This window comes from Ursus americanus, chromosome 20 (assembly GCF_024610735.1).
Source record: "Ursus americanus isolate L20-20 chromosome 20, mUrsAme1.1.p, whole genome shotgun sequence".
Classification (NCBI taxonomy): Eukaryota; Metazoa; Chordata; class Mammalia; order Carnivora; family Ursidae; genus Ursus; species Ursus americanus.
In genome coordinates this window covers 2,226,460-2,298,548 of record NC_142146.1, presented here as the reverse complement: position 1 = coordinate 2,298,548, position 72,089 = coordinate 2,226,460, and positions in this window count along the sequence as shown.

Here is a 72,089-nt window from a genome sequence, read left to right as displayed (position 1 = left end):
CACGCCAATTAATTATGAAGAGATTGAATGAGTGATAAACAACCTTCCAAAAAACAAAACTCCAGGACCAGACGGTTTCCCTGGGGAATTCTACCAAACATTCAAAGAAGAAATAATACCTATTCTCCTAAAGCTATTTCAAAAAATAGAAACAGAAGGAATGCTACCAAACTCATTCTATGAGGCCAATATTACCTTGATCCCCAAACCAGGCAAAGACCCCATCAAAAAGGAGTATTACAGACCGATTTCCCTAATGAATATGGACACCAAAATCCTCAACAAGATCCTGCTTAATACAATCCAACAGTACATTAAAAGGATTATCCATCATTCACCAAGTGGGAAGCAAGGGTGGTTTAACATTCGCAAATCACTCAGTGACATAGATTTTATCCAGTAGGAAAAATTCAAAAATTATGATTCTCTCAATAGATGCAGAAAAAGCATTTGACAAAATACAACATCCTTTTCTGATGAAAACCCCTTAGAGTGTAGGGATAGAGGATGCTTTGCTCAACCTCATAAAAACCATCTATGAAAAGCCTACCGCAAATATCATTCTCAATGAAAAGTTGGAAGCCTTTCCCTTAAGATCAGGAACACGACAAGGATGCCCGCTCTCACCACTATTATTCAACATAGTACTAGAAGTCCTTGCAACAGCAATCAGACAACAAAAAGGGATAAAAGGTATCCAAATCAGCAAAGAAGAAGTCAAACTGTCTCTCTTCACAGATGACATGATATTCTATATGGAAAACCCAAAAGAATCCATTCCCAAACTACTAGAAGTTATAGAGCAATTCAATAATGTGGCGGGATACAAAATCAATGCTCAGAAATCAGTTGCATTTCTATACATGAATAATAAGACTGAAGAAAGAGAAATTAGGGAATCTATCCCATTTACAATAGCACCAAAAACCATACATTACCTTGGAATTAACTTAACCAGAGATGTAAAGGACCTATATTCTAGAAACTATAAATCACTCTTGAAAGACATCGAGGAAGACAAAAAAAGATGGAAAAATATTCCATGCTCATGGATTGGAAGAATTAACATAGTTAAAATGTCCATACTACCCAGAGCAATCTACACTTTCAAGGCTATCCCGTTCAAGATACTGATGACATTTTTCAAAGAACTGGAACAAATAGTCCTTAAATTTGTGTGGAACCAGAAAAGGCCCCGAATCGCCAAGAAACTGTTGAAAAGGAATAACAAAGCTGGGGGCATCACAATGCCGGATTTCGAGCTGTACTACAAAGCTATGATCACAAAGACATCATGGTACTGGCACAAAAACAGACACAAAATGCAATGGAACAGAATAGAGAACTGAGAAGTGGACCTTCAGCTCTTTGGGCAACTAATCTTTGATAAAGCAGGAAGAAACATCCGGTGGAAAAAAGACAGTCTCTTCAATAAATGGTTCTGGGGAAATTGGACAGCTACATGCAAAAGAATGAAACTTGACCTCTATCTCACACCATACAAAAGATAAACTCCAAATGGATGAAACACCTCAATGTGAGACAGTAATCCATCAAAATCCTAGAGGAGAACATAGGCAGCAATCTCTACGACATCGGCCAAAGCAATCTTTTTCATGACACATCCCCAAAGGCAAGAGAAACAAAAGATAAAATGAACTTGTGGGGCTTCGTCAAGATAAAAATCTTCTGCACAGCCAAGGAAACAGTCAAAAAAACTAAGAGGCAGCCCACGGAATGGGAGATTATATATGCCAATGATACTACAGATAAAAGACTGGTATACAAGATCTACAAAGAACTTCTCAAAGTCAATATGCAAGAAATAAATAAACAAATCATAAGATGGGCAGAAACTATGAACAGACACTTTTCCAATGATGACATACAAACGGCTAACAGACATATGAAAAAATGTTCGAAATCATTACCCATCAGGAAATTTAAATCAAAACAACACTAAGATACCGCCTTACTCCAGTTAGAATGGAAAAAATTGACAAGGCAAGAAACAACAATTGCTGGAGAGGATGTGTAGAACGGGGATCCCTCCTACATTGTTGGTGGGAATGCAAGTTGGTACAGCCACTCTGGAAAACAGTGTGGAGGTCCCTTAAAAAGTTAAAAATTGAGCTACCCTATGATCCAGGCATTGCACTACTGGGTATTTACCCCAAAGATACAGACGTAGTGAAGAGAAGGGCCATATGCGCCCCAATGTTCATAACAGCATTGTCCACAATAGCTAAATCGTGGAAGGAACCGAGATGCCCTTCAACAGATGACTGGATTCAGAAGTTGTGGTCTTTATATACAATGGAATATTACTCAGCTATCAGAAGGAAGGAGTTCTCAACATTTGCTGCAACATGGATGGCACTGGAGGAGATAATGCTAAGTGAAATATGTCAAGCAGAGAAAGACAATTATCATAGGATTTCTCTCATCTATGGAACATAAGAACTAGGAAGATCAGTAGGAGAAGAAAGGGATAAGGGAAGGGGGGGTAATCAGAAGGGGGAATGAAGCATGAGAGACTATGGACTATGAGAAACAAACTGAGGGCTTCAGAGGGGAGGGGAGTGGGGAATGGGATAGACTGGTTATGGGTAGTAACAAGGACATGTATTGTATGGTGTACTGGGTGTTATACGCAACTAATGAATTGTCGAACTTTACATCAGAAACCAGGGATGTACTGTATGGTGACTAACATCATATAATAAAAAAACATTAAAAGAAAAAAAAAAGAAAAGAAAAGAAGCTGACACCCTGCAACCCCCTCCCCCTGGGATGTATACAGCATTCCTCAGGCACTCCTGGCTGCCCTAAAGGACAAAGAAACAGTGAACCTATAGATACCACAATATTGCAAGACGCGAGTCTCCCTCAGTTTACAAATGTCTTAGCAGTTTACAAGAACAAAGCTATTAGTAACCTAGCTTCCGGAAGGGAATGTATGTAGACAAAATTAAATTTCCTTACTACCTACAGCCCATTGACAAATCCTTGAAACAGGCACAGTGACATTCCTCTAGGAACTCAGCTGCCTTGTTGTTAATACTTTGCTAAGGTCAAAGGCAGTCCTAGCCTTACCCCTTCTCCTCCACCAAGATCCCGTAAGTCTACTTTAACGTATAAAAATTCCTTTGGAAACTTCCTTTATCTCTAACACCCCCCCCCATTTACGTATTGGTAATCATCCCCCATGCACATGGCCCACTGATATACATCTGAAGGGTCTCATGACTAAGGTTTTATTAGATGGTAATAAATGACCTTTTCCCAACAATAGCTAGCCCCTTCAAGGTCCTGGAAACCTTGCTTCCAAAATTCCTTAGAGACTTGCGCTATCCCTAACCCCCTCCCAACTTGAGGGTATATAATGGGCCATTCCTCATGACTCCAGAGCAGCTCTTTCTTCCCACGGGTCCTGTCCCTGTGCTTTAATAAACCACCATTTTGCACCAAAGATGCCTCAAGAATTCTTTCTTGGTCGTAGACTCCGGACACCACCCCACTGAACCTCACCTATATTCCATAACCTCATCACTCCTATGGCCCCATCTACAAAGGAGGAAATGGAAGCCTATGTTACCTTGGAGGAGTCAATATGAAAGACTTTGTCACCTCACTCTCTTTCATCCCATCTATTCATGCTAGAAACAGTTTGAAGGGAAAAGCCTTACTCCACAATTTGAGGCAGAACTGAGTGTCACAAAGTCATATATTGCTAGAAACGCTTCCACACAAGTGTGTCTTGATGTGCTGTGCCTAAGGGTGGGAGATGGTATCTCCATGGGAGAAAGGAGACAAAGAGAGGGACAGCAGGGCCCACTCTCCAGCACCAAAGGATGCTATCACAGCGAGGTCCAGGGATGGCTGTGTCACCTTCAGTTTTCCTGGGTAATCACAAGCATCCACTGAGAGGGATTCAGTCTGAGAGGGTGGATAAAGCAGTCGCTTATAGTGATCAAAATGAGACCCATCCAAATGTGCGGCAGTGAGGAAGATAGGACAGAGGCAGCACCAATATTCCCAGTGGAAAATTATCATCACTCTAAATATTTGCAGTTGCTTGAGTAGAAAAAAGGTTACAGGAACACCTACTTTGACATTTTGCTCTTCTTCTTCTTCTTCTTTTTTAGATTTTATTTATTTATTTGTCAGAAAGAGAGGGAAAGAGCACAAGCAGGGGGAGTGACAGACAGAGGGAGAAGAAGACTCCCTGCCTGAGGTAGTTACGGGATATCAGCTTATAGGTGAGGTTCAATGGGGTGGAGTCCGGAGCTGAGGACCAAGAAAGAATTCTTGAGGCGTCTTTGGTGCAAAATGGTGGTTTATTAAAGCACAGGGACAGGACCCTTGGGCAGAAAGATCTGCTGCCCTGGGGCTGTGAGGGGTGGCTGATTATGTACTATGGGGTTGGGGGAGGTAAGGAAAAAGGGAGGTTGAGAAAATACTTTCATATGTTAAAGAAGACTCACAGGATACCAGAGGCCTTGCCATTGTCTAGGGAAGGTGGGTTTGCCCTCTAGCAAGGCATGAACATTAAGACGGTTGGGAACTTCCTGAAGGAACATCATATTTCCCACCCAAGAGTAGGGGGTGGGGAGAGGTGGTAGGGTTTAGGCTTATGCTTTGTCTTCATCCAGCCTTCTGTACCATCATCAAAGACTGCTTCAAATCACCAGGTTTTAGCTGGTAGTGTTCAGCAGGTCAGTGCGAGGGGACATCTCATCCATAAAATGGAAGGAGATTAGAATAAAGGAGTTCTTAACAATCTCTTTATTCAGCTCATTGTTTTAAGGTTACAAAAATTGAACCTAACTTAACCCAAAGGGGCTAAAACTCACCCCACTTGTTAAGGGATTAAGTGATATTCACACCAGGTGCTGCTCCCTCCACCACACCAAAGAGCCCCTTTCCCCTCACTCACAAAGGGCTAATCCAAGGGGACAGTGAAAGTTTATCTTCACACAAGTGCTCTGGTGACAGAGAGGCCTAACTATGGCCTCAGTAATGGGACTTTACTGTCATTGAGACACGTATTTATAGTAATAGAAGCAGTACAGTTGGTGTGGCACTATGGCTTAAACAAAGAATAAAAGTATCAGTAGGAAAACCATTTATTTCTACTTTACCTTGTGATGTAGTAAACGAACTTTTGGCAGCTGGTTCTACTTTGCCTTGCTAATGCTAATTTTAAAATGAGTGTGCATTCCTGAACATGTACCCAGGGCCAAGTCCATGAATACCTGTGTGTGCGACTGCCCTCCTGGCCAACACCACTGAAAACGCCTCCCACTCCCCGTGCCACAAGGCACCTTCCTCTGTCTTTCCTTTCTCTGGGTTCTTCTCTCTTTGAGGTTCTCTTCTAAAACATTCCTGTGAGACTAAATACATTTAGTAACTCACACCAAGATTATAGTTATTTTTTCAGATATTTTCCTCCTGACTGGAAGAACCTCAGTAATTTGAGAGTAGTAGGAGCAAGATGGGATAGCCTCATCAGAAAAGGAAAAAGTGGGATGGGAAATCACTTTACAGTTTTTCCTGGAGCTGGCCCTGGGACACTATCAACAGTTTGAAATGGAACCCATGCATGCTGGCTGAAGTCAAGGAAGACAACTGGGACTAAATGCTCACCATGTAGAATTCTCGGAAAGAAAATACTGCTCCCCAATAATAGAAAGTTGATAAAATTTAATACCATAATAGACTTTGTTAATTACACCATGGTTACACTCAAGGAAAGTGAAGTGGTGATGTGGGTGTGGTCATTCTTAATTTGTGAGACATTTTTTCATTCCATGTCGTCTCCAACAAGACTGAGTGACCTGTGAGATAATAAATGACTTTCAGACTTTTTCCTTTTTCCCCCAGTTTTATTGAGATATGACTGACATGTAACATTGCATAAATATAAGGTTTACAATGTGTTTATTTGATACACTTACATATTGCAATATGGTTACCACCAAAGCGGTCATTATGTCCCATAATTACTGATGAGGGAACAAAGGCAAGCAGAGGACAAAGCAGAACTTGACACCCTGCACCCCCCCCCCCCATGTATGCAACATTCCTCAGGTACTCCTGGCTGCCCTAAAACTAAGGAAAGGAAAAAACAAATGGTTAACTGACAGAGAACACAATCCTGTGAGACCTGAGTCTCCCTCAGTTTACACATGTCCCAGTGATTTACAAGGAAGAAGCTTTCTTATCAATAGCCTAACTTCCAGAGACCCATAATTCAGTTTCCTGAAGTCCTAACATTACCATCCCCTTCATAAAATTGAGGGAAGCTGAGGCAGAAGGAAATGTAAATAAAACGGAATTTCTTTTGGACCTGCAGCTCATTGATAAGGATACAGTGATAGTATAAACAGCCTTGGCTTGACAATAGCAAGGCCTCCAATATCCTGTGAGTCTTCTTTAACATATGAAAGTTCTTTCTCAGCCTCCCCTTTATCTTACCTCCCCCAACCCCATGGTATATAATCAGGCACCCCTCACAACCCGGGGCAGCAGCTCTTTCTGCCCAGGGGTCCTGTCCCTGTGCTTTAATAAACCACTAATTTTGCACCAAAGACGCCTCAAGAATTCTTTCTTGGTTGTCGGCTCTGGACTCCACCCCGCTGAACCTCACCTATATTCCACAACCTCATCAATTACCATTTCTTTTTTGTAGTAAGAACATTTAAGATCTACTTTCTTGGCAACTTGTAAGTATGTAAATGTATTGTTAGCTATAATTACAATGCTGTGCATTAGATCCCCAGAACAAATTCATCTTTTTACTGGAAGTTTATACTCTTTGACCAACATCTTCTCCTAATCAGACAAAATTTCAGAAGTGTTACCTTAGAAATAGGAGCTGTTAAGGTTTATCCAAAGCAAGCAGAGAACAACTTTTAGGGACACCATAGCAAATAATCTGTGAGCCTGAGAAGAGCAGCGCTTGATCTGACCCAGATGGCACAAGACAACACAGCAAACCTTGGGATACAGAAAAGAGGTGGAAGCTATGGATGGTCACAGCACCCTACTGTCTGTGTGGGGCTGGGCAAATCAATTAACCTCCCTGAATTCCAACACCCTCCTCTGTGACCTTCATGGAAATACAATATGCCCAACCTCACTTTCAGATTTGTTATGAAAACTCTAAAACTTCACTTATTTCATTCCCATTGGAGAAAGTTCTAAATGCCAGCGTGGATGTGTGCCCTACCATCTGGGACTAAAAGGGAGGCAGTGCTAATTTATTCACCAAAAGAATGAAGATTCTTTCTGCCTGAGATACTTCTGGCCACGTCTTCCACTGACTTATTCATCATCCAGTCTCCTGTATCCCCTTCTCCAGAAAGCCTTCTCTGAAGCTCCATCTGCATTGCCTGTTTTCCTTCTGTGCTTCCATATCATACTGGCCATGCTGTAGAGGAAATGCTGCTGTGTGTGCCTATTTCCTCCACTAGACTATGCGCTCTGTAAAAGCAACACCTTCCCTTCTGCAGCCTCTGTATTCCCAACATATCCCCTGGGACAGCTCTGTTCTTTCCCCAATTGTGCAAGAATTGCTTAAAGGAACACTCCGCTTGTTTTCCTGTTTCCTCTAATCCACCATCCACACTGTCATCACAGTGGTCTTAAAATTAAAGCCTGATCACCGCTGCTCAGTTTAAAAATCCTTCAGTGGTGTTTCATTGCCTTTGTGACATAGAACCATGAGGATTTATTGTAAAGCCCTGCATCATCTCAGACTTGGTGACCCTCCTATTCCCTTGTTTTTATGCTACACTGACTTCAGGTACTTCTAAAGAACATAACCTGTTTCAAATGTTCCCTCTTACAAGAGATAACTCCAGTTCACCCCTTAAGCTGAGGTGAGGACCCTCCCCCAGAAAGCCTTCTCTGCCCTTGAGTTTTAACCCTCCACCAGGTAGATCAGATTCCCCATCATATGTTCGCAGAGCATGTGTAACCTCCTCTGGAGCACTCCTCACAAATGTAGTTAAGTAATTAAATGTGAGCCTACTCCATGAGGATGAAAATTCTAAGAAGGCAGAGTTATATTTTCACTGTTGGAGTGCCAGTAGCCAGTAAGTACTCAAAGGTTATTTGAAAAATGGGTAAATAAATAAAATTTAAAATATCTGGGAGACAGTGGAAATTCTATAACTAATTCATGGATGGATGGGTGGATGATTGAAATGGTCACCTCACCCATCTCCTGGTTTCCATACTCATCTGAAATCCAGAGTCAATTCTCCATGTAACAGTCAGAGTAACTGTTTTAAGTCATGATGTCAGATAACATGTCTTATCATGTCACTCTTCTGCTCAAATTCTCTAAACCGATCCTCAAAAACACCTGAAGTCCTTTCAAAGATCTACCAAATTATACACAATCTAACCCCCCACTACTCTTCTGAATCCGTCCTCTATTTTTCTCCTTTTGTTCATTCCACTGCAGCCACTCTGGATTCCTGAATGTTCTTCAAGCATGCCTGAACACAGTCCTACCCCAGGGACTGTCACTAGCTATTTCTTCTGCCTGCAAGATGTGTTTTCTCAAAAGTGACTTTATAAAAGCCTCCAAATACTAACAACAAAGATCTCTGAAGAAGCATAAAAAGCAGGAACTTCCCACGAAAAGATAGAGTAATAAGGACTGAACTTACCCTCCTTCCTGCAACAACAACAACAAAAATAAATCAAGCAACATTTTTAAGACACTGAGCACCAGACAACAGATGCTGAAAGAGTTTTCATAATGGTATTCCATATGTTCAAGAACTTAGGAGGTAAATTAAACATGTTAAGTAGAGACTTGGAAGATCTATTAAAAAGAAGGAGAAGGGGAAAGGGAAAAGATAGAGAAAGAGGAAGAAGGACAAGGAGACCTAAAGCAAAGAAACATAAAGAAAAGCACCCCAAGGCACGTCATAATAAAATTGCCTAAAATTAACAAAAGCAAAATCTTAGAAGCATCCATAGAATGAAAGGACACAGTATAGATAAAGGTACAAAGAAATGAAAGAATACTTGTTGTTGGAAACAACAAAAGCCAGAAGACAGTGAAGCAAGATTTTTAAAATACTGAAAGACAGAAATTTCAATATAAAATTCTAAAATCAGGGAAAATATCTTCTAAAACCAAAGGAAAATTGGGGTGCCTGGGTGGCTCAGTTGTTAAATGTCTGCCTTTGGCTCAGGGCATGATCCCAGGGTACTGGATCGAGCCCCGCATCGGGCTCCCTGCTCTGCTGGGAGCCTGCTTCTTCCTCTCCCACTCCCTCTGCTTGTGTTCCCTCTCTTGCTGGCTGTCTCTCTCTCTGTCAAATAAATAAATAAAATCTTTAAAAAATAAAAATAAAATAAATAAAACCAAAGGAAAATAAAAACTTTTCAGATGTGCAAAGGCTGAAAGAATTCATCACTGCACTTACCTGCATTATATGAAATGATTTTTTAAAATTTATTTACACAGAAAGTAAAACCAGATGAAATCAAGGACAACACAAAGAAATGAAGAGCACCAGAAATTGTAATTATGTAGCTAAACTTAAAAGACTTTTTCTTATTTAAATATCCTAAAAAGATAATTATTTAAAAGCAAAACTAACAACATTCTATTGTGAATCTTATAACATATGTAAAAGTGAAATATGTGATAACATTAACATAAAACCAGATGAGAAAAATAAAAGTACACTGTTAAAAAGTTCTTATATGATACATGAAAAACTATATTCTCATTTGAGGCACAGTGATAAGTTAAAGTTGTATAGTATAAATCCTAAAGCAATACCAGAAAGCAGAGAGAAAAAGAAACAAAAAATAGGACAATTTTTAAAAAATAGCAGGATATTACGACTGTAAAATCAGCAATATTAATAACTGCATTAAATGTAAATGGCCTAAATCCCAATTAAAAGAACATTTTCAGATTGGAGTTTAAAAATCAAACCTTATCTATAGGATGGCTGTAAGAAACCCACTGTAAGACAGAAATATATTAACAGTGAAAGAATGAAAAAAGTTATATCATGCTAGCACTTATCAAAAAAAAGCTGCAGTAGTTATATTAATACAGACAAAGCAGGATTTTGGAACAAAAAATATTATCAAAGATAAAGATGGCTATTTCATTGTGATGGAAGGGTCAAATCTTCAAGAAGACATAACAATATTAAATGTTGATTCAAACAAGAGCAGAGTTTTAAAATACAAGAAACAAAAATTGAGATAACTTACAGGAGAAATAGAAAATTTCACAATTATAATCTGAGATTTGATCACCTCTTCTCAATAGGTAATTTTAAAAGTAAGCAGTAAAGAACATAGAAGACTTAAAAAAAGACTATGAGCCAACTCGACCTAATTGGCATTTATAGAACATTCCACCCAACAAGATAGCAGAAACGACAGTCTTTCAAGTTAACATATAATATTTACCAGGATAGACCACATCATTCTGGGCCATAAAAGAAAATGTCTTAATTAATTTAAAAGCTTTCAGATCATACAAAATATATTCTCTGACCATAATATAAGCCAGAAATTAATAATAGAAAGATGTCTGGAAAATCTCAAAATATTTAGAAACTAAATAACACACATCTAAATTAATCATGGACAAAAAAATTTATCAAAAAGTAAATCAGAAAATATTTTAAACTAAAAGAAATTGAAAGCACTACAGATCAAAATATGAGGAATATAGCTAAAGCAGTATATACAGGGAAATTTGTAGCACTAAACACACATATATTAGAAAAGAAAAAAGATTTCGAGTTAATTAGCTCACCTTCCAGATTAAGAAATTTTTAAAAAGAAGAGAAAGTTAAACCCAAATTAATCAGAATGAAGGAAATAATAAAGATCAGAGTTGCAATCATTGAAATAGTAAACAGTGAAATAAGAGATGCAATCAACACAACGAAACCTGGTTCTCTAAGAAGATCAACAAAACTGACAAACCTCTAGCACTATTGATCTAAGAAATAGAGAAGCAAAACAAATGACCAATACTGAGAATGCTAGGACTTCAGATTCCACAGATATCAAAAGAACAAAAAACAAATATGATGAACAACTTTATGCTAATGAATTTGATAACTCACATGAAGTGGCCAAATTTGCTGAGAAACAAAACTCCCAAAATTCTCTGGAGAAGAAATAGATAACCTGGATAGCCCCTTACCTTCTTGACAAAACAAACTGTACCTCAAAACCTTCCCACGAAGACTACTAAACATTTAAAGAAGTAATACCAATGAACACAAACTTTTCCAAGAAATGGAAGAGGAGGGACTACTTCCCAACTCATTCTGTTTTTTTTTCTTTTTTTCCCAACTCATTCTATGAAGCCAGCATTACTCCAATATCAAAACCAGACAAAGACTTTAAAATAAAACCACAGAACGATATTCCTCATGAATAGTGATACAAGAATGATAAGCAAATCACATCTCACAGTATGTAAGAGGGATAGGATCTATCCCAGGAATTCGAGCAAGTCACTCTAACATTCAAAATTAATGACTGTAATTCACCGCATTAACAGACCAAAATAGAAAAAACATAGAATTATGCCAACAGATACAGAAAAGGCATTTGAAAAAATACCAAATCTATTATTGATAAAAAGTTTTATCGAACAAGAAGTAAAGGGGAACCTTCTTAACTTGATAAAAAGCATGTATAAAAAACATACAGCTTAGGGCAATAAAAACACTCTGTATGACACTACAATAATGGATATATGTCATTATACATTTGTCGAAACCTGTAGAGTACACCACACCAAGAGTGAGCCGTAATTAAACTACGGACTTCTGGTGGTTGTCAATGTGGGTTCATCAGTTATAATAAATGTACCCTCTAGTGGAGGATGGTGATGATGCAGGAGGTTGTACATGTGTGGGGCCAGGGGGCATATGGGAAATCCCTACACCTTCCTCTTAATTTTGCTGTGAACCTAAAATGGCTCTTAAAAAATAGTCTTTAAAAGAAAACCTACAACAAAAACATCCTTAAATATGATATTTAATAATACAAAACTTTATGGTTGCTCACTAAGATCAGGAAAAAGGCAAGAATGTCTATTCTCACCACTTCTGTTCAACTTTATACTGGAATTTCTAACCTGCGAGGCAAGGCAAAGAAGTATAAATCATGTAGACTGAAAGGAAAAAAAAAATCTTTTATTCACAGACAACATGATTGCCTGTGTAGAAATCCTATGTAATTAAAAAAAAATACCTAGGAGAATTAACAGGGGAGCTTAGCAATGTTGTTGAATATAAGATGTACAGAATCAGTTATATTTCTATGTGTTAGCAATAAGCAATTAGAAACTTGAATTTAAAAAATTAATACCATTTACAACAGCATCAGAAAACATAAAATGCTTAGGAATACGTCTGACAAAAGATGTGAAAGATCTTTACACTGAACATTAGAACACGTTGCTGAGAGGAAATTAAAGACCCAAATAAACAAAGACACAGACCATAGATCAAAAGACTCAATACTGTTAAGGTAGCAATTCTCTGCAAACCGATCTATAGATTCCACACAATCCAAATCACAATTTCTATAGGCATTTCTTAGAAATGGGTATGCTGATTCAAAAATTCATATAGCAATGCAAAGAACCCAGAATAGCCAATTACAAAGATGACTCTGAACAAAAACAGATTTGGAGGACTTGCGTTATCTGATATTAAGACTTATTATAAAGCTATAATGATCAAGATAATCTTGCATTGGTGTATTGATGGACATACAGACAAATGGAACAGAATAAAGAGTCCCAAAATAAGCCCATTCATGTCAGTTTATTTTGCACAAAGTTACAAAGTGAAATTAATGGAGAAAGAATAAAGAATGGTGTTTTCAATAAACCATGATGGAACAATAGGACATTACTGTGAATTTTTTTTAAATCACAACAATTAACTCAAAATGGATCATAAATTTAAATGTAAAACATAAAACTCTAAAGCTTCATATGAAAACCTAAGATAAAACCTTTGTGATTGGGACTAGACAAAGATTTCTTACATATCACACAAAATGCTTCCAAGAAAAGAATGATTGATGGGCCTTCAACAAAGTTAAGGAACTTTTGCTCTTCAGAAGATGCTGTTAAGAGAAGGAAAAGGAAATACTTGCAAATTATGTATCTGATAAAGGAGCTATACTCAGAATATTGAAAAAACTCTCAAAACTCTAAAAGTTTTTTTAAATAGCAGAAGATTTTATCTGATGGAAATGAAGCTTATGTCCACACAAAAATACATACACAAATGTTCATAGCAATTTTATTTATAATAGCCAAAACTGCAATTTACATATCCATCAAATGGCCAACGGGTAAACAATAGAATAGTACTCAGCAGTTAAAAGGAATGAACTGTCAGTACACTTGACAAGATGAATCTCAAAATAATTAAACTGAGTGAAAGAAGCCATTCCCCCCTCCAAACAAGTCCATGTCATATGATCCATTTATATCAATGCCTAGACAATTTCAGCTGATGTAGAGTGACAGTAGCAGTTGCTGGTGGGGTGGCAGGAAGGGGCAAGAGGGATGGGTTACAAAGGACAGGAGGAAATTCTTAGGAGGGATGGATGTTCATTATCTTGATTGCCGTGATTGCTGCTTCTTCTTTTTTTTAAGATTTTATTTATTTATTTATTTGTCAGAGAGAGAGAGAGAGCGCACAAGCAGGGGGAGCAGCAGGCAGAGGGAGAGGCAAGCTCCTCACTGAGCAAGGAGCCCCACGTGGGACTCGATCCCAGGACCCTGGGATCATGACCTGAGCCAAAGACAGACGCTCAACCAACTAAGCCACCCAGGCGTCCCATGGTGATTGTTCCTTGCGCATATACTGTATATGCCAAAACCTCTCAACTGTCCATGTTAAGTATGTGTGGTTTATTGTATGTCAATTACACCTCACTAAAGCTCTTTTTCTTCTAAAAAGTCAGCGAGGTCTTCTCTGATCTGACCCTCTCACTTAAAATTGTAATATAACCGCCAGACCCCACCTCACTCCAGCTTAATTTTTCTCCATAGATTTGATCACTTTCCAGTATAACATAATTTACTTACTTATTCTGTGTATTCTCCTCTCTCCCCACCCATCCCAGTGAAGTGTGGGCTTCCTGAGGGCTGAGGCTGTTCTCTGGTTTCTTTAGTGATGTGTCCCTAGCAACTAGAAGAGAACTTGAGGGAGTGAGGGAGTGAGTGAATGAATGAATGGCTTCTTTGTCTCTGCCCTCCCTTGAACTCCCTCAGATTCTTTTTTAACATAGAATGAGTCCTCATATCTAAAAATCATGAGATGACAGGAAGAACTCAGGACACATTAATATTCTATTCATGGCTCTCCATTAATTGTGCTAGTCATTCAGCCTTCCTGGGTTTCCATTTCCTCACTTATGAAAAGAAAAATTTTAACTAAATGATTTTTAACATCTAAAATGTTTGTTATTTGTAATGTACTTCTCTCAAAAATAACCTACAGGTACATCGAAATTGGGACGACTTTGTAAATTGTAATATATACATGTACCATAATACTACGTAGCAACTTCTAAAGTGAAGTAGATTTATGTGAACTGATTTGAAAAAAATATCTATGTCAAAGATTAAGTAAAAAGAGATGCTGTCAAACAATACATACTGTATGGTCCAATATGGTAAAAATGCCATAAAAATATGTGTGTGCAGATGTGTTTTAGTCTGATAGGCACAGGGAGCAGTCTGGTGTGATGGTTGCTAAAGTGCTCAGTGTGGTTCCTCTGGGGGTCAGTGGGAGGGAAAGGGAAAGTTTCACTTCTTAATCCTTACACTTCAAAACAAGAAAAGTGAGGCATTATAAAAATTCTACTTTTTCTTGTATTTTTTTTTTCTAAATTTTCCATTTCCATAAAACTAGTTCTTTTTGTTCCCGACCTCAAATATCCACTTCTGTTAGGACCTCTCTAGACTATGGAATGCAAGGCTCTTGTCACTATTTTCTCAGCCTGGTATTCGCACTGCAGCTATCAGAGGAGAGGACTGGTGAAATCACCAAAAGCCTAAGGCTATCACGGCGAGTCCAAAGCCAGGCTTTGGTCGCGGAGACATTCCAGATGCACGCTGGGGCAAGTCCCTAGCAACATAGTTTTCCTTTATCGGTTTTTCCCTACCAAGCAAGGAACCAGGCTTGTAAAACTGAATATATCATAATCTTCCAGGAGCTGGCATAGAAACACATTCTCCTAACGCGTTGTTAAAAGCAGAGCACCCTCGCGATGGTTAGTACATTCCAGACAGCAGTTTGGGCTGATTTCATTCCACAAAGGAAGAACAGGTTTTGGAAACAACCAAGTCCAAGTGTTTCAGGCTGTTGCATTTGGTTTCACTTAGATAATTCTTGGCATGATGCGTCCTCCCTTTCTAGCTGACCGTTTTGTCTAAAGAAAATGAGAAGATAATATATCACACTCGTATAATTCCAGACAGGTCCACCATGAAAAATGTAGGGCAACAATACCCCCTTTCATCACCATAGACTTGTTCTAGACTGAGTTATGTGACTACACTACCAGTTTCTAAGTTCTGAGGTCACCTGCCTCCTTTCCTGTTGATGGGTGTTCAGGTTTCACCTGTTCGCAGCTGCAGCTGCCACCAGGTGGAAACAGGGTGTGCAGGTATAAAGGCATGCATCCAGAAGGTTTGCTTAATAGTCCAAGTCTGTGCCAAGCTCACTGGTGAGTTGTATTTAGCATGTTCCCTAAAGTGTGCTTACTCTGCAGGAAAGATAAATTCCCTCATCCTGCAGGATGGACAAGATGGGAGGTGGGGGAAAAGAGAAAGTCACTGGAAATGAGAAGAAGGGTCTAGATCTGTAATCTGGAAAGCAAGGATTTCCCATTTTTTATGGCCCACTTGTGGCTATAAATGTTCATCCAAGATCTACCCCAGACTGGATAGCAACCATGTTGTTATAGCAAGATAATCCAATTTTTAGACATTACATTTTCAAGGGCAGCCGAAAGATACAGAATTAATTCCGGCTGAATCCATCCTCTGAATGCAGCATGAGCAGAGACATCTTGAGTGTTAGATCTTTGTTACATACATATGGCTTGTTACGAAATCAAATTTTATCAAGGAACCAAAGCAAATGGCTTCATTAATGGAATCCCCATCCCCTTTAATTATTACATAGCCTCTCTGAAATTTCATACCACTTATGTTGATTTGACGTGCCTTAAATATCAGAATTCAACTTGGACACCAACTGCTTGAAATCTACATTTCTAAGCAAGAAAATAAATCAGTGTTATTTCTCCAGTTTTCTACAGACCACACTTAGCTTGATATCTTTTTGTAATTCATCAGATCTTTTATTAGAAAATTAGAATAATCTTTCAAGCTGTAAAAAGAAAACAAGTGATATTGTGATATTATTAATTGTCTCTATAAGGTTAGCTTGCCTGTGCCTTTTACAGTGCCTAAGAGATCATATTATAAAAAGTGCTAGCTCTAAAGGATGAGTAAGACTATGAGAGTTTTGATAATAAGACATCTGATATTTTACATCTGGGAAAATGTATTGTACTTCTTTCATCACAGGACCAGCACACACTTATTGCACTCTTACTATATACTAGGAGGGTACAAATGAGTTTATACTGCCCTTAAGGAACAGTTCTGAAGCGACTTCATTGTATCTGTTGTACTACTCTGTGAACACAAACACTGATGAGCAAATAAAAAGATACACTTCTTCCCTCTGCCTTCCCAGTTGTATTCTTCATTTTCTTTCATTCTTTTTTCCCACGTCTCATCTACCAGGCACCTTCTACCTGTCATGATCACCTATTTATATGCTTAATCTTTTCTTAATCCTAATACTCAAATTTCCACCTCAACAGAGCTTTTTCTGCTGCAAAATATTGTATTAATGTTTTTTCCAGGGGTTTTGTGTGTGTGTGTGTTTTCATAAAAAGTTCCTTCTTTATGTGAAAGTGATTGCACATCCTTCAGCACCCAGTAAGAAGGTAACAGAGCTCACCACACCGAAGGAAGGGCTTCCCTTAGTGAAAACACCGTATTCATTTATTCAAAATGGAGCAACAGTTTATCACTCCGCTAAGATGCCTTCCAGGGACTAAAAAGACTCTCCAAAGAAAAATGACATCAAGAAAACCGTATCAAGAAACAGAACTTTCAAAGAACAACTGAAGGACTTCCAAGGGATGTTTTGGGCTTTGGTCTGCCTCTGAGTTACTGAACAACATGGAGGAAACCACGATGCCTAACTGATGTGTTCAATTAGCCCTAACTGTAGGCAATAGGTTATAGATGAATTGTAAATGCTTCCACCTCCTGAGGAAGAAGAGGTAGGAGAAGCCACCGTACCTAACCCATGAGGGCAGGGGTGGGGGATAAGGACTGAGCAGGGCAGAGGCGGCCAAATGCACCAAAGACACCCACGCCTGGCAACCAAGGCCTGAATTCTAACCTCCCTTAAGTCTGGGTGACTTACTAAGCCCCAACCAGGTTGCTGAGACCTCTTCTTTCTCTAAAATCATGTCACTTGAATTACTTTAGAGTCTGCTCTTGGCATATCTTTCAGTGGATATGAAAATACCTGTATCTCTTGCAATGTGTGCTGATGCCTATGTTTGAGTTTTATAAGCAAGCTGGGAAAATCATAACAGAGAGGGTAAAATAAAATCATGGTTTCAGGCTCCACCTTAGAATGACAATAAATAGAGGTCTATAAAACTATAAAACTCAGCTCTGGGGGGTACCTGGGTGGCTCATCGGCTAAGCAACTGCCTTCAGCTCAGGTCATGATCCTAGAGTCCTAGGATGGAACGCCACATGGGGCTCCCTCCTCAGTGGGGAATCTACTTCTCCCTCTCCGTCTCTTCTCCCACTTGTGCTCTCTCTCTCAAATAAATAAATAAAATCTTTAAAAAAATTAAAAAAAAAAACTTAGCCCTGGCCTTTACTGTTTGGGGGGAGCATCAGAATGACTCAATATGGGATGTGAACAATCTCAAAAGCAGACCAGAAACCCCCTTCCCTAAAAGTGCTCACAATAGGAAAGGGAAAGCAATGGATGTGACCATGCCTTTGAGGAAGAATCCAATGAAGTTAGTTCTTGGCACTGTGCTAGGTACTTTGGAGGAACAAGAAGGTCAGAGGGGCTGCCCAGAGGGACCATCGGCTCCGTCAGAGGGAAAGAAGATGACACAAAGGGAACAACTAAGTGCTAACCTGACTAGCACAATCTCGAGAAATGTTAGTAAAGGACAGGATGAGCTGGGCCCTGAAGGATGTGCCATATTAAAACATCAAGCACACAGGAAAGAAACTTGTGGCATCAGGGCAGAGAGGGACACACCTCTTGAGGGATGGGAGAAAGCAATCCTGACACCATCCGAGGATACTGGAGACCAATGACGATTCATGGTTACTGGGAAAAGGTGGAGCTGAGCGTGGAAGACTCTGGAAACTACCCATGAGGCATGAAGAGGTTTGGGGTCAACCCACATGTGCTGATGTAGAACAATCTTCAAGAGGTAGGAGTGAATGAAGAGCACAAAATACAAAACGTTGACTGGACACCACATACCACTTCTTTAACAAGGAAAGGGGCCTGTATGTTTGCACGTACAGAGGAATTTCTGAAAAACCCCAAGCAAACTATTAATCATGGCTGCTTCAGAGGAGCAGTGCCGGGAGTCTGGGGTGGGAGCAGGAGACTTATTTTTTTTTTTTACCTATTTGAAGGAAAGGGGTGGAGGCAGAGAAAGGGAAGGAAGAGGTTGGGGGCGAGACGCCAGCAAAGGAGTTTGGGCTTGAAGCAGTAGGCTGGTAACTTTCCCTCTCTACTTCATCACAAATGTTGAAGATCGATAAGTCAAGTAGCAGGTTAGATCAGAAAGCTCTAGAAATGGATGAAAGAAATGTGATGAGAGAGGCATGAAAGAGCAAAATTTGGGTTAAGTGAGTAGAAGGATTGAAAAGAAACAAGTTCTCTTATTTTAATATAGAAGAAAAGACCACTGTCTTACATTAGTGGTCACTCACAGAAACTGCAATTTATCAAAAACAAAAAAAGGGGGGAAACAGTAATATTGAAATCATTACCAAAAGAAATTTTATTTTTGCTGCTTTTTCAGTTTTATAGGCCACATTATTTAGAATTCAACAGAAGGACAATAAAGAGTATAGAAATAACGTCTACAGGGCAGATCTTCCCTCTTAGAAGAAAATGTATACACATACAAGTTATCATTCAGGATTTGAAGCAGCAATTACCATTCTCAAACACAACCCTCCAACCATCTGAACAATCCTGGAAGGATCCATTAGATGACAACACGTAGAATGATTCAGCAGACCACCAAGTGCAGCTCTGTCTTGTCAATCCCACGGCAAATGCTAACATGCTCTCGGGTTTTGGTCAAGCTTAACTTCGCTGGGACACGCTGGTCTCAGCAAAGACATCGCAACAAGGATCTTATCATGTACCCACACATGAGCATTCAAGAAGGCAAACCCTCAATGGTTTACAGTATTTGGCCCAGTGTTCTAAAGACTGCCACATCCAAGGCAAATCAGGAGGTATATAATAGGGTGATGGGGCTATTGCTGTGGCTTTACAGGAGATCCCCCAACCCATGGCTGAGCCCTGGGACTTCCTGTCTGGGTGCCAGTGATTATCTTCAAAGCTGGAGGCCAGCTGAGGGGAAAAGTGGTCTGTTGGGCCACTTGATTAAGTGTTAATTGGAGAATATTCCACTGAGCATACATTTTGCAGTGAAGCTAAGGAAGGAGGAAAAAAAACAATGTCACTCTTGCAAATAGTCTATGGGGAAACGCCTGTTATATAAAGAAGCCCACTGCCCACAGGCCCACCAAAATGGACAAAGCGTTAGTCTACAAATGTACAAGGAGTGGGCTCCTAATCCATTCCAGATGGTGGCGTTCTTCCCCTGCCGCTGTGAGAGAGCTGCCTGCATATGACAGTCCTGCTATCTATTAAGACTTCAGAAGCTTCCAGGGGCAACAGTTAGCCCTAATGAGGATTTGAGCAAGTTAAGCAGATATCTGTTCTCTTTTATTCCCGGATCTTGGTCCGTATAGTCAGAAGGGTGCTTCATTGGCCATGTTTCTGTGGAGCCAGCGGGGGTGGGATGGTCTAGAGCAGGGGCAGCCAATGGTAGCCCACAGTGCCCACCACCTATCTGCATAAATACACTTTCACTGGGAACACAGACACTGCCGTTCATTTACATGCTGTCCATGGCTGCTTTCACAATACAATGACCAAGTTGAACTGTGACAGGACCATATGGCCTGCCAAGATTAAAATAGTTTTTATTAGTCCCTTTCCAGAAAAAGTCTGCCGACCTCTGGCTTAGAGGCTCGTAGCAGGGCTGGTATGTTCCTACTTCATCAAATCCCACCCTACCCGTCACAACTTCTACCTCAACTTTCATAGAATGGAGGTGGCACTCCATCTGGGGAACAAAAGAGTCCAGGAACAGCATATTGGGAAAAAGTCTAAACTGTGCTGCCGTCACTTAGAAGAAGTTGGCTGGTTCCCTCTGACCCATCCACCACATGGTCAGGACTGTACTTGGCTGTTGGAGACCAGCTCAAACCCCATGGTTTGAAGTAAAATGGGAATACAGCACAGGTGCTCTAGGCTTTTGGTGCTATAAATGTGGGGGTCCCTAGGGGGACTGACTCACATGGCCAGGCTTACACGAACAGATACTGTAGAGTTATGGGGTGCCCTCACTGCAATGAGAAAGACAAAGAAATGAGCTCTTATTTTATTTTACTCATGCAGAATTGGTGGGGTCAGATTCACCAGTGGACAAGGATGGTTGTACCTGGGTGGGAGGCTGAAGAGAGTCAGTCATTTGAAATGAGAAGTTTGGAGAACAAGCCACTGTTCTGGCTGTCCCAGAGAAAGTGTTTTGGCGGCCAGCACCAAAGAACTTTCATGGGCCATGAGCTGACTTGGTCTTGGCTTGGGCTCAGCCTGGAACACTGGGTTTGTCTGGCCCAGAAAAGAATTTTTCCCAGAACTAAAGAGTGTAACCACCTCATGGGAAGGGACACAGAAACCAGGAAGAGGTTCCACTGTGCCCTGTTCCATTCTGCCGGCCACTGACATGACTTCTCCCAATCTTTGAGTATTAAAAGGAGCACCTGCATTATTGTAACTTCACAGGGTGAGCACACTGAGATCTGGCAACTTTAGGTTTTATTCCTTCAGCAAGATATAAATCTCCTAATTAATCATCAATCAAATCATCAAAGCCTAACAGAGAGGTGGGTTTAGTTTACACTCTCATAAAAGGAGCTCAACTTTTCCAAAGTCAATTTTGAGATCAGTCCTAGGTGTCTGACAGCATTTTTCTCCTGCACTTAATAGCTACAGATGAGGGGCGCCTGGGTGGCTCAGGTGGCTAAGCAACCGTCTTTGGCTTGGGTCATGGTCCCAGGACCCTTGGATCAAGCCCCACATCTGCCCGGCTCAGCGGAGCGGAGAGTCTGCTTCTCCCCCTGCCTCTGCCCCTTCCCCTGTTGTGCTTTCTCTCTCACTTGCTCTCTCTCAAATAAATTAATTAAAATCTTTAAAATAAAAATAAAAAAAACAACTACAGATGAACACTTGATTTCCTACCAAAATCAAAATAGGAGCAAAGAGTAACATAAAATTTACAAAGCTTTTATTTATTTATTTTAAGATTTTTATTTATTTATTTGGCAGTGAGAGAGGAAACACAAGCAGGGGGAGTGGGAGAGGGAGAAGCAGGCTTCCCGCTGAGCAGGGAGCCCAACCTGGGGCTTGATCCCAGAACTCTGGGATCATGACCTGAGCCAAAGGCAGATGCTTAATGACTGAGCCACCCAGGTGCCCCCAAAGCTTTTATTTTCTTGTTAATAAAAGAGTGTGCTTAATATTTAAAATGATCACAATTACTACAGTAGGGTTTTTTTCTTGAACTGGTGAAGCTGATCCACTGGACAGGTGTGTATATAGTGGTGGGTGTTAAAAGCCTTCAATAAATTACTGACCTTAGAATCGAAGCTACAAACACCCTATGTCAGAAAATACCTTCTGCTTTCTGTCTTACATTTAATTTCATTGGACATAGAAGATACAAAAAGAATGTCTTTATTCTTGATGAGCAGAAAACTGTAAAACTTTTCAGAGAGAAATTTTTTCTGCTTAGAAGTTTTTTTACATAAATGATTAAACAAGACATGCATAATATAAAATACCTAAAGAGAAGAAAAAGTATTAAAATATTAAAGTGTTTAATTCTGACTTAATATATTCTTTAGCAATTCTTATCAGCCAGATTCCTTCACAAACACCCTCACTTAATTATCACAGAACCCTTGTGAAATGGGCTCCAGGCGCCCGTTTTACAGATGAGAAAACAAAATCTTATTAAATTTGCCCAGGGTCATCTACGTATTAAGTAGACTTCCCATTAAATCACACTGATTCAAAAAAGATTCTGTAAAACCCAAACATGAAGAAAATCCAGAAACATAATGTCTAAAAACCAACAGAATAGTTAGATGTAATTTGCCTTCATTTTCCCAATTAATACTTCCCAATTCATAATTGTAAAGATTGCAAGCACCAATACAAAGGATCAAATAACTGAACTCTGCCACTGTTAAAAACTATTATTGTTAATACCTGAGAGAACACTAGGTGAGAGAATGCAGAAAAACTGTAAATGGCATCTATTTCAACCATTTCATGGGCCTGTTGTGCTCTGCCCCTGGAGACTACTACTCTGGTCCTGTTGCGAGAGACTGGGGGCTTCTTGCTCCCGCTGCTGGCTGATGAGTGCCCTCTAGGGGTATTTTATGAAAGCTCATCAGTCCTTAACATTGGGAGGAAATTCTACACCCCACCTCCAAAACCGTGCTACTGAAAACGGCACAGACACTTATTAGTGAAAATTTGTAAATAAGGAGATCAATGAAAGTACAAATCTGCAGGCAAGATGTGAAAAAAAGCAAAAACAAAAAACCATAGACCGTTCCCCACTCCTTGTGGAAGCTGGACTGGGCAAGTAATCTGGTCATTGGCCAACTGAATAGCTTAAATAACACTTAATTTGAAGATTAGAAAGGGGTCACTGCTTATGGAAATAATCAAACCAGTTTTGAAGGGGTCCAAAATCACATCAAATTTCAGTAGCTACAGAGCATGTTTTCATAAATAAAAAATGCCTTTCATTTTAGCAAATACCTTATTTCCTTCCTACCAGTTCTGAAACTACTTTACCATGAAACAGCCCTACAAGTATTTTCTTTTTATTTCATAAAAGTAAATTCAATTTCTAAACATAAAAATAACTTTAGATCTCCCTTTCAGACTCCTGTACTCAGTTTGCCATTAAAGTTATTTATTTAAAGTTTAAACCTGTGTTTAAATACTCACATAATTTTTATTAAACAGAGCTTTAAAAAACACCTGGCAGCAATGCATTTTTTTCCTGAAAAAAAAAAAAGATTATTTTCAAACCATTCAAAAATTCTAAAACCCCTATTTATTTAAAACTGTTGGCAATTTGCCTCCTCAAATTCCACAGGATAAGAGAGAAAAGAGAAAAAGAATAGGAGAAAACATTTTAAACTGTACAAATCCAGGAAATAAAAACACATATTAGATGAGAAGCTGTCTTTATCTTCCTGTTTATCTACATACTTTTCCCCTCAGAACTTGAGGTAAAAAATCATGTCTTCCTTATCTGTTGTTTCTGGAGGGCTCACTGGTGACAGAGTAACTCTAAGATGCCATTGGAAGTCTTCAGCAGAAAGCTAATGTTATTGGGAAAATCCTAATTTCAGTAGTTCCCCACAGCTCTATAGCTGCTCTGAGCAATCCTCTCTTCTTCCTGTTGTCTATATGCTAAATATGAGGTTTCCCACATTTTCACACCATTTAACACTGCCTCACATAATTCTTCAGTCACAAATACTGCAGTGTGGTACTTTTATATATGTATATGCCAATTAGTATTCCTCTAATACTTATTATTATCATAAATTATTTTCTTCCTGTTATTATTGTTATTTTTTCTCTTTAAGTGATTTCCTTTAAAAACAAAAAATCAAAAGACATCCCTTGAGGTAAGTTCAGGATGAGCCCACATGACTGCCTACTGCTCTATTCCCAATCACCACACTGGACCTCCATCTCTTTTCCAACAGACATTTTGAGGTTCCTGGCATTTCTAGCAATCACTATACGCAGGAAGCAACACGTCCTGAGTGAGAACGTTTGCTCTGTTTTCCTTAAGTAAATGAGGACACTCCTAAGCAAGGAGGGTGGCATTCTCATATTTTTGTCCCCTAACAGGAAAATAATTAAAGCCATTTTCCTTCATTTCCCTGAGCTACCTTTCCAAATAGATACACTAAAGTGGGTGCCTTCGAGTTGCATGCCTGTGTCTGTAACCGTGTACCTGTACTGGCAATTTAATCAAGAGGGCTTCTGGAAAAGAAACCGATGACAGGTTGAAATCAGTGCACTTCCCTTCCTTCAATTCTACAGGCAGCAGAAAGTTGCACAGAAATGGGGTCCTTATGCCCTGCACCTCAGTACCAGCAACCAAGACAAAGACACCAGACACACATTTATATGGGTATTTTATTCTAATTCTGGCTTTCCATTCCAAGAAGCAGGGATCATGCCCACTGCCTGCCCCCCCCACACACATACCCCACCCCCACCCCTGAGGACTGCGAGGGAGAGAATGCCCACCTCTGGGTCCAGTCACTTAGGAATTTCTTATCCTAAAAACTCAATAGATCAGTTGTCCATGATATTCCTGACCAGGTTCCTCTTCCTTCCTCACTTCTCAGCCATACCCCACGTGGGGCCATCACTCCCAAATTCCCATCTCTAGGCCAGACATTCACAAAGAGTTCCAATCCCGATGTCTGTCATTCAGGTGTCTCAAAAGCACCTCCAACTCCATGCGTCTCCACAGGCTCACTTGTGTCTCTGCGCCAGGGAGTGGCATCAACCTTCCAGAAAGTATCTTCCCACTAGAAACCTCCTTTCCCCACCTGACATTGTCAGCTCATCACCACATCCTGTGAATTTAAAATCCTAAGCATACTAGGAATCCCTCATTTTCTACCTCTCTATAGCCACCTCCCTAGTCTAAGCTTCAGTTATGAGACAATTGGCCAACTGAAACACCCCCTAGTCTGCCCAAAACCTGCCTCCCAAAACCTGTTGATGCTAAACCAGCATGTTCTCCTGCTGCCTTCACCTGCAGCCCTTTGCTTTTAGGTGAAATCCTCAAGTGATCTGGATGCCTTACATGGCTTCATGTGATTCATTCTCTTCTTGCTTCCAACCCACACACCCTGTCAATGCCTCATGCCCTCTTTCCCTTCCTCTCTAAGTCCTTCCTCTTACCACTCCATTTCTCTTGTCAGCTGCTACTCATCCATCAGACCCCAGCGTGAGAATTATTCCCATAAATTCCCTTCCCTTGAGACCCTCAGACTCTTACAGCACCTGGCTACTTCTCCTCCATGGGATTGTCACAGCTGGTAAATGCAAACCAAAAAACTGATCTAGCTGACTATTCAGCTGATGTGTTTCCCCTCCATTCGACTGGAGGTCCTGTGAGGAGCGGCCACGTCCATCTTACTCACCGTTGTAGGCTATCTAGCACAAAGTCTATATATACATAACTGCTGTGTGAGGAATATTTGTTCAAAAAAATGTTTTTGTATGAGCAAAGTGTAGAGCTCATGAAAAAAAATTGCTTTGCTAATACGTGAAAAATAAGGAGATGGTGTTCTTGACCTCTATTATAACTGCACCGTATACCCAACACACAGACCAAAGAGAAAAATTTGTTCAATTGTCAAAAGAAAATATTGATTCCTCACTAAATTCCAAGCATTATGTGCATTCTGCTATATGCTAAGCATGCACTATCTTATTGAATCAGTTCAGGGTAGACTAACATTTGGGGGCACCAATCAGTATGCCCGGCAGGGACACTGTACAAGTTTCCCTGTGTCATCACAGATGGACACAACAGCTCTTTGGGACAGGAACCCTCTCCGTTCACCAAGTGATTAAAATGAAGCTCAGAAAGTTCATGAGCTGCTGAAGTGCACGCGGGCAGTGAAGTGGCAAAGCCCACGTGTCATCTTTGATCAGATCATTCGACGACTTCCAGCACTCGTTCCAATGCAACCGTAGGCCAAAACTGTGACAAATCATAGAAATGCGCGTCTTGGACTGCTAGCTAGACTCCCTAGAAGACTGATTTGGATGATCCAAAATACTTTATGTCCTAATTTGTGTTATCTACTATGAGAAGAGGACAGAGTCCTTTATAAACCCCAGCAAAACAATTAAACAGACCCATCACCTCCCCCCAGAAGCCTTGATAGTCTCCCCCAGGGCTAGGTGGGGCACCCACCACAGCCTTGTGCGGTGCTCTACGCTCTGCCATGCCCTGGGAGTTATAACAACACTGGGTTATAAATGTTTCTAGGAAATTTGCTTCCTGGGCTCAATCACTGTATTTTTATAACTCTTTTCAACTTACCCAAAAATCTTACAGAAAAGTTACTATTTTTTCTGCTTTCTAGACTGCTAACTTGGCAATTTATTCTCAGTATGAGACCAGGTACAAAGAGACCAATTCAAAAAATATATTTATTCATCTGAAGCCAAAACACCTTTGGAATGTTTGGGTTTTGGCATTCTGAACAGGGCTGAACATTTCTTCATATTTAAATGCTCTTATAAAAAACAATCTGGTGCTTTAAAATCCAGGATGATTTTTAAAATGCCCTGTGAACTTTGGTGATATTTTTAAACCATTTTTTTAAACAAATCAAATGAAATAAATGACAGGATTCAGGAGAAAATAGCATTTTCAAGAGATTTCTTTTACACATTAAGATTGTCTTACCAAAAACGATAGGAAGAAACAGCCACAGCTGTCTATGAAAGATGTGGGGCTGGTCAAGGAGGCATCCCTCATGTGCCTCTGCAACCCGAGTGAGGAAATGTCAACTCACTCTGCACCCAAGTTCAGAGCCCCATCATTAAATTGTGTTTGTCATTTTATCAATATCCTTCAATTGACAACTTTCCTAACTCACCTGCCGTGGGGCATTTGCCCAAATCTCTGTCACTGTTTTTAGTACTTGATCTACTGGGACTTTCTCCAAATATCAATTCTGACAAGGGAGCAAATAAACATGTTTTCCAACATATGACCTTTAATTTTCTGTCCTAGTTGTATTTGCTGTGGATTTTTGGCTGAGCCACTTACTACTTCAGTCCTTGCTGATGGAGATCTTTCTGGAATTACTCTACTTCCCCACCTCAACTAGAGCACAAGCAGTTTCCAACTTAATACAAACAAGCTTATTCCAAAAATTCTATTTTAATGGATCATTTAGAACTTTAACCATATTATCCCATAGAAACACAAATAGAAAGTGTTGCTTTTTCAAGTTAGCCACCAAGTGATCATTTTTTCATCACATATCTGAGGTGACGTACTGTAACACAGAAGATGTCCACCCCAGGTCCTCCTCTCAGGAAAGACTTGTTATAACTCCTGACCTTCACTTAAATGAGAGGCTCCAAAAGGAGTGAACCCAGCTTAGACTTGAGAGAAGAATTTGACCAAGCCAATCAAGCCAGACTGCTCCCTGAGTCCTGATTACCTATTATTCCAACCTTGTAGTCATTCAAAAATTCCCATTCAATAAATCCTTAGCACTATGTGGTCATGTTGCCATTGCCTGTCCTGAGGTCACTGTCAGAAATAAGTCTGTTTTAGAGCTGTGATCTCAGACTTCCCAGATTGTGGTCTGTGCATTGTCCCAGTTGACTGCTTATTCTTGTCACGAGTATGTATACCACTAACCCAACTGAAGGATGTGCAGTAAATCCTGTTGGATACCAACCAGCTTTCTCTTCAGGGCTGAGACAATCTTTCTCCTGCTGCCAGGATGTTGTTGGTTTCTTGCTGGACCATAGCCAAGTCCTCCCCAGCAATTGCCTTTGGCTAAAGGGTGCTGCCTTGCCCAAGGTCATGACTCCTTGCCGGGGACAGCCTGCTTACAGGGGCACAAAGGCCCAGGGCTCATCATCACTCAATCTGGAACATGGCCATTCCAGAGCTCCCTGAAGGGTTGGCTGAGGACAGTTCAACTTCTCCTTTTACCCAAACCTGCTTCCCTCACCCCTAACAGGTATTGTTCCAGAGAGAACTGCCCATCCTCTAAAAAAATAAGACAAAATCCTGTATATGAATATGTGCCTCAGAGTCCTTTCCCAGGAAAGCTCAAACTAAGGCAACTGGAGATCTGGAGCCAGGAATAATCCTGGCAGGTCACTGGCACTCACTCATCTGCTGTCTGGTTGGCACTGAGGCCCCAGTGGAACCCTGCTGACCCCATCCAGTTGTAGCTGGGCACCTGCCAGAGGTTCCACTGGAGGTGATGTAAGCTGGCACCCCTGTGAAGGGGAGGCCAATGGAGGTGCTAATTCACATGAATTCCAGAGGTTCCAATGAAATCATTTCTGATGCTCTATGGAATGAGACAGCTCTTCTGGGAGCCACCAATGCACTGCAGAAAGACAATAAAGCTTGCTTTAAATTGACCTTCTATCTAAAGTAAAATCTGAAAGCTTCTGGGCCACTATAGCAACACAGAAAGACTTTCATGTCTTCCAGACAGAGGGCAGGACGGGCGAAAGATCAGGTGCAGGACTTCATTTAAAATAAGCAAAGACTGAATGCTCAGACCTGGCTCTGAAATATCAAAGTCAAGGCCCTAAATGGAAAGGGGGATCCTGAGATTGAGATGGAATCATCTCAGAGAACTTTGAATCCTCATGTTTCCCTGAGCCCCTGGGGCATGCAGAACTGATCGCTTCTCCCTATTGATGACTATGCTCCCAATTGCTTAAAATTGATGCTGGGGCCTCTGGCTTATGAGACAATATGTACCACCCACAAAATTTATCCCCAGATATCACCCAACCAACAGGTCAGCAATAAAGTATCAAGTCACAACATAACAAGTGCTATGTTGCTCTGCTGATGAAGTATGGTAGATTAATGATGGCAGCAAATTATTTGCTATTCTTCCCGTTAAAAAATGATGCCTTATCTCTTCTCCTTGAATCTGAGCTGGCCTCAGTGACTCGCTTGATCAATAGGATGTAGAAAAAGAGACACAATCATAGACTTCTGAGGCTAAGTCAGAAGAAGACTTGTAGCTTCTGCTCTCTTGTAACACACTGCCTAGGATACATGTAAGAAGTCTGCTACCCAGTGGCAATATGCTGGGGAGGCCATTGTAGGCCTGCAGCCATCACTGTTAAGACATCAGGCACATGAGTGAAGCTGTCTCAGATCCTCAAGACCAACCCACTATCTAGCTACATACCTCTGGAACCTATAGAAGTAATGAGCCACCTGGCTGAGCCCTATCTGTATTCCTAACCCAGAAAACATGAGATATAATAAAATAGTTGTTGTCTTAAACCACTAAGTTCAAGGACTATGAGCTGAGGTTGCCGGAAGACATGGACAACTTGTACAAGCAAGAGCCAGGAGAGCATATATGGGACTGGATACTGAGGGTGTTGGATCAAGAGTAGTAGAACATGAAGTTGGCAATGAGAGAGTTCAGTACGATGAGAAAACTTTCCTGTTACACAGAATTAAACATCGAGCAAGAAACTTTGTAAGATAGTTCTTAGAAGCTTGGGTAAAAATGGCCCCACTAAATGAAGTAAAAATGTCAGATGTGCTGCAGCAGAGAATAAAGAACCCATTAGAAGTCTTGTGGAGGTCATCTCCAAAGGCAAGAGAAACAAAAGAAAAAATGAACTTGTGGGACTTCATCAAGATAAAAAGCTTCTGCACAGCCAAAGAAACAGTCAAAAAAACTAAGAGGCAGCCCACAGAATGGGAGAAGATATTTGCAAATGACACTACAAATAAAAGACTGGTATCCAAGATCTACAAAGAACTTCTCAAAATCAATACACGAGAAACAAATAAACAAATAAAAAAAATGGGCAGAAGATATGAACAGACACTTTTCCAATGAAGACATACAAATGGTTAACAGACACATGAAAAAATGTTCAAAATCATTAGCCATCAGGGAAATTCAAATCAAAACCACATGGAGATACCACCTTACATCAGTTAGAATGGCAAAAATGGACAAGGCTGGAAACAACAAATGTTGGAGAGGATGTGCAGAAAGGGGATCCCTCCTACATTGTTGGTGGGAATGCAAGTTGGTACAGCCACTTTGGAAAACAGTGTGGTGGTCCCTTAAAAAGTTAAAAATAGAGCTACCCTATGATCCAGCAATTACACTACTGGGTATTTACCCCAAAGATACAGACGTAGTGAAGAGAAGGGCCTTACGCACCCCAATGTTCATAGCAGCATTGTCCACAATAGCTAAATTGTGAAAGGAAACGAGATGGTCTTCAACAGATGACTGGATTAAGAAGATGTGGTTCATAGATACAATGGAATATTTCTCAGCCATCAGAAAGAACAATTACACCACATTTGCAGCAACATGGACGGGACTGGAGGAGATTATGCTAAGGGAAATAAGTCAAGCAGAGAAAGACAATTATCGTATGGTTTCACTCACTTATGGAACCTAAGAAATAGCAGGGAGATCAGTTGGAGAAGGGAGGGAAGAATGAAGGGGGGGTAAACAGAAGGGGGAATGAACCACGAGAGACTATGGACTCTGGGAAACAAACTGAGGGCTTCAGAGGGGAACGGGGTAGGGGATTGGGATAGGCCAGTGATGGGTATTAAGAAGGGCACATATTGCATGGAGCACTGGGTGTTATACACAATCAATGAATCATGGAACACTATATCAAAAACTAAGGATGTACGGTATGGTGACTAACATAACATAATAAAAAATTTAAAAAAATAAATAAAACTGTCTGTTGGGGCGCTTGGGTGGCTCAATCAGTTAAGCATCTGAGTCTTGATTTCGCCTCAGGTCATGATCTCAGAGTCGTGAAATGAGCCCTGAGTCGGGCTTGTGCTGGGCATGGAACTGCTTAAGATTCACTCTTTTCCTCTCCCTCTGTTTCTCTGCCACACCCCTCCCCACAATAAATAAGTAAAATAAAAAATAAATAAAACTGTCTGTCTTATTAATGGGACCATGTACCTGCTTCTCCGCACTAGAATGTCTGGCCCATAAAGGTACTGAATCCTGTTGTATCCTTAATACAGGGTTGCCTGGAAGACAGCAGTGCTCAGTAAATAGCTGCATGGGATGGATGGATGGATGGATGGATGGTTGGATGGGTGAGGAGTAAATAGGTGGGTGAATGGATGTATGCATACACAGGTACATGGATGGATGGGTGAATGGGCAGAGGATAAAAGAGTAGATGTTTGGATATATGGATGCATGATGTATACACTGATGGACAGACAGGTGGATAAATTAATGGGTGGGTGCATGGATGGATGGATGGATGGTTAGATAGGTAGGAGGAAGGATGGAAGGATGTATGGGAGGATGGATGGATGGATCAGTGGACAGAAAAGAATAGATGGGTAGATATAAGGATGTAGAGGAGAAGGAATGGAAAAGTAGATGGAGGGCAGATGGAAGAATCAATGGGGGACCACATACTTTGGGCACTTCTGACCATGTGTTCATGAGTTCAAGGTCCTGAATTCAAATCTCTCATGAATACGGTTTTCTGAATGAGTGAAATGAAATAAAGCATGTAAAGCATCTAGCAAGGGCTCAATAAACATTAATCCTATTATTTTAGTTATTGTTAAGCACTGTAATATATGTCTTGGTTCACATTTTGGTTGATTTTTGTGGGGTGTTTTGTTGTTTGTGTTGCTTGTGTTGTACAACCAATCTGGATTGTTTTTGCAATAAGAACCACCCTCTACAATAATTCTATATTGGTTTTGTAAGAAGAACCACCCACACAGTTACACTTAGAGCTTAGCATCTCTCTCCAGCATCATCTCGGGTTTCAGGCCTGGTCCAGCCACGTACCCTTCACACTACACACACTTTGGAAGCTGAAATCCCCCAGGATCGTGTTCCCCGTGGAAACACTGTTGAAGAATCCTGTCTGGAGACAGTGGCATCTAAAGGCATAGCCGGGTCAAGGAGATGCCCAGGGCACAGCCCAAGCCAGCAGCACATAAGGCCAGGTGTCCTCCCTACACTGCCTACAAGCCAGACTCTCCCTCTGTGGTCCACCCTCCAAAAAATACAGTTTCTGGCTGCGAATTCAGTACCACATCCCACAAGAAGAGCCAGATTACTCATTCCCAAGTTTGGGAGACATTTGGGATGTGCCAAGCTGTGGGTACAATATCTGATCTGGAGAACCCCAGGGGTACCCCCAGGATTCAGCAGCCATCCTTCAGAGCAGCTGAGGTGGGTGAACGGGGCCTGGGGGACCACTAAAGGGGGGCAAGGGATGATGCAAACTAGTAGTGGTTTTCAGGATCAGCCCCAGAAGAAACCCTCCCAGGGGCAGGTGCTCTCAATCACAGACGTTGGGTTGGGTTGTCTGCCTTGCGTACAAACAGCCCCGTGTGGCACCAGGAAAATAAAAATCGTGAACCACTACGGCTGCCTGTCATTGACCACTTACTATGCACGGGATGCTCTATCACACAGTCAAAGGCGTTGAGCTCTGGTTAAACGTATTCTCAACCAGGGGCCCCCGGGTGGCTCAGTGGGTCGAGCTTCTGACTCTTGATTTTGGCCCAGGTCACAATCTCAGGGTCGTGGGGTGAAGCCCTGCATCAGGCTCCCTGCATGGACCCTGCATGAGATTCTCTCTCTCCCTTCTCCCTCTGTCCCTCCCCCTGCTCACGCTCTTTCTCCATCTCAAATAAATAAATAAAATTGTAAAAAAAAACAAAAACAAAAACAAAAAACTCCCAAGCAATGCGGAATCAGACAGCAATACAGTAGCGTTATTAGGAATTTCAACTACCATTTATTACGAGGATTCAGGGTGACAATCACAGTAAGTACCCAGCACTTCTTGTTACAAACGTCCTAAATGACAATCATCAGGAGGCCCTGACTGTGTGCCTGGCTCTGCCAGCAGCCTTCACAGACTGTGCCACAACTGTCTTATAAGAGGGGGGGAACCTCCTACTAGCCCCATTTTACAGACAAGGAAACTGAAGGTCGAACAAGTTGCCTAAATTACCCACGGTCCCAGAGCAAGTCAGGGATGACATCACTTCCGTCCATGGCAATCACCAACCGGAAACTCACCTCTGAAAACCCTCTGAAAACCAGGCCCCATTAACCCCTTCCTCTCTCCAGCCCTTCAGGTCCCACTGGCATCCAGCTGACTTCCTAGTTTTTAGACCTTCTTAGAGGCAGCCAGCTGACCCTGCCTCTTGTTCTAGGGGTGGGGGGGTGGAGGGGTGCTGAGCCCATCCCAAAGCCACAGCTGCAGCCAGGGGAGGAGGTGGAAGGGTTCCAGGTGAGCTCATCTTCCAGGGGCCACTTCCAGGCCCAGGGACCATCCAGCTGCTTTAACTTGGACAACACCCAGGCCTCCGTGGGGACAGGAAACATCCCTGAGTGATAAGGATCAGGATTGGCTCGTAAGAGCACCCAGAATGCTTTGTGTGGGCCAACACACCTGGCCCAAGCCCCATCCTGAGCAGTCCTCATCTCCAACATGAATTGGAGCAGCACGGGGCACTCCCTGGAGGAGATGGTCTGGGGGACCCCCAGCTTAATGTCCAAATCCACCAGCTGCACACTGCAACATTCCTAGAAAGGGTTTCACCACTTAACCCCAGAAAAAACCACACATACATATAAAATGATTGCTAGGAGAAATTACACACTTGCTATGTGCCAGGCACCTCTAATCCCTTCACATACATTAACTCACCGAATCCTCATGCAGCCTCCCTTTACAGAGGAGAAAGGGAGGCTCAGAGAGGGGATGTGACCTGCCTAAGGTCACACAGCTAGGAGGTCCCAGAGCCAGGATTTGAACGAAGCCAGCTGAAAATAAAGCCAACATTCTGAAACCCAAGACATGGTACTGACAGCTTTCAATCATCGGTTCGTACACACGGTGTGACTGCCAAGCCTAGAAATCATACTTCAGAATATTACCACTGGTTATCTTAGAAGTGGGGTTATAAGAGTTTTATCTCCTCCTTCTACGTTACCTGTATTTCTAAATGTTCCACAATGAAAAAAAATGTATTGTAATATAATGTAAACATATATAATGTGTGTTATAATAAGGACAAAGAGGATAAAAATTATTAATTTGGAAAATGAAATGAGAGTCACGTAACAAGCAGTAATCTCAAGCCACCATATGCCAGGCGTGGGCAGCCGAATAAGGCAGAAGGACCCACCAAGCATAACTATGAAGGTATGAGAACCCCACAGTACTCTGGGGAGAGGCATGCACATGGTGGGGGCCTCACTTAACAGGGCCATACCCCCCCAAAGGGACAGCACAGATAGCGACTCGCCTTTCACCCCATGTTCACCCATGTGACCTCGCTGAGAGCCGCCCCCCCCAAGCTGGGAGGCAGGCATCGGCATCCCCATTCCACAGGTGTGAACACTGAGGCAGAGAAGGGAAGTCACACCCGCAGCTGGGGACCCAACGGCCAGAGCCCCATGGCTCCAAACCTGGGCAGTGTCTTCAGACTGCTGCCGCCGTCCACAGAAGAGCCACCTTTCGGGGGTGACTCAGGCCTCAGAACAGGAACTGGGAGACACCCACGGAGCCTCCACAGAAACCCAGCCAACCCTGACTAAAGCCAGGACAGATGGCTCACACTTGTGCTGCTGGGTCAGCCAGCATGCTGGGCATTCCAAAAATTCCTCCAAAGCTTTTTGCTATCCCCCCCTTTTCCAACAAAACCCCCATTTTTAATGAACTGAAGGAAGGAAAAGCAGAGGGGCTGTGACTAAGGCCTGTGGAAAAGGCAATCCTGGGAGGCTTGACGGCCTTTCCAGGGTTGTTGCCGACAGTAATCGGGTGCCTGTCGCCTCTCCAAGAAGAAGGTGGTCTGCTAGATGCCAACACTTCCCCTCGCATCCAAATCCTGAGTGCATAATGGGAACCGGTTTGGCTGCCAAGCTGACAGAAGGGTGACCAGGAGAACCGTGCCCCCGGGGCCCCCGCTCCCCCATCACACCCTAAGCACACCTGTCTCTGCCTCCTCTTCTCTCTCCCCTGAGAGGGCAGGGACCCAGCACAGGCCCTGGTATACAGTGGGCGCTTAATAAATAACAAAGATAGAAAAGATCAACCGTCCCAGGGGAGAAAAGGAAGCACTGCACTGAAATTCTCAGGGGAGGGATGGTATTTCCCACAGGGTCAGCAGAAGATGGGGAGAAGGCATCAGGCTGCCTTGAGAGTTATAGAGAGTCTGGGTTTGCAGGAGGCTGGCCTGAGTTCAAATCCAGACTCTGCCACTTTTACCTCAAGCTGAGTGAGTAAGAGGCTCTAGGAGCTACCCATCCAGTTCCCCTTCCCCAATGAAAGGCCCAGAGAGGAGAAGGGGCTCACACAAGGACACACAGAGAGTAGCTGGCATTAGAACCCAGAGTCCTGACTTCTGGCTCAGGACTCACTCTACTACACTCTGTGTTCTCTCCCATGAGCTAGGATCCCTTCACGTGCCAAGTACAGTCCCTGGCATGCAGGTAATCAGTTCCAGAAACAAAGGCAAGAGTTCCCAGGGCTGGGGCCTAAAATGAAAGAAACAATCATGGGCAGCTTCCTACACCAAAGGGTCCTGGGAGTTCCCCCACCAGTGACAGCCGGCCCAGGGCCCAGGGCCCTGGGCAGTGCTCCACGTGCACAGCGCCAACTGAGGCCCAGGCTTCACGTCCGGGCAGGTCGGCCAGTGCCAGTTCACACGGTGACCTCAGTGTCCCCAACACGCCCACTGGCATCTCCTTCTGCCGGGAGGCCCCGCACACCCCGAGTTTCCCTTCCCCAGCAGTGTCTCCACCACCACCACCCCAGGTAGACAGGCCGTTCCCAGAAAGGGCTTTCGTCACTGAGGACACAAAACAAAAAGAAAAGAATTATAAACAGTTGGCAGGGAGCTGCAGCCTGACCCAGAGCCTTTGAAAGTACAGCTGGACACCACTGACGAGGACGACATTCACACACGAAGGGCCTCCAGTGCACCCTGCCTGCCACTAGCTGCGAAAGGGGTGGGGGGACAGGCGCTCCGGCTCTCAGAGGCTCAGCTTCCTCATCTGTAAAATGGGAATGACACTAACATCTGTCTTCATAGCCTGAGGAAAGGATTCCGTAAAGGATGAGATAAAATAATGCACCAACCCACGTGTCCATCCAAGGAGCTGGAATATAAGAAGCTGGAATATAGGAGTTGGAATATAGAAAGACATATATTTATTATAGCTCCTGTGACTATTTCTGCTGCTACAACCAGCAAGAGAGATTTGGATTGTGATTTATAAAGCAAGTACTTGGTGTATCTTACACACATTTGTTTTAAAGACCCTAAGGTGATCTTTTTGGTGGGAAGGGTTCCCGTCTTTCAAGGTCCTACTACATGCAGGAAGCTTTATATGGTTATCTTACCCAGTTCCACAAGGACCAGGGAGGTGGTGGGGGTTGGGGGGTCATGACCCAGGGGCTACAGTCAGGCTCCCTGGACCGGCATTCATGCTTCCCAGGAGGGAACCTGGGCATGCAACTCCCTCTTTGAGTCTCAGTTTTCTCTTCTGTAAAATGGGGGCATGAGAATCAAATGAAACACAGATGAGCACCATGCCTAGGAGAGAATGAATACTCTCTACTTCTTGGTCTTATTTTACTCTAAATAATAGCACTGTTCTCAAAAGCCGATCCTCAGCAAGTAGAACAAAGGCAGCCTCAATCATTCACCCCTAACATTTTTTTTCTTTAAAGATTTTATTTCTTTATTTTTTGGGGGGAGCATGCACAAGCAGGGGGAAGGGCAGGGGGAGAAGGAGAGGGAGAGAATCCCAAGTAGGCTCCCCACTGAGCATGGAGCCCAATGTGAGGCTTGATCTCACAACCCTGAGATCATGACCTGAGCCAAAACAAGAGTCAGATGCTTAAACAACTGAGAACCTGGGTGCCCCAACCCCAAACTTCTGAAGGCACAGAGGCCCAGGCTGAAAGCCACCAGGCTCACACAGGTCAAAGATTAGCCTTTCATGCCTCCAGTGACACCTTGGCCCTTCTGAGACTCACCTTACAGATGAGGAAACGCTCAGAGAGGTGAAGCAACCTGCGTGGGGTCACACAGGAATCCCATGCGTGGGGCACCCCAGAACCTCCACCTACCCCACCCAGCTTCCTTCAGAAACCCACCCCTGACACCCAGCAGAAGCCCCTATAAATGGGGACCCATTAACAGACAGCCCTCCAACTGCAGCAAAGGGGGCAGAGGTCCCAGAAACATCCCTTTCCTCAGCCCTTGCCCCAAGGCCCTGTGGGTTCCCAGGACCAGAAGCAACCCCCTGGGCCTTTTCGGACTAATAATTAGTTGAGATAATAATGAAGATAATGCTGACGCATGTACATTCACTAGCACGCACCATGAATTACCCCAGTGAATGAGGCAGACGCTAGTATTATTCCCATTTTACAGATGAGGAAACTAATGGAACAAAAGGTTTAACTGCCAGGCCCAAAGTCACACAGCTGGAGAGTGGTGGTTCTGGGGTTTGAACCCAGGCAGTCTGAATGCAGATTCCCCACAATATTCCCAAGGGGTACTGGGAATATCCCATTCTGCAGGATTCCATATTCCACCCCAGTCCGGACTGCATCAGCTCCACGCTCACAGGCACCAGCAGCAGAGCGGCCACGTCATGCCAAGTGCCGCACAGCCCTTCCTGCTAACAGTCAAAAGCGTGGATCCTATACTCACTTTACAGACGGGAAAACTGAGGCTCAAAGAGGTCAGGAGACTGGTGGATGGTCATGTGACCCACAAGGCCAGAGCTGGGATCTGACTGGAAATCTAACCCCTCCACAGCCTCCTCCTGGCCTCATGGGCTCCCGCACCACTGGCTGCATGTACCACAGCCTGAGGAACTGTAAACCGAATCCAAAGCAAAAATCAATCAAGGGGCACCTGGGTGGGATGGCTCGTTAAGTGTCCGACTCTTGATTTCAGTTCCGGGTCGTGGGGTTGAGCCCTACGTCTGAGCCTGCCTGAGACCCTCTCTCCCTCTCCCTCTGCCCTTCCCCCTGTGCGCGCTCTCTCTCAAATAAATTAATAAATAAATCTTTAAAAAAAATCAATCAAGACAATGGTGCCTCACCTTCACACCTCACATCACAGACACGAAATACCTGTTTACACAACATCTTTCTTGTGCTTCACAGCAGCTCTGCCGGAGGAGGCACATTATGCCCATTTTCCAGATGGGTAAATTAAGGCTCACCCACATGAACTGCCTGTTCAGGGTCATCAACTCTAACCAGGTCTCCTCCTGCAGAGAGAGCCCTGCTCTGATGTGTCCCACACAAATCAGGCCCCACAAGGCTCAACGCCCTCTCCGGGTGGACCCTCCACCTGGACTCCATCCTCCCCCCTCCAAAACCTGATTGTGATAGGCTGTGTCACTGCTCGGGAAACACGTTCTCCCTCCCTCTCAGCCGCCGTCGGGGCAGTACATGTCTTTGTGCCTGACGTTGGGCTTGGCCGTTTGACTTGCTTGGACCAACAGAGAGCAGAAGGAACACCACCCAAGTTCATCAAAGAGACTTTCTGATGCACCACGGGTTCTCATTGAACTCCCGAGCGTCTGCCGTCCACCAGAGAAAAGCCACTGCCCATCGGCCTCGTTATCATGATGAAGATATGTAGGGCATATACGCACCCAACTCAAAGCCTGACGTCCAGCCTGTGCCCCAAAACTCAGCCAAGTTCAGCGTAGTCATCTGCTGACCCGGTAGCATGAAACAAATGGTTCACTATTGAAGTTCAGAACTTGGAAGGAAGTTGGGAGATACTCATTACACAGTATTGTTACATGAAAACGGGACTAATACACAGCCACCTATCTGTAGAGAGAAGCAGGTGGACGTGTGTGTACAATAGGCAAACATCTTCCAGGACAGGCCCTCAGCAGGCTGGATTCAAACCCAAGGGCTGTGAAATGTGCTGCCTGCAGGAACGATCACCCTCCCTACAGTCACCCCAAATGCTACCCCGTGACCACCAGTAAGATGGAGCCATCCACCGTTCCATCCCCCTGAAATGCACCAATTGGCTCTCTCTCTCCCTCGGCCTCAGGAGGAATGTGAAACGTTCAATAGCTCAGGAGGGAAACGGGGCAGGCGAGATCCAAATCCCAAACCCCCTTTACTCCAACAGCTCCACACCCTGGAATCTGCTGTCTGATCTGAAGGCAGGAAGCGCGCAAACACACAGAAAAGCGATGTCTATTACACCCCTGGGTGTCACAGCAAAAGCAAGCCACTCAACGCCCACCCACAGAGGATCCATCTGATAACCAACAGCGCCCTCAGGCATTGGGGTATTATTCAGCTTTTTAAAGAGTAGGGTCAGTCAACACATTCTGAAATGGGAAAGGACCCAAATCTATTTTTAATTTATGTGTGAAATTCTTTGTTTTATCATCGCTGTTGTTAAAAGAGTATGTCTACATGTATGGATTCATTGTTTATTCCACCACTGTCTGCAGAGCAAACAAGTGAAGCCAGATAGGGTCTCTGCCTTCCTGGAGCATGAAGTCTAGAGGCGGAGGACGGCAAGGGTAACAACTTCACTACAACATGTTAACAAGTACAGTAACAATCAAGGTATACTGAGCACTGACCACGTGCCAGGCCCTTCTCCATTACTCTGCACAAAAACCCTCAGAAGGAAGACCTGCAATTTACCCCTGGTCACTAACGAGGAAACTGGGGCTCAGAGAGGTTACATCAGCTGCCCAGAGTCACAGAGCAAATAAGTGGTAAAACCAAGATTCGATTCCTTCCATGTGGCTCCAGGGTGAACATAGAAATAACTTAATTAGCAGAATGTGATAAGGACTGATTGACTTAAGCCATTACAAGGAAAGACATTTTGGCAGATCCTGAAGTTCTTATACAAGGGGAGCCATGGACACTATCAGACCATTTAACAAGAGGCATCTGGCCAATCAATCACTTTAGGAAAATGGGCTGTTTCATCAGAAGGTTTGCAAAAGCTTTCATGCTTCCCAAACGCAGTGCCTGAGAAGAGTTCCACCTCGACACAGAACCAAACCCTTAAAACCCACTATGAACATCACAGAAGCTGGCAACCAATGCACTGGATTTCAGTTTTCTGGGTTAACATGGTGAGGCCTTGTCACCAACCTCCAAACCTCTTCTCGCTTTGCCTTTTCGTGGTGCTGTGGGGCTCGGTGCCCGAGGTCAGAACCAGGGTAAATAGAGCCTGGGCATAATCACCTCAGATGCTCAGGAGGTGGAGGCCAAGGGGTCAAGGGTCAGCTCAGGCCCTCTGGCTTCTCTCTCCTACAGGCAGACATCCCATGAGGTGCACTGGCGGGGCTGCCAGGGGATGCCCCGGCCTGCTGGTCAGGGTCAGAGGCTGTGGCTGTGAGGAGGAGGGGCCACAAGCCAGCAAGTGAGTGGGCAGGAAGGCTCTGAGTGCTCATGGGCATGAGGGAACACCAAATACTCTGGTTGGGTGCATGTAGCAATGCTGACCCCCAGAGGTGGGTCCCCAACAGGCTGTTGCCATTTAGAATTGGTTTATGATTTTCATTGAGTTTTTCTCTTTCCTTTTTTTTTTTTTTTTTTTTTGGTACCCAAAATACCTCAAATTACAAAAAACACACATTGGGCTTCCATCCATAGCTGACAGCAAATAAGGCCCTGCCTTGGTTGGAGAATCTTTTCTGGAACAACCCACCGTTTGTCTTACCCATAAGCTCTGTGCCACCATCCTTCTCCTGAGCCCAGGCAGCAGTGTGGGTGCTACTCCCCGGCCTGAGGGCCCTAACCCGGGCTGGGCTCCTGAAGCCTCTGCAGCCCCACAAGGTGGAACTTTTTGGGATGCCACACTGCCGTCACTTAGAGCTCAGTCCCTAGAGTGAGGAGGGTCACCCCCCTACCCCCCAGGTGCAAGAAGCAGGGTTCTCCACCGCATGGAGATAAACGGTCTCAGGTTAACCTACGCAAATGGAACTCATGCACGGAACCACGGGAGCTTGCCCCGTTCACAGGAACAGTTTGGAAACTGGCACAAAACAAGGCGATCTCTCAGGAGGCAATCAGAGATGCCTCCAGCTTGGCCGTCTGCAGCTGGAGACTCACGCTGCCAGGAGGGGGTGGCCACACCACTCCCGGCCTAGGCTGGGCACTTGTGGCCTGGGAGGCTGCCCTGTAGAGTGTGGCCTGGAGGAGAGATGATGCCCCGGAGGGGGTGGGGGCACAGGCATGCAGGGAAAGGCAGCCAATGCATGAATGACCCCTCTGCATTATCTTGGATAGGGGACTGAGTCTGCTCAAAGGCAATTTTGCAAGGGTCGTGCCAGAGGCTCAAGCCCCCAAGAGAGGCTCAGCTCCCCATTACCCTGTGGATGGGGTATCAGTGAAGGAGAAGAGGACCCAGAGCCCCAGGTTCCTTCAGTGGAATCCTAACTGGTAGAGATGCAGGTCCCCGCTGCCCCTGTGACCCCCGCTGCTTCTGTGCCCACTGATTTTCATTCTGGGCCTTCTGGGGCTTGGCTCTTCAGGACTCAGGGTGCAGGAATCCCCCAGTGTGTTGTGCTCCTCTCCTGCCCCTTCCCTGACACCCGGGCTGTCCTCAAGGAGTAAGGAAATGCATTCAGGGCTCCGAGGCTGGGACTCTCACCCATGCTGCTTTTCCAGCCTGGGGCAGTCCACCTGGCTGGTGAGCCGAGTCTCATTGCCAGGCAGTGGGCATGAACATGGCACTCTGTGTGGTGACCACATTGTGCAGGTGTGGCCCTGCCTCCCTATCCGCCACTGCCTTGTACCTCTATCAGGTTGCCCGCCCAGGGCCTGCTGCTTCCATAAGTTGTAGTAGGTGGGGTCCAGAGTAGTGGTTCCTGGGGCTTAACAGCCTTGACGACAAGTACCTCCATGGGCACACTAGCTGGGCTCTCACCAGTGATGTTGTATGCCATCTGGATGAGCTCATAGTGCCGTTATTTCTTCAGACCTACTAGTGGAAGGAGACAGGGATCAGCTGGTCCTGGACCACCACCCTCCCTTGGAACCACACTGAGGGGCTGTGGGGCAGGCCGTGGGTGTCACCAGAGGGTCGCTGGAACGTTCTCCTCCTCCTCCTTCCCTGGCCCCAGGGTAACAGTCACCGTGCGTGCGCCCAAGCAGACCCGTCCCACGCTGAGCTCACGGTTAAGGTGGCAGCAGATCACTTATAAGGCCACCTTAACTAACTAAAACGTAAATAAAAATCTGAAAAGAAATTAAAAAAAAACCCTTACAGACAATACATTTAGAGCAACATCTGTATTTACTGAAAAAACCCACGTAATAAGCAGACTGCCCAGGTCAGACCCACGTTGGCCAAGCATCAACTGCAATACTGGAAATCCTAGCCAGAACAATTACACAAGAAAAATAAATCAATAAAAGGCATCCAAACTGGAAAACAAGAAGTGAATTTTTATACACTAACAATGAAGTATCAGAGAAATAAATGTAAAAAAAAAATATTTACTACTGCCTCAAAAACCCAAAGGACTTGGGGACAAATTTAACTGAGGAGATGAAAGCCTCTCTACTGACAACTATAAGACATTAAGGAGAGACACCAAAGACAACAGAAGTTGTTGTCCACGCTCATGGATTAGAAAAATTAATAGTGTTAAAATGTCTATACCACCCAAAGCCATTTACAGATTCAATGCAATTCCCATCAAAATTCCAATCATATTTTTCACAGACATAATTATAGCACAGAATCTTTAAAATGTGTATGGAACCACAAAAGACTCTGAATAGTCAAAGCCATCTTAAGAAAGAACAAAGCTGGAGGCATCATGCTCCTTGGTTTCAGATTCTATTACAAAGCTATACTGATTGCTGGCATACTGGCATCAAAGCAGACACACAGATCACCAGAACAGAAGACAGAGCCCAGAAATAAACCCACACATCTACGGTCCAGTACCTTATGACCAAGGAGCCAAGAATATACAAGGGGGAAAGGAAAGTCCCTTTACTAAATGGTGCTGGGAAAACTGAACAGACCCATGCAAAAGAATGAATCCGTACCACTACCTTTCACTTGACACAAGCATTAACTCAAAATGAATTCAAGACTTGAATATAAGACCTGAAGCCTTACAACTGTTTGCAGGAAACATGGGGACAAGGCTGCCCAACGTAGCTCCCAGGAGTGATTTTTTTTTTTTTTGGATCATGCTCCAAAAGCCAAGGCAATAAAAGCAAAAGTAAATAAGCAAAACTACAACAAACTAAAAAACTCCTGTCCAACCATGAAAACCACCAACTAAAGAGGCAACTTACTGCCTGGGAGAAAAGATTTGCTACTCATAAATCTGATAAAAGGTTACTTTCCAATATATAGAATGAATTCCTACAACTCAATCACAACAACAAAAAACAAACAAAGAGGAAGGATTTTCCAAACGGACATTATGCAGAGAAGACACAGAGACATCAACAGTTTTGTGAAAAGATGCTCCACATCAATAATCATCAGGGAAATGCAAATCGAAACAACACTGAGGTATCGCCTCATGCTGCTTAGAAGGCTTAGTATCAAAAAGACAGAAATAACAAACGTTAGCTAAGATGTGAAGGAAAGGGATCCCTGGTGCACTGTTGGTGGGTACAGAAGTAGGTGCACACGCTGTGGAAAGCAGTATGCAGCCTCTGCAAACAAAAGAAAAATTAAAAAGAGAACTACCCTACAATCCAGTAACTTCTCTTCTTAGTTTTTAACCATAGAAAACGAAAATACCTATTTGAAAACATATTTAGACCTTCATTTTCATTGCAGCGGTATATTCAGTAATTAAAATAACATATAAAACATAATATTTAAATATATAATATGTATATCATCTATAATAGAAATCATAATACAAAACTATATATACATAACATAACTTAGAGGAGCCAAGAGAGAAGAATAACCTACAATTACATGTCCGTGGAGAAATGTATCCATAAAGAAGATTTGGTGTGCCCTTGCCACGCGGGCACCCTTCCTGCCACCACCGTCACCTTGCTGGTGTTGATGCCCTGGAACTCACCGACCCAAAACCCCATCGTCGCTGATGCACCTGAAGTCCTGGCGAATGGAGGGGGATCACGCTGCCGCTGACACAGCCCTTGAGGTCATTGATGCGGCAACCGCCAGAAATGCCACAGACCTCATCACACTTCCCACCACTGCTCACCGCCCTCACCTCCACTGTCCCCACTGCCAAAATCACCATTCTCAGCCAGGACACTGCCGCCATGGCCCCCACATCCATCCATGGCACTGCCCTAACAGAACTAACAGCTCTAGCCTCTGATGTCATCCACGCTGCCTACACCGCCAACAAGCGGCTGCCCCTGATGTTAGTGACGCGCCACCGCCAGCAACGCCACGGACCTCACCACTGTCGCCACGGCCACTCTTGCCACCTCAGAACTCACTGTTTGAACTCACCACTGAAGAAATCACGGCTCCCACTGCCGTTGCCATTGCCGTCACCTCATGGACACAGCCATCAAATCCCCTGCTGCCGTGGATGCCTAAGCTGCACCTGATGGTGGCGGTGTTGATGGCGTCGCTGCAGGCAGCGCCGGTCGTGGTGGAGGCGGCAGTGTTGTCCAATGAAGTGGCTCCCCTCCTGGAGGCGCCTGTGGTGGCGCCCTTCCTGAAGGTGGCACTGGAGGCGGCAGTGCAGTCCACGGTAGCAGCATCCCTGCTAGAGGCGCGGGAGGCGGGGGGGCGCCCTTCCTGGAGGCGGTGCCCACTTGCTGGAGGTGGCGCCCGCATGCAGGAGGCGGTGCCTGGGTGCTGGAGGCGGTGCACACAGCAGTGAAGCAGCAGGGGCATACACTGGAGCACGCCCATGCTGGAGGCTGCTCCGGCCCCGCTGGAGACAGCAGGGGTGTCCACAGATGCCGAGCCCCTGTTGGAGGCACCAGCAGTGGTGCCCGCTGGGCTGGAGGCCTGCATGCACCATGCAGGCGGTGCCTGGGCCGCACGCTGGAGGCGGCGCCAGACCACAGAATCGGCGCCCTTGCCGGAGGTGCCGGCTGCGGCGCTCTTACTGGAGGTGGCATCTGCATCAGCGTCCTTCCTGGGGCCGACCCCCGCCGCGGTGGAGGCAGCGCTCTTCACACTGGAGGCGGCAGGAGCAAACACAGATGCAGCGTCCCTGCCGGAGGTGCCTGCTGTGGCGCCCCTGCTGGAGGCGCCCGGGGCACCGCTCTTTCTGGAGGCGGGGCCTACCGCACATGATACAGCAGGGGCGACTATGGAAACGCTGCCCGCAGCGGGGCCCTGCTCGCTGGGGGCAGTGCCCCCGCATGCTGGACGCTTCTCCTCATTTCGGTGCTGCCTGGACTCCGGCATGGACGGTGATGGCAGTGCTGGAGTCTTCAGCAGCGTTGATGGAGTCAGCAGCAGTGGCGCTGGAGGTGTCCTTAGTTTTGACAGAGTCAGCGGGTGTGGCGGCGTTCCTGGAGGCAGCACCAGCGATGTTACTGTAGGGGCATTGACTGAAGAGGTCTCGTGTTGGAGGCAGTCCCAGCTTCGGCGGCGCTGGAGGCGGCGCCTCCCTCTGACGTCAGTGGTGCACCGCCTCCGGCATTGAAGGTGGCATCGCTGGAGGCATCGCTGGAGGCGGCATCAACAGATTCAGCCTTGGCACTGGAGGTGGCTGCGGCGGCTGTGGAGGCAGCGGCAACGAGGGCGACGATGAGTTCCCAAGTGGCATGGGCTGCGACGCAAGGGGCGGTGAGAGTGGTGACGGCAGCGGCAGGGAGTTCTGTGGTCGTGCTGTGGCGCCGGTGTTGATTTCCGTGGTGTTGACGGTGGTGGCGCATCAGTGAGGTCGGGGGCCCAGGTGGCAGTGGCACGTGCCTTGTAGGTGTGCAGTGACGTCAAGGGCCGTGGAGTTGTGGGTTCGCTGGCGGGGAAGAGGATGGCACGGTTGGTTAGGGCTCTGAGTCCCAGGTGGCGGTGAGGACGAGGATTGTGAGTGGTCACTGGGTGGCGAGGGCAGCAGCAGTATGGTCCTAGGCAGAGATGGAAGAGGGCATGGGAGGTATGTTCAGCGGTGGCCACAGCAACAAGGGCTGTTGCTTGGGTGGTGGGGGATGGGTTGGGTTGGAAGGGGCTCTTTATGGATACATTTCTCCATGGACATGGTCTTGTAGGTTATTCTTCTCTCTTGGCTCCTCTAAGTTATGTTATGTACATACAGTCTTGTATTATAATTTGTTTTATAGATGTTCTATATATTGTATACTTCAATATGATGCTTTGTATGTTTCATTAATTACATATGATTAATGCTGCAATGAAGATGCAGGTATAAATATGTTTTCAGATAGGCATTTTCATTTTGTTCTGTTAAAAGCTAAGAAGAGAAGTTACTGGATTGTAGGATAGCTCTCTTTTTAATTTTTCTTTTGTTTGCAGAGACTGCATACTGCTTTCCACAGCATGTGCACCTACTTATGTACCCACCAACAGTGCACCAGGGATCCCTTTCCTTCACATCTTAGCTAACGTTTGTTATTTCTGTCTTTTTGATACTAAGCCTTCTAAGCAGCATGAGGCGATACCTCAGTGTTGTTTCGATTTGCATTTCCCTGATGATTATTGATGTGGAGCATCTTTTCACAAAACTGTTGATGTCTCTGTGTCTTCTCTGCATAATGTCCGTTTGGAAAATCCTTCCTCTTTGTTTGTTTTTTGTTGTTGTGATTGAGTTGTAGGAATTCATTCTATATATTGGAAAGTCACCTTTTATCAGATTTATGAGTAGCAAATCTTTTCTCCCAGGCAGTAAGTTGCCTCTTTAGTTGGTGGTTTTCATGGTTGGACAGGAGTTTTTTAGTTTGTTGTAGTTTTGCTTATTTACTTTTGCTTTTATTGCCTTGGCTTTTGGAGCATGATCCAAAAAAAAAAAAAAAATCACTCCTGGGAGCTACGTTGGGCAGCCTTGTCCCCATGTTTCCTGCAAACAGTTGTAAGGCTTCAGGTCTTATATTCAAGTCTTGAATTCATTTTGAGTTAATGCTTGTGTCAAGTGAAAGGTAGTGGTACGGATTCATTCTTTTGCATGGGTCTGTTCAGTTTTCCCAGCACCATTTAGTAAAGGGACTTTCCTTTCCCCCTTGTATATTCTTGGCTCCTTGGTCATAAGGTACTGGACCATAGATGTGTGGGTTTATTTCTGGGCTCTGTCTTCTGTTCTGGTGATCTGTGTGTCTGCTTTGATGCCAGTATGCCAGCAATCAGTATAGCTTTGTAATAGAATCTGAAACCAAGGAGCATGATGCCTCCAGCTTTGTTCTTTCTTAAGATGGCTTTGACTATTCAGAGTCTTTTGTGGTTCCATACACATTTTAAAGATTCTGTGCTATAATTATGTCTGTGAAAAATATGATTGGAATTTTGATGGGAATTGCATTGAATCTGTAAATGGCTTTGGGTGGTATAGACATTTTAACACTATTAATTTTTCTAATCCATGAGCGTGGACAACAACTTCTGTTGTCTTTGGTGTCTCTCCTTAATGTCTTATAGTTGTCAGTAGAGAGGCTTTCATCTCCTCAGTTAAATTTGTCCCCAAGTCCTTTGGGTTTTTTAGACAGTAGTAAAAATGTTTGTTTTTCCGTTTATTTCTCTGATACTTCATTGTTAATGTATAGAAATGCAACACATTTTTATGCATTTTATACTCTGCCACTTTACTGAATTTGTTCAATAGTTTTTTTTGTGGTTGTGTTTGGGGTTTTCTACATATAATATCATGTCATCTGAAAAGAGTGACCTTCACTTCTTGTTTTCCAGTTTGGATGCCTTTTATTGATTTATTTTTCTTGTGTAATTGTTCTGGCTAGGTTTTCCAGTATTGCAGTTGACGCTTGGCCAACGTGGGTCTGAACTGGGCAGTCTGTTTATTACGTGGGTTTTTTCAGTAAATACAGATGTTGCTCTAAAAGTATTTTCCGTAAGGTTTTTTGTTTTTATTTTTTTCAGATTTTTTTTTAAGTTTTAGTTACTTAAGGTGGCCTTATATGTGACCTGCTGCCACCTTTACCATGAGCTCAGCGTGGGACGGGCCTGCCGCGGTGCACGGTGGCTGTTACCCTGGGGCCAGGGAAGGAGGAGGAGAACGCTCCAGCGACCCTCTGGTGACACCCACGGCCTGCCCCGCAGCCCCTCATTGTGGTTCCAAGGGAGGGAGGTGGTCCTGGGCCAGCTGACCCCTGTTTCCTTCCACCTGTAGGTGTGAAGAAATACGGCACTTTGAGCTCATCCGGATGGTGTATGACATCACTGGTGAGAGCCCGGCTAGTGTGTCCGTGGAGGTGCTTGTCATCAAGGCTGCTAAGTTCCAGGCATCACTACTCCTGACCCCACCTACTACAACTTGTGGAAGCAGCAGGCCCTGGGCGGGCAAGCCCGGTACAGGTAGAAGGCAGTGGCACATAGGGAGGCAGGGACACACCTGCACAATGTGGTCACTGCCCAGAGCGCCATGTTCATGCCCACTGCCTGGCAATGAGACTTGGCTCGCCAGCCAAGTGAATTGCCCCAGGCTGGAAAAGCAGCATGGGTGAGAGTCCCAGCCTCGGAGCCCTGAATGCATTTCCTTACTCCTTGAGGACAGCCCGGGTGTCAGGGAAGGGGCAGGAGAGGAACACAACACACTGGGGGATTCCTGCACCCTGAGTCCTACAGAGCCCAGCCCAAGAAGGCCCAGAGTGTGCATCAGTGGGCACAGAAATGGCAGAGAACACAGGGGCATCGGGGACCTACATCTCTACCAGTTAGGATTCCACTGAAGGAACCTGGGGCTCTGGGTCCTCTTCTCCTTCACTGATACCCCATCCACAGGATAATGGGGAGCTGAGCCTCTCTTGGGGGCTTGAGCCTCTGGCGCGACCCTTGCAAAAGGGCCTCTGAGCAGAGCTGGGTCCCCTGGCCAAGATAATGCAGAGGGGTCATTCATGCATTGGCTGCCTTTCCCTGCACACCTGTGCCCCCACCACCTCTGGGGCATCATCTCTCCCCCAGACCACACTCTATAGGGCAGCCTCCCAGGCCACAAGTGCCCAGCCTAGGCCGGGCGTGGTGTGGCCACCCCCTCCTGGCAGCGTGAGTCTCCAGCTGCAGACGGGCACGCTGGAGGCATCTCTGATTGCCTTCTGAGAGATCACCTTGTTTTGTGCCAGTTTCCAAACTGTTCCTGCGAACGGGGCAAGCTCTGGTGGTTCTGTGCATGAGTTCCATTTGCGTAGGTTAGCCTGAGACTGTATACCTCCATGCGGCGGAGAACCCTGCTTCTTGCACCTGGGGGGTAGGGGGGTGACCCTCCTCACTCTAGGGACTGAGCTCTGAGCGATGGCAGTGTGGCATCCCAAAAGGTTCCACCTTGTGGGGCTGCAGAGGCTTCAGGAGCCCAGCCAGGGTAGGGCCCTCAGGCCGGGGAGTAGCACCCACACTGCTGCCTGGGCTCAGGAGAAGGATGGTGGCACAGGGCTTATGGCTAAGACAAATGGTGGGTCATTCCAGAAAAGAGTGTCCAACCAAGCAGGGCCTTACTTGCTGTCAACTATGGATGGAAGCCCAACGTGTGCTTTTTGTAATTTGAGGTATTTTGGGAACCAAAAAAAAAAAAAAGAAAGAGAAAAACTCAATGAAAATCATAAACCAATTCTAAATGGCAACAGCCTGTTGGGGACCCACCTCTGGAGGTCAGCATTGCTACATGCACCCAACCAGAGTATTTGGTGTTCACTCATGCCCATGAGCACTCAGAGCCAGAGCCTTCCTGCCCACTCACCTTCATGCTTGCAGCCCTTCCTCCTCATAGCTACAGCTCTGACCCCGACCAGCAGGCCAGGGCGTCCCCTGTCAGCCCCGCCAGTGCACCTCATGGGACGTCTGCCTGTAGGATAGAGAAGCCAGAGGGCCTGAGCTGACCCTTGACCCCTTGGACTCCACCTCCTGAGCATCTGAGGTGATTCTGCCCAGACTCTATTCACCCTGTTTCTTACCTCGAGCACCAAGCGCTGCAGCACGATGTAAAGGCAAAGCGAGAAGAGGTTTGGAGGTTGGTGACAAGGCCTCACCATGTTAACCCAGAAAACCGAAATTCGATGCAATGGTTGCCAGCTTCTGTGACGTTCATAGTGGGTTTTAAGGGTTTGGTTCTGTGTCGAGGTGAAACTGTTCTCAGTTACTGTGTTTGGGATGTATGGAAGGTTTTGCAATCCTATTAATGAAACAGACCATTTTCCAAAAAGGTTCGGTAGGCCAGATGCCTCTTTTTAGATGGTCTGATCATGTCTGTGGCTTCTCTTGTACAAGTAGTTCAGGATTTGCCAAAATGTCTTTCCGTGTAATGGCTCAAGTCAGTCAACAGAGAGCATGGGCAAAAATTCCAAGCTGTTAATTTTGGGCTCTGCGGTCTTAAAATGTCCTGCTTCTCCTCAGATGAGACCATACTCTACAGTCATTGAACAAACCACTACATTATGGAGTTGAATGTAACCAGGTAAAAATGCATATTTTTGAGACATCCAGCAGAAGTCATAATCACCCTGATGACTTGGGGGGCCCAGTGGGGTCCCTAAAGAGAGACCAAGAACAAAATCACATTCAGCTGGGGAGGCCCAGAGCCTACAGCTGGGAGTCTGCTCCCTCTGTCTTAGGGAACATTTTTTTCAAGAACGTTCAGGTCCAAAAGATTGGGGACTGGCTACTCCAGAGATGAGGTGTGACAGAAGCCAGACAGAGACCCAAACGAGCCCCTCAGAAGGCCTCCATGGACATGTCTGCTAGAGAGGTTCATCATCCACCTGACTAGGGCCACGTGTCCCCCCGCGTGGGCCTGGACACAAGGCCCTTCTGGCCCAGTGCCACCTGTAGCACAGATGTCCCCAGTCCCCCTGAGATAGGAAATGAAATCTGCCGTGTCCACACGCTGGAACCTACACAGCTGTTTGAATGTGTGAGCTGAAGTAACATCAGTAGGCACAGAGCAAGCCTCAAGTTATGCCCTTAGGAGGAAAAAGAAGGGTGCTCTGTCTAGTGTGTGCACACATGTGTGTAAATGCACACATACACACACACACTCAGGATGTGTAAAGACCACCTCTGGAACGATGGACAAGAACTCGGTAACATTGGTTACCTCCAGCCTTGGCACAGTCTGAATTTGTCACCCCGCACACAGTATATCTTCTCAAACAGAAGAGGAAAATGATGCCAGGGCATCAAGGCTGACTGCCCCCCTCCCCAATGCCTATCCTATCCGGGCATCCTGGGTGCTGATCACAGATGTGAATTGAAGAGGGTGGGCTGTGACCTAGCCGTGTCATCTTGGGAGGATTGCTGCTGCTCTCCAATTTGTTAATTTTTTATAATATCACACTAAGCTGTTTTGAGATGTAAGTGAGAAGTGGGTGGGGGAAGCTGTCTGCAGACTCCTGTTGTCCCCAGCACGATCAGCTCAGGGCACCTCGAGCAAGAACTGGTCCCTCCAGTGGGGGCCTGTCCACCCAGACATCCACAGAAAAACCACAGGTGGAAGGCCATGGCACCTGCTTAGACAAAGAAGTCCAGACTGCTGCACACCAACCACGCCAAGACTTCACTGCCAACCACTTCCTACTCGTAGGCTTTTAGGTAAATGTACCACCGTCCAAATCAAAATCCACTACGCTGGTTCAGAGCCCTCACACTGAAAGAGAAGTGTGGTCAACATTTTGTTCTGGAACAACTTAGGCCCTTTTAGCTAAGAAATTGTACCTTGGGTCAGTCCCATCATCTGTTTAGAGTTCCGTAGTACTGGAAAGCGTCCTACTTTTGTTGTCTTTGTTTTTGTTTTAAATTAGTAATGAGGTTTTTGGAATATTTGCGTATCTAACCGTGACATGAAAACAAATGGGGCCAGTCGTGTTCTCCCCCTGCCCTGTCCCCTGTTCTTCACCCCAACCCCCCATCATGTCCACCTTGCCCTGGCCTCCTGAGTAGTCTCTGCTGATGACTGTCTCTCGTGATGCCAAGAACAAGCACCACTAAATGTGGTTTCTGAATTTGCTGTTGCCTTTGAGTGACTTAGAATTTATGTGGATAAGATCTTACATTATGGGGTTGATGGGGACAGAGAATAATAAAAATACCTCTTCTGAGAAAACATTTTGAAATCCGGAGCACAGCACATTGTCTGATTTGGGTTATGCTAAGATCACAATCTGAGAATTTAAGGGGCAGAGGTTTCCAGGAACATCCCAGGCAGGTCACTGGGTCTTGCAGTGAGAAAGCAGGCCTGGGAACACCTGCAAGGTGGGGCCGGTGAGGTCTCTGATGGAGATCAGGGATTGGCAAACCACAGCCCAGTCCACAGGAGGAGCCGGGTGTCAGTCATAGGAGTTGAAGTCCATTCCGGTGAAAGTGGCTTTTTTTTTAAAAAAGTGAGAAACATGGACCCATTGGTTTATTCCCTCTAATTTGGTGGCACAGGAAGTGGTGAACAGTAGCTGATGAGGTCCCTTCTGTCGTGGTTAGTCTAGAGAGTCTTTAATTTGGAGTCTCTTGCGAAATATACACAATCACCTGGCGTTAGTCCATGCTCTCCTTATTCTTGTTCATTTGGGCTTTCCTCGAGGACAGAGTTGGGAATTTTTAGTCAGCGCAGTGTTCATGATTTGGACAGACAGAAATCCCCCTCAGTAGTGCTGACACATTTGGAAGTACTGATTTGTTGAAGTGAGCTTGCCTCCTTTCTTTGTTACCTGTTCCCCAGTGTTGCAGTCAGCATTCTCAGAACACTTCACCATTGGGTATATTCGTAATGAACAATTGCCAGTGTCCCAGCTCCTGTCTCCATTGCACAACCAAGAGAACAATTCCTTGTGAAGTATTTTCCCAGTTAGAGTTCTGTGATGTGAATGTCAAGGGAGGGATTTTCCACCTTGCTTTGGGATCGGTGTCCATCTGGTCCAGTGTGTCATTCAGAGTCCTTGTTTCCTTGTTGATTCTCTGCCAAATGATCTCTCCATTTCAGTGAGTGGGGTGTTAAAGTCCCCTAGTATTATTCTATTATGTTCTATGTGTTTCTTTAATTTTGTTATCAATTAGCTCAGATTAATTGGTGCTCCTGTGTTAGGGGCATAAGTATTTATAATTGTTAGATAGTGTTGGAAAGACCCTTTAAGTGGGATATAGTGTCCTTCCTCATCTCTTATTAGAGTCTTTGGTTGAAAATTTAATTTGTCTGGTGTGTGGATTGCCACTCCAGCTTTCTTTTGACGTCAATTAGCATGATAAATGATTTTCCATCCCCTCACTTCAAATTTGCAGGTGTCTCTGGGTCTAAAAGGAGTCTCTTGCAGAAAGCATGTTGATGGTAATTGTCTTTCTCTGCTTGACTTATTTCGCTTAGCATTATCACTCATTTATGGAACATAAGAAGTAGGAAGATCAGTAGCAGAAGAAAGGGAGGAAGAAAGAGGGGGTAAACAGAAGGGGGAATGAACCATGAGAGACTATGGACTCTGGGAAACAAACTGAGGGTTTCGGGGAGGGGGGGATGGGATAGGCTGGTGATGGGTATTAAGGAGGTCACATATTGCATGGTGCACTGGGTGTTATACGCAAGTAATGAATCATGGAACATTACATCAAAAACTAGGGATGTGCTGTATGGTGACTAACATAATAAAAAATATTATTATTTAAAAAAAGGAAAGCATGTTGATGGGTCTTGCTTTTTATCTAATCTGATAGGCTCCTGTCTTTGGATTGGGCCATTGAGCCTATTTACATTCAGAGTAACTACTGAGAGCTGTGAATTTACTGACATTGTATTGCTTGTAAACTCCCTGTTTCTGTATATTGGCTCTGTTCCTTTCTGATCTGTGTTCCTTCTGGGCTCTCTCTTTGCTTCATTGTTCCCTTTTAATATGTTATTTTAATAATACAATGCCAATCTAAAGAATTCTAGTATAACCGTTCAGGATTGGTTACTCCTTAGTTTTCACTGGAGGCAAAGGTTTGTAAAAGTTAAAATTCTGCTAAGTGTACATTGAGATTGCTGGAAATGATAGGGGAAGCAACTGTGTATGCAAGAAAAGTTAAGCTGTATTTTTGATAAGGGCACTATAAGGAATGAGAATACATTTTTGTTCAGGAAAGAAAAAAAGTAATTTTGTTATTTTGTTCTAAATAAAGACTGTTGATTCAGAAAGAAAAGTCTTAGGACAAAAACTGAATGAAAAAGAAAGGTGTAGGAAGTTTGTGAAGAGAAACTTCAGAAAAGACTTTTATGTATGGTCAGGACTAAGATTGAAATGAATGGATTTTATAGGTACGATGGTATAAGTCTGAAATTCTGCTTTTTTTCTCTCTGTTAAAAGGACAAAGTTTTCCTGGATTGTTGGTCTGCTCTTGATGAGAGTTGTATCCCCGAGTCCATAGTCTCTCATGGTTCATCTCCCCCTCTGTTCCCCCCACCACCACCTTCATTTTTCCCTTCCTTCTCCTAAGGATCTCCCTGCTATTCCTTATGTTCCACAAATAAGTGAAAGACTATGGACTCAGGGAAGCAAAGGAGGGTTGTAGAAGGGAGGGTGGTAGGGAAATGGGTTAGACCAGTGAAGGGTATTCAGAAGAGCACGTATTGCATGGAGCACTGGTTGTTATATGCAAACAATGAATCATGGGACACTACATCAAAAGTGAATGATGTACTGTATGGTGACTAACATACCGTTAAAAAAAAAAGATGAAAGATTAAAAAGAGAGGGAGTTGTAAACAAAGATGTTATTACTATTATTATTATGTGTTTTCTTTACCTTTCCAGAAAAGCAAAGTTTCTATGTTTTGTCTTTGTCAGGTTTTTGATGACTTAAGAGGACTGAAATGTCTCAATTTGAAAGAAGCTAAGTTTTGCTAAGGATTCCATAATCTTCCCTAAAATCTCTTTTGGCCACCTTGGTTAAGTTTAAATACTGAGTTTTGTCATGATCCATATATCTATTTAGGCCTATGCTTTAAAACATTCTGAATTTTTTTAACAAATTGCCTGCGATTTAAATTGTAAGTGGAGACTTTGCTTTTCTGTTCTTTTCATTTTACTAATTAGGCTTCTTTGGTATGTTAAGTCACTTGGGAAGCATTGTCAAATAAATGATGGGAAACCATGGGTTCTGTTGTATGGGTAAATGTTATAATTGTTTTAGAAATTATGTGAATTCCTCAAGCTTCAATATGTCTCAGTATAAGGTCATCACTCGATATGCTAATTATTGAAATGTTCTGTGTCACAGAAGTAACGGGATTTCCTTGTCAAGTGCATTGTAATGAGCTCTCATCAGATCTTGAGCCATGTACATTTGTGATTCTTTTGTCATTTATGCCCTTGTCGAATGTGTTTCATCCTCAAGGAGATTCATGAAAGGAATTTTTGACAAATATAAGTTCTGATCTTTAAAATCCTAAAACTAAACTGGGTAAGAATTTCCAGAACTAATGGAGCCAGTTTTGTTGCATTCAAATAGAACAAGAATTAATACTATGGGACAGAAAGAATTGAGGACGATGATGATAGTTTTTGTGACTCTTGCTTGAAACATTGCTGGTTCTTTAATATGTGTTCTTCCAGATTTATATCATGGATATCTTAAAATATCCATGATATAGGGGAATATGATAAAATATGTTTTTGTGAACAAGTGGAAACATTTCACTTTTCTCCCTACCTGAATCCTCCAGAATTCAGAAGCTCTCGGTGAGTATTCTTTCTTTCAAGGTAATTTTGATTATTTGCCTAAGTTCAACACAAGTCTGTTTTCCTTGCAACAGGTCACTCCTGGAAACTTTAGTTATTTTACTAAGGCATTGAATGAAGTGTCCTGTTGGAGAGAGAAAGACATGCATATAGACCCTGATATGACCAGACAAGTTGAAGGATATAAGGTTGACTTCATGGAGCCCCTTGGAAATATTGGCCTGATAACCTTGCTTACAGAGTTCCCAGGAGCCTTGCCAGATGAGTAAAGAGTGTTACTCCCTGGCAGGTATCGGAACCTCAGGATAGTTTGGGGATCTCAAAAAGAAGAATTGACCCAAATCTACAGGTACTGCAAGCAAGTCTCTTGTGAGTATTTGGCTTGGCCTCTGGCCTCAAGACACGATTGCAAGTTCAATCTAGAAGATTCCTTATGAAAAGTTCTGGCAAAGCAAGGTTTACAAATGTATATGGTCCATTATTGTTCTTGCTGAACTTAGTTAGAATAGATGCTATGTGAAGTAAGTCAAGCAGAGAAAGACAATTACATGGCTTCACTTATTTGTGGAACATAAGGAGTAGCAGGGAGATCATTAGGAGAAGGAAGGGAAAGAGGAAGGGGGACAGATAATAGAGGGAGAGAGGAACCATGAGAGACTCTGGACTCAGGGAAACAAGCTGAGGGTTTTAGAGAGGAAGGGGGTTGGGGGATGGGCTAGCCGGGTGAAGGGTATTAAGGAGGGCACGTGTTGCATGGAGCACTGGGTGTTATACACAATCAATGAATCATGGGACACTACATCAGAAGCTAATGATGTACTGTATGGTGACTCACATATTATAATAATTTAAAAAATGTAAAAAAAAAAAAGAGTAGATGCTAAGCCAGCAAGTGTGCAATGATCGCTGTGGCCTTCTTTCATCTAAGAAACAATCACAAATCAGTGCAACTGAAAGGCATCATCCATCTGGATTAGCACACACTGCAAACATGCCTGATATTTCTGTGTCTCAAAATGGGTCCCCTTAAGCTATGAAACCATTTAGTTTGCGAATTTGGGTTGGAGACATCACTTTTGACACTGACAGTGTTTTCTGATTGGGCAAATCCTATCAGAATGCCACCCAAAGTAATCTTGGAATCCCCTAGAAGCTGGTGGTTAGAGTGCTTGCACTTTGGGTCAGTATCATATATGTTGGTTAGGATTTAAGCCCCTTTAAATCTCCTCAGAAATTTAAATTTTCATTTTGTGGTGATGAGTTTTTTTACTTTAGGTGTCTGTGAGAGGCAAATCTTAACAAGAAAAGACCACAGGCCGATTTCAGCCAAATAGAGACTTTAGAGATGGCAAAGATCAGGGTTTACTTTCAACAAGTGTTAATGCAATTTGCCTGTTGAACCTCAAAGATTTCTCTTTAAGAATGAAATACTGCTAAGATGCTATTAAAAATAGAGTTGTGAAAGAAGGAATAAGACTGAGAGAGTCACTCACATAGAGTTGAAAAGACGTGGAGGAGGTAGGGTTTATGCACATCTCCTGTTTCAGTTCCATATAATTGAAGATCCAGGGGTTGATGAATGGGAACACATTTCAAATGTGAAAGAAGATTCCAGGAGGAGTAAGCGTTGCTAAGACAGTCCTGCAAAATGTTGTTGAAATAGGGTTGATGCACATCTTCTGTTTAGGTTCTGGGAGCAGCATGAACTTTGGACTTTTGTCAGTAGTTGCAAATGATCACTGACCTCTGGGCCACCTCCAGGACCACATCCTCCTGCTTTGGTCTGAAATAGACATCATGGAACACCTGGTAGCTAAACCGCCAACCATGCATTAGTTTAAGGTCTGCTAGCAGCAATCCTAATTCTTTCCCAGCTTGTGTGACCCTGTGATTTTGACCTCTTTGAGCCTGCACTCCCTGCTGGCAGTGTGGAGCACACTTTCAGTTTGGGGGTGACTCTGTGTCTCCCCGAGTGCAATCCCTAAGACCTGAACTCAATGCTGTAGTTGTTTTACAGACGGTTCTTCTTGGCTCACATTCCTTGGCCTAGTGGGTAGGATGCAACACGTCTGACCTCTGCGTCTTCGCCGCAGGTTCCAGTGAGATAGGTACAAGAATGGTACACCCTGTCATCTCCCCGGTGGTTTTGCATCACAGTGGTAAGTTGTCTTGGTTCTGAACCTCCCACCAGGGTTGAGGTTCAGGCCTTTATTTGAATGTCCTCTTTTGGTGGTTTCTGTCTTTACATCTGAGGGGAAAAGATACCTTCTTCTTGGCTATGACATTGGAGCCAAGCCCTTAAAAAGAAAATACACAGTTGGTTCTTTGGGGAAAAGACCTTAGTAGGACAGATTTAGAAAGTTCTGCAAGTCCCCACCCCACACAAAAACTCTGAACCAGAGATTGCTTCTGTTTGCAGAATCCTGAGTTAGTGCAGGTTTACCTCATAAATAGAGGTACCCAACATTTAGTGAGCATGTAGCAGCTGTCAGCACTGTGCTGGGTGTTCTATAGCCAAGGATCTGGTCCTAGCACAAACAGATCAGGTCTTGCTGATGAAGAAAGTTTCCATACAATTTGCAGTCTCGCCTCCCTAAATGCTTTCCTTAGAGCCCTGGAGACACTCCCAATCCTCCCCTTCTTTTCTGAGATCACCACTTACCTACCATCTGGGGAGGGATCTTGATCTGCTTGTTTTCTGTCTCTGTGATAAGAAGAAAAGCCATCTTCTCGAAAATATGTCCAAAAGATTAATGAGGTAATCATCTCAAACCTTGGAACCATCATCATGAATTTAGTGCCGTTAGATCTTATTGAGGTCCTTGATGTCATGCGTAAGTGGAAGAGGGGATTTGACAACTTAGTTTAATCAAAAGTTATAGAGGTGCTGAGATCTATAAACAAATCACACAGTTGGAAGAGAATATGGCACTCCTTTATTCTGGTTCTGGCTTAACACCTTTTGCTCATGATTTGTCCATGGTCTTTTAAATCTGAGCTTCTCGGTGATTCCATTTCAGCCACCTCAGGTCTCTGTGTTGAGTACTTTCAGGACCAAGTTCAAACTATCAAACAGGGCATACGAGGCTCTTTACCATCACTATATTAATTTGGTGTCCTCTCTCCAACCCCCTTATGGTCCAGTCACAGTAAGTGTTGCTGTGTCTATTGTTTGCATTCACACCCTCACTGTATTCCCACCCTTTGAATTCCAGGCCTTCAAGAATTGGCCATGTCCCTTTCTCTATGAAGCTCCTTAACCTCCCCCTCACCCCACATCATCTACCCTGTACCTCCATAATGATGCCCTTGTCTTCCTTTGGTTCTCCGTAGGCTTCCAGCCATTTTCCAACAATATTTATTGCACACATACTGTGGATATGTAAACAAGAGGCATTCTAGCAGATTAGTAAGACACTGAGCTCTAGGGCCAGACTCCCTGGGTGTGCATCTTAACCCTGCCCCTTCTCCTTAGGCAAGTCACTTGACCTCTTGGGTACAGGTTTCCTTGCCTGTAATGCAAGGATTATAATCCTACCTGTCTCAGAGTTGCTGTTAAGATTCAGTGTTGTGGAGATTCTCCAAAGAAAGCACTCCATAATAGTCATTGTCTTTATGGTACTTGAATGTAAGCTCCACAAGGAGAGGGAATTTCTGCTTCCTGATCTATGCCTGGGTCAGTGCCTGGCACTAGTAGATGCTTTAAACATACGGTGAATGAATGTATGAATTTGCCAGGCGTTCTTCTAGTCTCAGGGCAAGCAGCCTTGAATAAAATAAACAAGATCCCTTTCTCATGGCTTCTACTGTAAGCTTTAGACAGAAGCACACACTTTCATGTAATAGCAGGTGCTGTGAAGAATGTACAACAGGGAAGTGGGATTGAGGCTAGGAATGGAGGAGCAGTATTAAGTGAGGATGGGCCAACCACATAGAGGATCCAGGTGAGGATTTCAGTAAAGGGCCCAGAATTCCCGAGGGAAAAAGAAGCTCTGCTGGTTAATAGAGCCTCCCCATTTTCTCCAAAGGGCTCTTGGAATGTCTGTCTTCCCCACTAGACTAGGAACGTCCAAAAAGAGGGACTCCATCGTGTAATTGTTTATAAATATCCTTGCTGGTGATTAGTTGGACACTTGATAAATACTTGTTGATTAAACAAAGGAATCCATGTAGGAAAGGGCCTTCCCATTTGGAAATGCAGGCTCTGGACTCTTCTACCTGTCTGTTTTCTTCTCTCCTTGTATATTCTGCCTTCCTGAAGTCTAGGCCAAGGAATACATCTGAGCATTGACTCATCTTTCTTCCAGTGCTATCCCTGAACTCTAACATTAGGAGGTCACTTTTCCCCCCAGATCCCAACATTTATTAATCCCCTTTTTGGTAAGAATTAGGTTCAGAGCTGCAGAAACTGTTCTGTAAATGGAAAAAACTTTAGTAAAAGATTTTGGTTTTCAGAAAGTCATTTCATTTGATGAATTTTAAACATTTGCTCTTTGAGAAGCTCCTTTTCGGTTATCAACATAAAAATGAACCTATCATTTAAATATCCATGCTGTATTACTGTCCAGCACTGAGTTATGAACTTGTGATGTTGTGATTTATAATACACATGTGACCTTACCCCGTTTCTGCAGCAAAACTCCTAAAGCCCTTGGAAATCCTAAGTGTGGAGGGTGATGGGGTATCTTTTGCTGTGTTAATGAGAGACTTTGGGACTGAGGAGGGGGCTGGTTGCCTGCCAGTGGAACCAACCACTTGATTATTGGGTGGGAACTTTCAGGCCCACCCTTCACCTCCTGGGAGGGGAGAGGGGCTGGAGACCAATGATTGTCATCGAATCATTAAATCATGCCCATGTAATGAAGCCTCCACAAATACCCTGAAGGACGGGTTCTGAGAGCTTCTGGGTTGGTGAACATTGGAGGTGCTGGGAGAGTGGCGCTCTGGAATGGAGCATGGAAACTCTATATACTCCTTTCCCCGTACCTTGCCCTACACAGATCTTCTTTCTTACTCTTCCTGAGTTGTATCCTTTTATAATAAACCGGTAGGTTTGTAAGTAAAATGTTTCTTTGAATTTTGTGAGCCACTGTAACAAATTAATTGAGCCTAAGGAGGCAGTGGTTGGAACCTCCCATCTGTGGCCAGTCAAGCACAGGTGGCGAACTGGACTTGTGATGGGCATCTGAAGGGTGATGGGGGTCCAGTGTGGTGGGACTGAGCTGTGCAAGCTAACACTATCTCCAGATAGGTCGTGTCAGAAAAGGACATGCAGGTGGTGTCAAAGACTTGCTTGTCACATGGAAAAAACACATTGCAACTGGTGTCAGAATTGTAGAACTTTATTGAAAGTTGATACAGGGATTTGAAAATTAAATGAAATCATTGATGGTCTGGTTTATCTCCAGGGATGGGGGGAATGGAAGTCCATGCAATACTTGTTAAACTAACACACTTATGATGTAAGACCGTCACAGAGCCCAGAGGAGGGGGATCCTTCACCCAGATTTGTAGAAAAAGAGCCAGAATGGCTTCCTGGTAGAATAAGGTCCTGAGCAGGGATGTGAAGGAATTGGCTGGAGCAGAGCTAGTGTGGGAGTTGGAATGGACTTAGAAGGGAGATGAGAACAAGAAGCTGCCCTATAAGACTCTCTTTGGATAGTTTCGTGACAACACTCTCTTGGATGGAGCCCAAGGACAGCTAGCCTTCCTTCATTCTAAATTCCTCCCCACAGCGGATAAGATTATGGTGCTTCCTTTACCTTAAGCTACCCCACAAATGATTTCAACTTGTTTGTGTTTTTAATTGTAAGACGGCCTCTAGTTTTTAGCAGCTAATTAAGAAGGAAACCTGCATTGTCATCAGAAGAACTTTTAAGCCAGGGAGCACATGAATGTAAACGTTTTTTGTTATTTAGATCCGGGAGTGGCACTGTTAGAAAGATTGGAGGCTGGAGAAAACTTGTGAGTGTATAAACTAATGTCAGCTTATTTTAGGCAGTTGTAAAGATTTCCCCATGAGACCTTTACTCTTCCCGGAAGGTGGGTGGGAGGGACTAGAAATGTCTAAGGAAAACTTTCTCAAGGCTGTTTAGGATGGGGTTTTCAGGTGGATAAGTCCCACCACTCCACTGCCCCACAAAGCCTACAAACGAAAGTGAAGAGGTCAGAAGAGGAAAGCCAGGGATGTTCATGGGGGGCAATGGTGTGTGTTTTGTTTTTTGTTTTTCTTTTTGTTTTTACTTCAAATGGATGCTTTAAATAGTTGAACTCCTTTGATGAAAAAGCTAATGTGTTGAATTGACTTTACCATTCTACAATGGAGGGCAGGGTGCCCTGGGTGCAGAACAGCTGGAGGGAGCCCGAGCCCCACTTCCCTTAGTGCCTCCTTGGGTTCCCCAGAAGAGGAGCCAGGGTGGAATGGGCTGGGCCCCAAAGCAGGCTGAGGTTGCAGAGAAGCTCTGTTTGAAAAGTAGGAGTGGTTCCGGCCTGGCGACACAGACCTAGGAACCCTGTGCTGACAGAGCCACCACGTTCATAAGGCGTCTTCAGTCACTACTGACAGCGAGAGCACCAAGGACCAGCCCGCATATTCCAGGGAGAGTTTATATGGAAAAGCAACACCCTCAGACCCGCAGGGTGAGCCATTTAGTAAGTGAAGGACAGTGTCGTGTACCTGCTTCCCAGGATTATGTGGAGCTCAAACTGTGGAACGGACATGAAGTCACCATACAGTGTGTGACACCAAATTAATGCAGTCATTCTTGACTGTAACTGGGCGAGAACTCTACATGGTACCTTGTAGGTAGTGAGAATAATGGATGTTTATGGGTAACTCATGGCTAACAGAGGGCTTCGGTGGATGTTTGCTCCTTTGCTCTTCCCAACAACCTTGGAAGGTAAGGGGAGTTTCCCATTTCCAAATAAGGGAACTGCAGGTCAGCCATCCACACAGCCAGTGAATGGCATTTCTGGTGTGTAAATCTAGGTATTGTCCAGGTTGCTGTTCAAAGTGTGGCACCCAGACCCACAGCCTCAGCTCTCTGCACTCTCTTCCTCTTCTGTAAGCCTAAAGTTATTTCAAAATAATCAGTTTAAAACAAGAGTCAAGGTGCACCTGACTGCTCTGTCGTAGAGCACGTGCCTCTTGGTCTCTGGTTTGTCAGCTTGAGGCCACACCTCCCAGCACAGGGTGGAGAGCAGAAGAAAGGAGGGAATGGAGAGGAAATTTAAGAAGCTAGGTAACTTTTCAGATCCACCGGCTTCTGCAGTTTTTAGTGAAATTGACAGAACACTGGAATCACCAACTCTCCCTGCACACCGTGTGCTCTGTCACATTCTGAAGCAGTGGTTCTTGACCTTGGCTGGACATCAGAATCCCCTGGGGAGTCTTATAAAATCCTGATGGCCGAGTTCTCCTGCAAGATTCTGATTTAAATGGTTTGCTTGTGACCTGGGCAACAGGACTTTTACAAGCTCCGAGATGATTTTGTGTGCAGGCCAGGGTCAGAACCATTGTTCTAAAAAGACTTCAAGTGACTTTGGAGGTGCATCATTTCCTTAGGCTAACTCTGATAATGATGGGCCAGTTTTTACTCCATTTATCCAGCAGGTGATGTCTCACAGCAGGGCAGCTTTTCAGAATATCTAGTTCACCATGGGAAGGGGGGCCTAGAAAACTGAGCGCTCCGTTGCGTATGAGCAGCAGGCTGGTTTGGCTGCTGCTTATCTCCTTGGCGGTTTCAGTGCTGTTATCAGAGTCAGACAGTATGGACATATTTCTGCATCAGTATTTGTTGGTGTTCGTGAAAGTTGGAATACCACAGTACTTTAGGAAAAGTACTAACCTGAGGCCGCACAACTCAGTCTTTCAATCCTGTCACTAGCGCAGAAGTTCCTTGAGCCTAGTGCTTTGTATTTGTTTTGTTCACTGTTGAATCCCCAGTGTCTAAACTTGGGATAAGATAGTAGGTATTCAATACATGTTGAGTAAACGAATGAATAATTAAGAGTGGATTATAATGTGCCCTGTGGGAAAGGGGAACCTTCACACTGGTGGAAACCCAGCCTCTCCCTGCCACCCTCCCCCTCGGGATCTCCAACAGGGAGAGGTGACGGTCCAGCTCATAGGTCCCCCAGCCTTGAGGAGAATCTTTTGTCCCTTGGCTGAGATCGTCCTAATTGTCATCTTCTCAAATTGCCCCTTACACTCACATCCTACCATCACAACAACTGAGACTGAGAATAAATGTTCCGTTTAATTGTATCCTCTCCCACAGTCGTCTCCCAGGCAGTGGTAGGGATAGTATTCTATCACCGGCTGTGTGACCTTGGAAAATTCACTTAACCTCTCTGAGCATCAGTTTTCTCATCTGTCAAGTGAAGCTGCTACCTACCTCACAAGTTGGTTGTGAGAGTTACGCTGAGTGAATGTATTTTAAATGTTTAGCACCACGTTTGGCCCACAATTGGCCCTTCCTAAAGATTACTTCTACTCTGCGTTTCCCTTCACTTGAACAGCAATAGAGGAAGGCACAGATTCACTTCATTCTCATTATTCGTGGTCCTGCAAACCCTGAGTTAGTGAGCACTGAATCATTGCTCTGAGGGGCAGCCCAGTTAGGTCCCTCCTCACCTATCTGTCAACCAGTCAGTACATCACTTTACTTTATGTGTGTTTTTCCTTAAAGACAACTTATTTAACATATGCATCGTTGATTTGTTCACATTGAGCTCATGGCCAACAACCTGTAACTGCTGCCTGGATGAAGCTTATCTAACACACATTTCCCCCATGAGACACACAGCCTTTTCTTGCTTGGAAGACTAGAGAGCACTTCAGCACTACACCTGAGGACCATTTTAAATGGAAATCACCGGCAGGGATGAAAAAAAAAAAGCCAAAAAAATGCAGCAATAATCGACTGTGAAGGGGATTCTTGTTTACAGTAGGAGAGCTGAAACAAGGCAGTTTGGCCTTCTTTGACCTCAGCTGGGACCCCCCCCCTTTTTTTTTTGCCACTCTGCATGTATAAGAACATTTGATTTGGGGGTTACAAATTTTAGTGAGCGGGTAGCTCCACAGGTACGGAATCCATGGGGAATAAGGATCAACTGTTGGAAGTAGATCAGGGAGAAGCGTTAGGGAACTACAGGGTTCCGGAGGGCAGAGCGCATGTTGGGTTGTGCTTCCTTGGTAGGCCCCGAAGCTAGAACAGTTAAGGGCACAGAGCAGGTTCTTAGTAGATAACTGTTGGGCTCTTGATCCAATTGAACAAACACGTGTCCTATCCCTATGTCAGCCGTCCCTGTGACAAGCATCTGTTTTTACCCTGCACTCATCTGCTAGCAGGGTTCCCATTCCACAGCTGTTAGAAAGATAGATTTTACTGACTTTTTATAGGGACAGCAGGAGGGTCCCTCCCGTTTCTCTCTCCAGCCTTCCCACCACCTAGAGTCTGCTGTGTGACTTTTCCCTCACACCAGCCAGGTTGGCAGGCACCATTCTTCACCTTCTCAGAAACCAGCCCTCCCTCTCTGTCTAGATTTACACTCAGCAATTAGGCTCTGTCCTGGCTTCTCTGGGTTAACCCGTCACTTCGCTCAGGAAACGAAGTACCTGTGGGATACTGCAAAGGCAGTCCTAAGGGGAAAATACATAGCCATCCAAGCCTCACTCAAAAGAATAGAAAAATCTAAAATGCAGTTTTTATATTCTCACCTCAAGAAGCTGGAACAGCAACAGAGGAACAGGCCTAATCCATGCACGAGAGAGCAGTTGATCAAGATTAGAGCAGAAATCAATGAATTAGAAACCAGGAGTACAGTAGAGCAGACCAACAGAACTAGAAACTGGTAAAGTAAATAAAATTGGCAAACCACTGGCAAGACTTATCCAAAAGAATAGAGAAAGGACCCAAATTAATAAAATTATGAATGAAAAGGGAGAGGTCACAACCAACACCAATGAAATTGGAAGGATTATTATAAACTTATATCAACAGCTTTATGCCAATAAATTAAGCAAACTGGAAGAGATGGAGGCCTTCCTGGAAACCTATAAACTACCAAGACTGAAACAGGAAGAAATTGAATTTTTAAAGAGGCCAATTAATTATGAAGAGATTGAAACAGTGATAAACAACCTTCCAAAAGACAAAACACCAGGACTGGATGGTTTTCCTGGGGAATCCTACCAAACATTCAAAGAAGAAGTAATATCTATTCTCCTAAAGCTATTTCAAAAAATAGAAACAGAAGGAAAGCTACCAAACTCATTCTATGAGGCCAATATTACCTTGATCCCCAAACCAGCTAACGACTCCATCGATAGGGAGAATTACAGAACAATTTCCCTAATGAATATGGATGCCAAAATTCTCAACAAGATCCAGGCTAATAGAATCCAACAGTACATTAAAAGGATTATCCATCATGACCAAGTGGGATTCATCCCTGGGAAGCAAGGGTGGTTCAACATTCGCAAATCTATCAGTGTTATAGATTTATCCAGAAGGAAAAAGCCAAAAATCATATAATCCTCTCAATAGATGCAGAAAAAGCATATGACAAAATACAGCATCCTTTCCTGATTAAAACCCTTCAGAGTGTAGGGATAGAGGGTACATTCCTCAATCTCATAAAAACCATCTATGAAAAGCCTACAGCAAATACCATTCTCAATGGGGAAGAGCTGGAAGCCTTTCCCTTAAGATCAGGAACACAACAAGGATGCCCACTCTCGCCATTATTATTCAGCATAGTACTAGAAGTCCTTGCAACAGCAATCAGACAAAAAAAGGGATAAAAGGTATCCAAATCGGCAAAGAAGAAGTCAAAATGTCTCTCTTCACAGATGACATGATACTCTATATGGAAAACCCAAAAGACTCCACCCCCAAACTACTAGAACTTAGCAATTCAGTAATGTGGCGGGATACAAAATCAATGCTCAGAAATCAGTTGCATTTCTATACACGAACAATGAGACTGAAGAAAGGAAAATTAGGGAATCCATCCCATTTACAATAGCACCAAAAACCAGACGTTATCTTGGAATTAACCAGAGACGTAAAGGACCTCTATTCTAGAAACTATAAATCACACTTGAAAGACATTGAGGAAGACACAAAAAGATGGAAAAATACTCCATGCTCATGGATAGGAAGAATAAACATAGTTAAAATGTCCATGCTACGCAGAGCAATCTACACTTTCAATGCTATCCCGATCAAAATACAAATGACATTTTTCAAAGAACTGGAACAAATAGCCTTTAAATTTGTGTGGAACCAGAAAAGGCCCCACATTGCCAAGCAATTGTTGAAAAGGAAAAACAAAGCTGGGGGCATCACAATGCCGGATTTCAAGCTGTACTACAAAGCTGTGATCACAAAGACAGCGTGGTACTGGAACGAAAACAGATACAGAGACCAATGGAACAGAATACAGAACCCAGAAATGGACCCTCGGCTCTTTGGGCAACTAATTTTTGACAAAGCAGGAAAAAACATCCAGTGGAAAAAAAGACAGTCTGTTCAATAAATGGTGCTGGGAAAATTGGACAGCTACATGCAAAAGAATGAAACTTGACCACTCTCTCACACCATACACAAAGATAAACTCCAAATGGATGAAAGACCTCGATGTGAGACAGGAATCCATCAAAATCATAGAGGAGAACATAGGCAGCAACCTCTATGACATCGGCTGCAGCAACTTTTTTCATGACACATCTCCAAAGGCAAGAGAAACAAAAGATAAAATGAACTTGTGGGACTTTGTCAAGATTAAAAGCTTCTGCACAGCCAAGGAAACAGTCAAAAGAACTAAGAGGAAGCCCACGGAATGGGAGAATATATTTGCAAATGATACTACAGATAAAAGACTGGTATCCAAGATCTACAAAGAACTTCTCAAACTCAATACACGAGAAACAAATAAACAAATCATAAAATGGGCAGAAGATATGAACAGACACTTTTCCAATGAAGACATACAAATGGCTAACAGACACATGAAAAAATGTTCAAAATCATTAGCTATCAGGGAAATTCAAATCAAAACCACACTAAGATACCAACTTATGCCAGTTAGAATGGCAAAAATTGACAAGGCAAGAAACAACAATTGCTGGAGAGGATGTGGAGAAAGGGGGTCCCTCTTACATTGTTGGTGGGAATGCAAGTTGGTACAGCCACTCTGGAAAACTGTGGAGGTCCCCTAAAAAGTTAAAAATTGAGCTATCCTATGATCCAGCAATTGCACTGCTGGGTATTTACCCCAGAGATACAGATGTAGTGAAGAGAAGGGCCATATGCACCCCAATGTTCATAGCAGCTTTGTCCGTAATAGCTAAATTGTGGAAGGAGCTGAGATGCCCTACAACAGATGACTGGATTAAGAAGCTGGTCCATATATACAATGGAATATTACTCAGCTATCAAAAGGAATGATTTCTCAACATTTGCTGCAACATGGACGGCACTGGAGGAGATAATGCTAAGTGAAGTAAGTCAAGCAGAGAAAGACAATTATCATATGGTTTCTCTCATCTATGGAGCTTAAGAAGTAGGAAGATCGGTAGGAGAAGAAAGGGAAGAAGAAAGGGGGGGATAAACAGAAGGAGGAATGAACCATGAGAGACTATGGACTCTGAGAAACAAACTGAGGGCCTCAGAGGGGAGGGGGGTGGGGGAATGGGATAAGCTGGTGATGGGTAGTAAGGAGGATACGTATTGCATGGTGCACTGGGTATACACAACTAATGAATCATGGAACTTTACATCAAAAACCAGGGATATACTGTATGGTGACTAACATAATATAAGAAAAAAAAAACATTAAAAAAATAATGAATGTTGCTATTAACAGTCCCCTCTTACTGTTAACTAGGACTGCTTCATTTTAGTACCGGGGTGTCTGAGTCCTGTGTGGGGCATGGGGAAGCACATCTCCACCTAACAGAGAAGGGCTTGTGGCCTTAGAGTTTGGCTTTCACTCGGTTGGCACTAGGGAGCCTTTAAAGGTTGAGAGCAGTGAGTGACAAGAGCAAAATGCTGTATGAGGAGGACGAACTTGTTGGTGGCTGTGCAGGCGAGCAGGGAGCCCCAGGGGTCACATGACTCCAGGCTGATGGGCAATGATTTGGCCATGAATTCATGGGTTCCCTGGAGCTCTGACACTGGCCACGAGAAGGGTGGGTTGGTATGTTTGGGCGGTGCTTCATCATTCGTTCTATTCCCTCTGAGAGCTTCATAACAGCCTGCCCTGGGAGCGTGGTGCCCTGTGCATGGGAATGCATGTGAAAAGTAGTGGGGCCCAGCCCCGCTTCAGATTGCTGGTGGGGCACTGGCTAGAACAGGGCAGGTTTTGCTTGCAGTTGCTCACACATGGGGGAACTGAACGCTGGCTAGCTCGAGCTTAGCTGGTCTGAAACGCCAGCACTCAGGGCTAGGCAGAGGTGGTGGGTGGGCGGGCTGGCTCCCACCTCTGGGTCAGGTGATTTTCTGAATGGAGAGACTGAGGATGCTTCTACTCAGTGCAAGGATTCACTTTCCTCCTCTAGGTGAGAACCTGACTTCTCTTAGCTCTCTGTGCAGGTATGGTTTGTAGTATCACTCTTTTTTTAAACTCTTGATGAGCTGACATTCCTGAACGATGCCCTGTGTGTAGTTTCCCCATCTCATCTCATCATGCAGGTGGGCCTTCTTCCTTTGTCTGGGCTTTGAATGGCTGTTGTTGGAGCTCTAAGCCCAGAGCCCCTGTAAGTCTCAGGGGCACCCAGGGGAGTGGTCATAATCCACATCTTCCCTCCCTGCAGGCATTTGTGCTTTGACGTTGCTCCCAACCAGCATGGGCAAAGGAAGCACGGGCATCTTTGTCCTCCCTCTGAGGGACACAGCCCTCTCTTCTCACCATGTTTCAGACTCTTCCTGCATGCTCACATGACTGTAACACCCTGGGGAAAGGACCCCATGCTTCTGGAATGCAGTGGGTCTTTTCCTGATGTTTCCAGATCCTGCCGTATACCTACTCCCACACTCATCCCCTGGTCACTCGACAGAGCTTCTTAAGCTTGTGACAGCCTCTGAGTCTTCACTGGGAAGCACTGCTCACCCTGACCCTCCTTTGTTTGAGGGGAAAGCCCGAGCCCCAGGACAGATCAGGGGTGAGACCCTTGTTGACCACAGCTTTGGGATACTGTCCCTTGGGCATGGCTGTGACACTTGACGGGTGTCAGGAGGGCTGCACGTGCAGGGGAGGCAGCTGGCCCCATGCATGCCGTGTGCTCACACTGTGTGGGTCCAGCCCTGCTCCTCGGGAGCATCCTTGTCAACCACCCCACAGCTGAACAAAGGGAAACCAGCTTGTAAATTCTGTCTCTGAATCAATGTTCCCACCCAAGACGGGACGTACATAAGAGAGGATTTAGACGTGTGGTTGGGAAGAACCAGGGTGTGGGGGCGGGGGACCTTGTCTGGAGCAGGGGTGGAATGAACCAGATAAAAAATGAGCTGATTAGAAGGTGAGGCATTAGGAAGAAAAATGGCAACAACGGGGGCCATGAATAATTTAGGGAGATGATGATGGAGAGCAAGGGTTTGTGAGCTCTCTGCACACACACACGTTCACTCACATCTGCCCAGAAACATCTGTGAGCCCCAAGTTCCCCACTATAAGCTTATAATCTGTAACATTGTCTGTGCTGACTGCCTCGGGGGCAGTTGCGAGAGAAGACGAGGTCAAGGCCTGGAAAGCCCTGAGCTCCTACGACACACTGTGACTCTTGGTGACTTGCGGCCTAGCCCAGAAGGGGGTATGAACATCTGTGACAGCAGAGCGAGAACGACCAACGAAGCCAGCCTCGCTCGGGTGTGGCCACACCCCAGCTGAGCACAAGGTCGGTGTGATAGGCGTGCTTCAACGACTGCCAGCACAGAGACTCAGAGAGATCCTCCATCGACATGAAAAGGGGCTTTATTGGGATCTACATGGTGGGACTGCAGCAGAGGAGTTAGGGTTCCACTGTCTGTAGTGGTGGTCTCTCCAGCTGCGAGAAACAGACCCAGAGTAACATCTGAAACACAGTGCAGGGGTGTTTTTATTTTCTCCCATCAAGAGCAGGCCTTGGGCTGCATGGGGTGTTAGTGGCAGCTCCGTGGTCCCCAGAGGGTCAGGCTTCTTTTTGCTTTGCCATCTTTAGAGTTTGCCTTGGGGCTGCAAGCTGGCTACTGGGATGCCAGCTGTCATGTCCACATTCTAGAAGGAAGAAGGCACAGGGTTACATCTTGTGGCCAACTATGCAAGTAACACTAGTCTTTGAAGAACATTCTTAGAGGTTCCTTCTGCTGCCGACTTATGCTTAGAATTCATGAAATATCTCTGTGCAGGAAAGCCTGGAAAGGTGCTCTTTCAGCTCTATACATTTCCGTCCATTGCTAAGAAAGGGGGGGGGGCAGACAGTCGAAGGCAGCTAGCAGTTTCTGTCTTGCTTTCTACAGCAAATCCTGCTGAGGAGTGAAACCCAGAGAATATGCAATTTCTAGACTAAAATCATATGACCTTCTGTGTCATGGCTGGCTGCATGCAGAGGGCCTCATGATCCTTCAGAATTGCCCACATCAGAATTAGCAGACATGAGCCCCACGGCTCTGAGGGCCATTGGCCTCAAGGCCTCAGCTTGTGGTCTGTTTGGGCACCAGCTGAAGGTGCTTGTGGCCACTGGGTCCCCTTTCTGCGGGCTTGGGGTGCTCCATGGCTGCTAGTGTCACGTATCGAGAAAGCCTGTAAGAGTGAGCTGGTCCTTGCAGCTGGAAAGAGAATAATTTAAATGCCTGTGTATTACAGGGGAAGAGAATAACTCATAAAATTATTTGTCAGCCTAATCTGGAAAATTATCGGAACATATAGGCACATAATTCTGGAGTCCGT